Here is a 72,089-nt window from a genome sequence, read left to right on the forward strand (position 1 = left end):
CCACAGTGTCTCCTGACCCCTCCTGTCTCAGCCTCCAGTATTTATGCTGCAGTACTTTATGTGTCGGGGGGCTAGGGTCAGTTTGTTATGTCTGGAGTACTTCTCCTGTCCTATTCAGTGTCCTGTGTGAATCTAAGTGTGCGTTCTCTAATTCTCTCCTTCTCTCTTTCTTTCTCTCTCTCTGAGGACCTGAGCCCTAGGACCATGCCCCAGGACTACCTGACATGATGACTCCTTGCTGTCCCCAGTCCACCTGGCCGTGCTGCTGCTCCAGTTTCAACTGTTCTGCCTTCTTATTATTCGAACATGCTGGTCATTTATGAACATTTGAACATCTTGGCCATGTTCTGTTATAATCTCCACCCGGCACAGCCAGAAGAGGACTGGCCACCCCATATAGCCTGGTTCCTCTCTAGGTTTCTTCCGAGGTTTTGGCCTTTCTAGGGAGTTTTTCCTAGCCACCGTGCTTCTACACCTGCATTGCTTGCTGTTTGGGGTTTTAGGCTGGGTTTCTGTACAGCACTTTGAGATATCAGCTGATGTACGAGGGGCTATATAAATACATTTGATTTGATTTGATTTGACTTGTTGATGGATTATGAGCCTTTCAAGCTCCTGTTTAGCTGTCACAGACTGCCAGTCCTTTCAATAGCTCTGTCAATAAATTTGAGAGTGATGACATTTCTCCAATCCCAGCTTTCTGCGGCAGTAATAGTAAAGTTTGCAGCAAAGGCTTCTTAAACATTTTTTTTACAATCAGAAACATGCCTGTGGGAATTTGCCTGCTGTTTTTGTGGTCTCAACATTCCACAGAGACTTTCAAACCAAACTTGATGGGGAAAAAAATCATGTCAAAAAATGTGTCTACGGAGAGGCACAAAATGGTGTGCTACATGGGACAGTGGCACTATTCACAATGTAAGTATTAATGCCATGATATGTCATTGCTTTTATTTAAGTAATTAAAGGATTGTTCACCAAAAATATTATATTTCAATATTACCGCCCTGTACTTTGGCTGCAATTTATACCCAGACCAAGTTTCAATTGTCTTGCCAGATCTTGCATAATTGGCAACACAATGTCTCTGATCTGATGTATGTTTCCTTGTGCTTGAAATGTGAAACTTCTAAAATCTGATTGCTTCTATCACTTACATTTTGGAAATTCCATAGTATTATTATTACTACATCTTTGGTTAACCCTGGCTCAAGTTGTTTTGGTGACTAGGTACAGAAATCTGATCCATGAATTACGTTTCTTCTTGGGCCCTAAACTACTTTCAGGGCAAGGAACAATCTGATTAACACAAAAAGTACTGAGTTTATCCTTGTTTTGTGATAGGTATCCCACCAATGCAGAGGTTGAAGGTTGCCAAGGCATTCATCCTAAAATACCATTTCGTGAAGGATTCGGAGGAAAATGGATATGTACTGTATGTTACTTCAATATTATTACTATTTATTATTAGTATTACAACAGTATTTTATAGTTCAATGTGGCTTTTTCTTTCTCACAAAATGATGATGAATTTGATCCACTTTTTTTAGCTGTTGCAAATAAACATGAGTTTAACAACAAATATTTTGGGTTGCTAATGCTTTTGCACAATTGTCTCGGGAGCGAATAATTAGAAAATTTGTATGGAAGCGAAACGAGATTTTTTAAATTTGATTTCCATTTTGTTAATTATATTTTATCTTTTAAACTTCCATTGGTTGAAATCTATTCATCATTTATAAATAATGATGTAGTTGTCCGTTTAAACATCCTAAGGTGAACATCCCCATAGTGTTCACATCCCTCATGTAAATCTTGTAGCTACATAAAAAAAGATTGGACATTTCCCAAATTCTTTATTCAATCTTTGCTCTTTTTTTCAGTAACAAACTGATGCTTTCAAATTGTATTGGATTAATTTTTCTGTTAAGACATTGAATACATATTTAGTTTTTTTCTCTGAGAAGTAAGTTCATTAAAAGTTATACGATTTGGTTTATGTAGATGCAACATTTCAATATTATTAACACACAGTAACCAAAACCCTAATCCAATTTGCATATTCATACTGAGTTTGGGTGGTACAAATTTGTACCACTTCGCTAAATATGAACCTTTTATTGCAGTGGGCTAAATCAGGGTCCCACAGTGTTTCTTGGTAGCCTTAATAAACTAATCTACTTTGAAACAAAAGTATACACCTCACACACGGTGATGGGTTTAAAAAAAGAACACACCTGTACCATGTCAGATATATTACATTTTGAGTTTGCATCCCAATATTACACTTTATATACATCACAGAAGACAAATATAACAAAACCGTTTGATATAGAAACATCTGATTTTCTTCTGTTTAGTTGAAAGAAATGTTTAAATCAATTATGAAAAATATGAATAACATTCCACCCATGAGGCCACTAGGTAATTTGACTGCAGGAAGGGGCTACAAAGGTACAGATGTCACTGAAGGTACATCATTGGCTAATTGATACAAACTACAAGGGTACAACTGTGTACCCCTGTCAAGGAACCATCCCAGTGACCAGCTTTTGTACCTTTACAGGGCACATTTTGGTAACTTTTTCCTGAGAGTGTATGACTACACCTAGAGTACAGTAGATGTCCTGTCACTCACTTCTTATATGTTGAGAAGTCTGTCATATTATGTGAGAAGAGACTGATCCTTTGCATCTTTGTAATTTATCCCACACTGTATATCCACTGTACATTATAACTACTGTATAACAAACAACTCTGGGGGGGGGGACAGAAAAGAATATGAGCATTTGAAATCTGATTCACTCAGACTCTCGTCTTAATAATCAACAGCTCAAAAACTATAAAGACCCTCACAACCCCCAATAGAGATATGGCTTAATTTGCCCAAATCAGTTGTGGGTTGATTCTGGATTTCTCAGTCCCCAGCTTTCACTCAGAGTATTATTATTATTAGTATTATTATATTCAGTACAGTAGTGTTGTGTTAATATCTTGCTATAGTTAAATGGACAATTAATGACATCATTCCAGTCCAGACTGAGGCTTTCTGTAAAGCAATAGACTACAGTAATTCACAACTGTAAACTATTCAATTAACCTTAAGTGTTACTGGGACCCTAGTACCAAGAAAAAAATGGTTTAATACCAAACTGATTATCAACTATTTACTCTCTTAGACTTCGTTACCTCAAACAAATGTTTTATATCTGTTAAAAGGAGAAACTGTGATGCATTTAGTGTGTATGGCTATGAAACAGCACACTTTAAAGTGGATATAAAGGTAGTCTGGATATGGTAGTCTGGTATAAATGAAAATAATGAAATTAACATTTTCACGACTGGATTGCAATCATAGCAGACATTACTTTTTTTATAATAATGTCCTTTTGCTACCGTATGTGACCACTCCTCGGGCAAAAATGGGTTCAAAGATTCTCTTGATTCTGTCAAGACATACAGTGTACAAAACATTAGGAACACCTGCTCTTTTCATGACAAAGACTGACTCGGTGAATCAAATCAAATTAAATCAAATTTTATTTGTCACATACACATGGTAAGCAGATGTTAGTGCGAGTGTAGCGAAATGCTTGTGCTTCTAGTTCCGACAATGCAGTAATAACCAACAAGTAATCTAGCTAACAATTCCAAAACTACTACCTTATAGACACAAGTGTAAGGGGATAAAGAATATGTACATAAATATATGAATGAGTGATGGTACAGAGCGGCATAGGCAAGATACAGTAGATGGTATTGAGTGCAGTATATACATATGAGATGAGTATGTAAACAAAGTGGCATAGTTAAAGTGGCTAGTGATACATGTATTACATAAGGATGCAGTAGATGATATAGAGTACAGTATATACATATACATATGAGATGAATAATGTAGGGTATGTAAACATTATATTAGGTAGCATTGTTTAAAGTGGCTAGTGATATATTTTACATCATTTCCCATCAATTCCCATTATTAAAGTGGCTGGAGTTGAGTCAGTGTGTTGGCAGCAGCCACTCAATGTTAGTGGTGGCTGTTTAACAGTCTGATGGCCTTGAGATACCTGTACTGACCTCGCCTTCTGGATGATAGCGGGGTGAACAGGCAGTGGCTTGGGTGGTTGCTGTCTTTGATGATCTTTATGGCCTTCCTGTGACATCGGGTGGTGTAGGTGTCCTGGAGGGCAGGTCGTTTGCCCCCGGTGATGCGTTGTGCAGACCTCACTACCCTCTGTAGAGCCTTACGGTTGTGGGCGGAGCAGTTGCCGTTCCAGCCGGTGATACAGGCAGGATGCTCTCGATTGTGCATCTGTAGAAGTTTGTGAGTGCTTTTGGTGACAAGCCAAATTTCTTCAGCCTCCTGAGGTTGAAGAGGCGCTGCTGCACCTTCTTCACGATGCTGTCTGTGTGGGTGGACCAATTCAGTTTGTCTGTGATGTGTACGCCGAGGAACTTAAAACTTACTACCCTCTCCACTACTGTTCCATCGATGTGGATAGGGGGGTGTTCCCTCTGCTGTTTCCTGAAGTCCACAATCATCTCCTTAGTTTTGTTGACGTTGAGTGTGAGGTTATTTTCCTGACACCACACTCCGAGGGCCCTCACCTCCTTCCTGTAGGCCGTCTCGTCGTTGTTGGTAATCAAGCCTACCACTGTTGTGTCGTCCGCAAACTTGATGATTGAGTTGGAGGCGTGCGTGGCCACGCAGTCGTGGGTGAACAGGGAGTACAGGAGAGGGCTCAGAACGCACCCTTGTGGGGCCCCAGTGTTGAGGATCAGCGGGGTGGAGATGTTGTTGCCTACCCTCACCACCTGGGGTGGCCCGTCAGGAAGTCCAGTACCCAGTTGCACAGGGCGGGGTCGAGACCCAGGGTCTCGAGCTTGATGACGAGCTTGGAGGGCACTATGGTGTTAAATGCCGAACTGTAGTCGATGAACAGCATTCTCACATAGGTATTCCTCTTGTCCAGATGGGTTAGGGCAGTGTGCAGTGTGGTTGAGATTGCATCGTCTGTGGACCTATTTGGGCGGTAAGCAAATTGGAGTGGGTCTAGGGTGTCAGGTAGGGTGGAGGTGATATGGTCCTTGACTAGTCTCTCAAAGCACTTCATGATGACGGAGTGAGTGCTACGGGGCGATAGTTGTTTAGCTCAGTTACCTTAGCTTTCCTGGGAACAGGAACAATGGTGGCCCTCTTGAAGCATGTGGGAACAACAGACTGGGATAGGGATTGATTGAATATGTCCGTATACACACCAGCCAGCTGGTCCGCGCATCCTCTGAGGGCGCGGCTGGGGATGCCGTCTGGGCCTGCAGCCTTGCGAGGTTTGACACGTTTAAATGTTTTCCTCACATCGGCTGCAGTGAAGGAGAGTCCGCATGTTTTAGTTGCGGGCGGTGTCAGTGGCACTGTATTGTCCTCAAAGCGGACAAAAAAGTTATTTAGTCTGCCTGGGAGCAAGACATCCTGGTCCGTGACTGTGCTGGTTCTCTTTTTGTAATCCGTGATTGACTGTAGACTCTGCCACATACCTCTTGTGTCTTAGCCGTTGAATTGAGATTCTAGTTTGTCTCTATACTGACGCTTAGCTTGTTTGATTGCCTTGCGGAGGGAATAGTTACACTGTTTGTATTCAGTCATGTTTCCAGTCACCTTGCCCTGATTAAAAGCAGTGGTTCGCGCTTTCAGTTTCACGCGAATGTTGCCATCAATCCACGGTTTCTGGTTTGGGAATGTTTTAATCGTTGCTATGGGAACAATATTTTAAACGCACGTTCTAATGAACTCGCACACCGAATCAGTGTATTCGTCAATGTTGTCGCCTGACGCAATACGGAACATATCCCAGTCCACGTGATGGAAGCAGTCTTGGAGTGTGGAATCGGATTGGTCGGACCAGCGTTGAACAGACCTCAGCACGGGAGCTTCTTGTTTTAGTTTCTGTCTGTAGGCAGGGATCAACAAAATGGAGTCGTGGTCAGCTTTTCCGAAAGGAGGGCGGGGCAGGGCCTTATATGTGTCGCGGAAGTTGGAATAGCAATGATCCAAGGTTTTTCCCGACCTGGTTGCGCAATCGATATGCTGATAAAATTTAGGGAGTCTTGTTTTCAGATTAGCCTTGTTAAAATCCCCAGCTACATTGAATGCAGCCTCCGGATATATGGATTCCAGTTTGCAAAGATTCAAATAAAGTTTGTTCAGAGCCATTGATGTGTCTGCTTGGGGGGGAATATATACGGCTGTGATTATAATCGAAGAGAATTCCCTTGGTAGATAATGCGGTCTACATTTCATTGTGAGGAATTCTAAATCAGGTGAACAGAAGGACTTGAGTTCCTGTATGTTGTTTTGGCCACACCACGTCCCGTTAACCATAAAGCATACGCCCCCGCCCCTCTTCTCACCAGAAAGCTGTTTGTTTCTGTCGGCGCGATGCGTGGAGAAACCAGCTGGCTGCACCGTCTCTGATAGCGTCTCTCCAGTGAGCCATGTTTCCGTGAAGCAAAGAACGTTACAGTCTCTGATGTCCCTCTGGAATGCTACCCTTGCTCGGATTTCATCAACCTTGTTGTCAAGAGACTGGACATTGGCGAGGAGAATGCTAGGGAGTGGTGCACGGTGTGCCCGTCTCCAGAGTCTGACCAGAAGACCGCTTCGTTTTCCCCTTTTTCAAAGTCGTTTTTTGGGGTCGCCGGCTGGGATCCATTCCGTTGTCCTGGGTGAAAGGCAGAACACAGGGTCCGCTTCGCGAAAGTCATATTATTGGTCGTACTGATGGTGAGTTGACGCTGCTCCAGGTGAAAGCTATCATCCCTGATTGTTGAATCAACTTCAATCGATTCAATCAGTGTAGATGAAGGGGATGACACAGGTTAAAGATATATGTAGGATATATGGATACAGCATATATGGATTGTGTGTGTGCCAATCAGAGGGTGAATGGGCTAAACATTTAATTAAGTGCCTTTGAACAGGGTATGGTGGTAGGTGCCAGGTGCACTGGTTTGAGTGTGTCAAGAACTGCAACACTGCTGGGTTTTTCATTCTCAACAGTTTCCCGTATGTGTCAAGAATGGTCTTCCACCTAAAGGACATCCAGCCAACTTGACACAAGTTTGGGAAGCATTGGAGTCAACATGGGCCAGGATCCCTGTGGAATGCTTTCAACACCTTGTAAACTCCGTGCCCTGATGAATTGAGGCTGTTCTGACATCAAAAGGGGTTGCAACTCAATATTAGGAAAGTGGTCCTAATGTTTTGTACACTCAATGTTCAGTACAAGCTTAACTCATTGAGGTCACAAAAGGTACACCTATCTATGCAGAGGTCTGATGACACTAAAGTAGCATTGCAACTCTGAACCATCCTTTACACTGTAAGGTTTTTGCAGCAAAGAGGATGCACCAAACAAGTATAGGTTCTTTTTTATGACTTAACAGAGCTTGATTGCTTATTGCATTACAATTTAAGAACATAATAGCCTAAAAATTCAACACCTTCACTCAGCAGCATGGGACATAATGTGTCATATACTAACACACTGACATTCATTTGAGAACTGCATTATGTCTTGCAATAACATAACATTGTGAACTCTTAATAAATCATGTCTAGTTCAATTCTCGTTTACAATCAAACCCTCCTTACAAATATGAAAGTTGAAGGGAGCTGGCACACTTATAATTTTCAATGTCCTGAAAGACGTTCCTGGTGGAAAGAGATTTTAATACCTCTTCAGGATCCAACCCTTTTTAAAAATTTTCCCCTAAAATGACATACCCAAATCTAACTGCATGTAGCTCAGGACCTGAAGCAAGGATATGCAGATTGATACCATTCAAAAAGAAACACTGAAGTTTGTGGAAATGTGAAATTAATGTAGGAGAATATAACACATTAGATCTGGTAAAAGATAATACTTTTTTGTAACATCTTTTAAATACAAGAGAAAGGCCATAATGTATTATTCCAGCCCAGGCGCAATTTAGATTTTGGCCACAAGATTGCATTAGTTTACGTGCAAAGTTTTAGACTAATTGTGCACTCTCCTCAAACAATAGCATGGTATTTTTTCACTGTAATAGCTACTGTAAATTGGACAGTGCAGTTAGATTAACAGAAATTGAAGCTTTCTGCCCATATCAGATAGGTCTATGTCCTGGGATATTTTGTTGTTGTTACTTACAACCTCATGCTAATCACATTAGCTCAACTGTCCTGTGGGGGGACATGCCAATCCCGTAGAGGTTTTAACAGTGTATGGCTTTAAATTGTGGTTGATATTATGAAGTGCCCACCAGAACATCACCATCACATAGCTCCACACGAGGAAAAATCATTCATGTTCGCTCCCTTCTTGACAGTATCCCTGTGTGGTAGGAGATATGAATCTATACTTGCATTGTTTCTGAAGTGAGACAGAATACACAGTCACCCTCAGATGGATGACCTTACAGGACAGCATAGCCTGTGACTTATTGCATAGTAAAAGCTCCATGTTAAAAATGACAGGCAATCACTCACAATTTCGCAAATCAGAACTGCCACTGAGGGTTCTTCCAAAGGGCTTTGAGACAATACCAGACATGGAATTAAAGTTCCACAAAGTGGATCGAGACTTAACAATATTACATGATTGTCTCACTAGATAAACAGGGAAACACAACTGCATCAATCAAGACGGCTATCATCATGTATGTCTCTCAGAGAGTACCCAGCATTCTCACAGACAGATATACATATTTATTAGATGGTAATGAATGAAATGCCCTTCTCATTAGTCATTCCATACAGGTGTGTAAAAAGCTTTGCTGACCTTTGTCAGTTGTGTCACTCAACAGTGCTGCAGACTGGGAAGCCGATGCACCCATATTAATGAGGTTGTCAAACATATACATTCCTTCAACAACTACATGTCCTGTATTATATATACGAATGTTTAGGTTTGCTGAACCATGTCTTGTTTATTGCTGTGGTTCAGAAATGCATTGACAGCATCAGGAAAACGAAAATAGTTTCCTGAGTATAAAGCATTATTAATGAATGTGTTTGGTTCTCTATCACCATAGAGATTTAGTTGCAGTAAACATTCAAAACAACCGCTAACTCCCTGGAATAGCCTTTATAAATGAAGGAAGGCGTTTGGAGGATATATTGGTACGGTTTGCCGGCCCGAGACAAATATATACTCCAAACACCGGCTTCGAGGGCATTATCACTTTTATATAATGGGTTACCAACATATTCAAATAATGATTGACATTTTCATTAAAAACATACATTTGATGAATTTATTCATACTATTTTATCCTTCCACAACATATCATCCCGACACAAGTCTAGGGTTGCTGTCCAAACAGCCTGGTCGTTCGTTCTATCGGTTTGGTTGCCGGAGTCAGTCTTTTTGTTCTGTATCTATGGACGCGACCCAGTCGTTCGTTCGTTCTAAATGTTCCATTTCCATACTGGCTGGCAATGTTCTTATCCCTTGCTTGCTAGCTAGCCAACTACGGCTAACTTACAGTCACGTCGAACAGTGCAGCAATAATAACAGTCAACAGTAGCTGCAGTTGCATTTATTTTGGCTGTTTTCTAGTGACATTTATTTGGATAGATCTATAACAATGAGCTAATGAGGCGCAATTCGCCAGGCTTAGAAAATGTGTTTTCTCATTTACATTTACATTTAAGTCATTTAGCAGACGCTCTTATCCAGAGCGACTTACAAATTGGTGCATACACCTTATGACATCCAGTGGAACAGCCACTTACAATAGTGCATCTAAATCTTTTTAGGGGGGTGAGAAGGATTACTTACCCTATCCTAGGTATTCCTTGAAGAGGTGGGGTTTCAGGTGTCTCCGGAAGGTGGTGATTGACTCCGCTGTCCTGGCGTCGTGAGGGAGTTTGTTCCACCATTGGGGGCCAGAGCAGCGAACAGTTTTGACTGGGCTGAGCGGGAACTGTACTTCCTCAGTGGTAGGGAGGCGAGCAGGCCAGAGGTGGATGAACGCAGTGCCCTTGTTTGGGTGTAGGGCCTGATCAGAGCCTGGAGGTACTGAGGTGCCGTTCCCCTCACAGCTCCGTAGGCAAGCACCATGGTCTTGTAGCGGATGCGAGCTTCAACTGGAAGCCAGTGGAGAGAGCGGAGGAGCGGGGTGACGTGAGAGAACTTGGGAAGGTTGAACACCAGACGGGCTGCGGCGTTCTGGATGAGTTGTAGGGGTTTAATGGCACAGGCAGGGAGCCCAGCCAACAGCGAGTTGCAGTAATCAAGACGGGAGATGACAAGTGCCTGGATTAGGACCTGCGCCGCTTCCTGTGTGAGGCAGGGTCGTACTCTGCGGATGTTGTAGAGCATGAACCTACAGGAACGGGACACCGCCTTGATGTTAGTTGAGAACGACAGGGTGTTGTCCAGGATCACGCCAAGGTTCTTAGCGCTCTGGGAGGAGGACACAATGGAGTTGTCAACCGTGATGGCGAGATCATGGAACGGGCAGTCCTTCCCCGGGAGGAAGAGGAGCTCCGTCTTGCTGAGGTTCAGCTTGAGGTGGTGATCCGTCATCCACACTGATATGTCTGCCAGACATGCAGAGATGCGATTCGCCACCTGGTCATCAGAAGGGGGAAAGGAGAAGATTAATTGTGTATCGTCTGCATAGCAATGATAGGAGAGACCATGTGAGGTTATGACAGAGCCAAGTGACTTGGTGTATAGCGAGAATAAGAGAGGGCCTAGAACAGAGCCCTGGGGGACACCAGTGGTGAGAGCGCGTGGTGAGGAGACAGATTCTCGCCACGCCACCTGGTAGGAGCGACCTGTCAGGTAGGACGCAATCCAAGCGTGGGCCGCGCCGGAGATGCCCAACTCGGAGAGGGTGGAGAGGAGGATCTGATGGTTCACAGTATCGAAGGCAGCCGATAGGTCTAGAAGGATGAGAGCAGAGGAGAGAGAGTTAGCTTTAGCAGTGCGGAGCGCCTCCGTGATACAGAGAAGAGCAGTCTCAGTTGAATGACTAGTCTTGAAACCTGACTGATTTGGATCAAGAAGGTCATTCTGAGAGAGATAGCGGTAGAGCTGGCCAAGGACGGCACGCTCAAGAGTTTTGGAGAGAAAAGAGAGAAGGGATACTGGTCTGTAGTTGTTGACATCGGAGGGATCGAGTGTAGGTTTTTTCAGAAGGGGTGCAACTCTCGCTCTCTTGAAGACGGGAGGGACGTAGCCAGCGGTCAGGGATGAGTTGATGAGCGAGGTGAGGTAAGGGAGAAGGTCTCCGGAAATGGTCTGGAGAAGAGAGGAGGGGATAGGGTCAAGCGGGCAGGTTGTTGGGCGGCCGGCCGTCACAAGACGCGAGATTTCATCTGGAGAGAGGGGAGAAAGAGGTCAGAGCACAGGGTAGGGCAGTGTGAGCAGAACCAGCGGTGCCGTTCGACTTAGCAAACGAGGATCGGATGTCGTCGACCTTCTTTTCAAAATGGTTGACGAAGTCATCTGCAGAGAGGGAGGAGGGGGGGGGATTCAGGAGGGAGGAGAAGGTGGCAAAGAGCTTCCTAGGGTTAGAGGCAGATGCTTGGAATTTAGAATGGTAGAAAGTGGCTTTAGCAGCAGAGACAGAGGAGGAAAATGTAGAGAGAAGGGAGTGAAAGGATGCCAGGTCCGCAGGGAGGCGAGTTTTCCTCCATTTCCGCTCGGCTGCCCGGAGCCCTGTTCTGTGAGCTCGCAATGAGTCGTCGAGCCACGGAGCGGGAGGGGAGGACCGAGCCGGCCTGGAGGATAGGGGACATAGAGAGTCAAAGGATGCAGAAAGGGAGGAGAGGAGGGTTGAGGAGGCAGAATCAGGAGATAGGTTGGAGAAAGTTTGAGCAGAGGGAAGAGATGTTAGGATGGAAGAGGAGAGAGTAGCGGGGGAGAGAGAGCGAAGGTTGGGACGGCACGATACCATCCGAGTAGGGGCAGTGTGGGAAGTGTTGGATGAGAGCGAGAGGGAAAAGGATACAAGGTAGTGGTCGGAGACTTGGAGGGGAGTTGCAATGAGGTTAGTGGAAGAACAGCATCTAGTAAAGATGAGGTCAAGCGTATTGCCTGCCTTGTGAGTAGGGGGGGAAGGTGAGAGGGTGAGGTCAAAAGAGGAGAGGAGTGGAAAGAAGGAGGCAGAGAGGAATGAGTCAAAGGTAGACGTGGGGAGGTTAAAGTCGCCCAGAACTGTGAGAGGTGAGCCGTCCTCAGGAAAGGAGCTTATCAAGGCATCAAGCTCATTGATGAACTCTCCGAGGGAACCTGGAGGGCGATAAATGATAAGGATGTTAAGCTTGAAAGGGCTGGTAACTGTGACAGCATGGAATTCAAAGGAGGCGATAGACAGATGGGTAAGGGGAGAAAGAGAGAAAGACCACTTGGGAGAGATGAGGATCCCGGTGCCACCACCCCGCTGACCAGAAGCTCTCGGGGTGTGCGAGAACACGTGGGCGGACGAGGAGAGAGCAGTAGGAGTAGCAGTGTTATCTGTGGTGATCCATGTTTCCGTCAGTGCCAAGAAGTCAAGGGACTGGAGGGAGGCATAGGCTGAGATGAACTCTGCCTTGTTGGCCGCAGATCGGCAGTTCCAGAGGCTACCGGAGACCTGGAACTCCACGTGGGTCGTACGCGCTGGGACCACCAGATTAGGGTGGCCGCGGCCACGCGGTGTGGAGCGTTTGTATGGTCTGTGCAGAGAGGAGAGAACAGGGATAGACAGACACATAGTTGACAGGCTACAGAAAAGGCTACGCTAATGCAAGGAGATTGAATGACAAGTGGACTACACGTCTCGAATGTTCAGAAAGTTAAGCTTACGTAGCAAGAATCTTATTGACTAAAATGATTAAAATGATACAGTACTGCTGAAGTAGGCTAGCTGGCAGTAGCTGCGTTGTTGACACTACACTAATCAAGTCGTTCCGTTGAGTGTAATAGTTTCTACAGTGCTACTATTCGGGGGCTAGCTGGCTAGCTAGCAGTGTTGTTTACGTTACGTTGCGTTAAAAGAACGACAATAGCTGGCTAGCTAACCTAGGAAATCGCTCTAGACTACACAATTATCTTTGAACAAAGACGGCTATGTAGCTAGCTATGTAGCTAGCTACGATCAAACAAATCAAACCGTTGTAATGAAATGAAATGAAAATGTGATACTACATGACCGGGTTGTTGAATTCGAAATCAGTAGACGTGTGTGTGGTGACGTTGGCTAGCTGTTAGCTGTTAGCTGTTGGCTAGCTAGCAGAGTCTCCTACGTTAAGGACGACAAATAGCTGGCTAGCGAACCTCAGTGAATTAAGATAATCACTCCAAGACTACACACACTAAACTACACAATTATCTTGGAAACAAAGACAGCTATGTAGCTAGCTAACACTAAACTAATCAAGTCGTTCAGTTGAGTGAATAGCACTACAGTGATGCTAATCTGTGTGCGTTAGCTAGCGTTTGCTAGCTCCTGGGCGAATAGCAGTGAAGGCTACGTTAGGGCGACGAAATACGATAATTATGCAATTATCTCTGATACAAGGACGGCTATGTAGCTAGCTAAGAAGAATTGCTAAGATTAGACAAAATCAACCGTTGTACTATAATGAAATGTAATGAAAAAGTTACACAACCTGCAGAGCGAAGTGCGAATGCGACCGCTCGCTCCAACCCGGAAGTAGTAAGGACACTATTGTTTAGAGGAGCTAGCTAAAAACACACCTAACACAATCACTTCAAACTGAAGCTGGAAAGACTGCAAACTAGCTGCTCTTAGTTTTGTTTGACCTTTTTTCAATTGACATTTCTTTGTATATTTCCATAAAAATGATGCCGGGTGATTCATGATTTCTACTACCTGAGAAACTCTGCATGCCTGTCGGCCTCGTCCCGACTCCTGACACGTTCATTGCTATGGGACAGCTGAGATCGAATTTGAATATTGAAACAATTTTGCAAATGTCGGAGAGACCGACAGAGGTTATTACAAATCTCTGCTGTTGAAAACAAACTAAATGTTAGTCTAAAAGAAATGGGAGATAATGTTAAGATGCTTTTTAATAGTGTAAATCAAGATTATAAATTGCCTGGCTGGGCTGATAAGACGGTGTATAGCGTAGTCAGATGGAACAGAAAAAAATGCATTTTAACGTCATAGACTTAGCTGGTGGTAACTTGTGGAATAGACACCGGCTGGAATGCAGTTTTAACCAATCAGCATTGAGGATTAGAACCACCCGTTGTATAAATATACATTGTTGTTTTTCCATACAGTTGGCAATCAGTAGGGTACAAGGACATTTATTTTGATGCATTTGCCATTCAGTCAGTGTGTGATCAATGCACTGAAAATGAAAAATAGATTTATCAGATAATACTACACTATTTATGCAAAGGACATTACCACTATCCAGAATAAGATCACATATTTGATCAGTCCAGAGATTGTCTTCTAATAGAACACTATCTGCACAGCCTGATGATGAACCGAATTGAACTATATTGTAATAGCAGGCTCACATTAGAGCTGGGAACTGCCAAGGACCTCACAATATGATATTAGGTGCTGAAACATGCTCATAGCATATGCATAGTAAATCATGGAAATAACTGTTGGTAAACAAGCTATAGGATGAAAAATACCAGCGTTTTGGCGCAGGTAAAGCAGACTAACACTAGCTAACGCTACCTAGCTAAAAATATATAGTGTAAAATGTAAAAAAAAAAACATTCGGAACACCTTCCTAATATTGATTTGCACCCGCTTTTGCCCTCAGAACAGCCTCAATTTATCCACTGCGACAGTGACGAAAATTGACTTCAATGCTGCTAACTGCTAACCATGTGTATGTGACCAATCAAATTTGATTTGAATAGTCAAGGCTTTTAATTTTTTTAATTATTTTTTAAGCTTGTCTCCTCCCCTTCATCTACACTCATTGAAGTGGATTTACCAGGTGACATCAAAAAGGGATAATAGCTTTCAACTGGATTCACCTGGTCAGTCTTGGTCATGGAAAGAGCAGGTATTCCTAATGTTTTGTACACTCAGTGTGTGTGTGTGTGTGTGTGTGTGTAAAGTACCAGTCAAAGGTTTGGACACACCTACTCATTCAAGGGTGGTGCAAAGCTGTCATCAAGGCAAAGGGTGGCTACTTTGAGGAATCTCAAACATATTTAGATTTTCTTGAACACCTTTTGGGTTACGACATGATTCCATTCGAGTTATTTCATAGTTTTGTCTTCACTATTATTCTATAAAGAAAATCCCTTGAATGAAAACGTGTCCAAACGTTTGACTGATACTGTACGTACACTACCATTCAAGTTTGCGGTCATTTAGAAATATCCTTGTTGTTGAAAGAAAAGCTATGTTTTTGTCCATTTGTCCAAATCGATCAGAAATACAGTGTAGACATTGTTAATTTTGAAAATGACTATTGTAGCTGGAAACAGCTGATTTTTCATGGAATATCCACATAGGCGTACAGAGGCCCATTATCAGCAACCATCACTCCTGTGTTCCAATAGGGCGGTGTTAGCTAATCCAAGTTTATCATTTTAAAAGGCTAATTGATCAATAGAAAACCCTTTTGCAATTTTGTTAGCACAGCTGAAAACTGTTGTACTGATTAGAGGCAATCAAACTAGCCTTTTTTAGACTAGTTGAGTATCTGGAGCATCAGCATTTGTGGGTTTCGATTACAGGCCCAAAATGGCCAGAAACAAAGACCTTTTTTCTGAAACTCATCAGCCTATTCCATGCGAGAAATTGCTAAGAAACTGAAGATCTCGTACAATGCTGTGTACTACTCCCTTCACAGAACAGCGCAAACTGGCTCTAACCAGAATAGAGTGGGATACAACTGTGCAAGATGACAAGTACTTTAGTGTCTTTGAGAAACCGACGACTCAAGTCCTCAACTGGCAGCTTCATTAAATAGCACCTGAAAAACACCAGTCTCAACGTCAACAGTGAAGAGGCAACTCCGGGATGCTCGCCTTCTAGGCAGAGTTGGGTCCCAGTCTGTTTTTTTGCCCATCTTAAATCATTTATTTTTAATTGGCCAGTCGGATATGGCTTTTTCTTTGCAACTCTGCCTAGAAGAGCAGCATCCCGGAGTCACTTCAACGTGCCATTGGAAGACAGGAGTGATGGTTGCTGATAATTGGCCTCTGTAGATATCCATAAAAATAAATCTGCTGTTTCCAGCTACAGTAGTCATTTACAACATTAACAATGTCTACACTGTATTTCTGATCAATTTGATGTTATTTAAAAAAAAGTGTTTCTTTCAAAACAAGGAAATGTCTAAGTTACCCCAAACTTTTGAACGGTAGTGCATGTTTCTTGGGGGGGAAATCAATACTTTGAGTCCCAAATAATATTGTGATATGTAACTAATCGACCCCCCCCAAGCTCACATATGATTGTGTTAATTACTTTCAATACATTTAGGAATTGCTTAGTGTGCATTAATACAATGAACAACTTTATTTAAATAATGTACACAAATACAAATATTGCAATCATGCACACAAATATAGCTATCCCCTTAACTTATTTCTTTGAACACAAGCTAACATTTAAGAGAAAAGCAAACAACCGAATATTAGTTAACGAAGTGCGTCTTCGGGGGTTTTCTGCAACATGTTTGGGTCCCAGTAAATTCAACATTAAAGTACCTGTATCTGTTTGTCTTCTACTGTAACGTGTACAGAATGTGGCCATAAGTATAACACACACACGCACAATATATTTTTAGAGACAAGCCAACCAACCAATCACATTTTACAGTTTGGTTGTCTCCAGTTTGATGTCAATGCAATACACTATACAGCGATTTCCCTGAGGCACTGGACATAACTTTCATAAGTAACACATTACTAAAGAACCAAACACGACTATACATATTTCTGTAAGGTAGATTCACACTTTGCTATACGGTTGTTAAAAGTAATAAATAACAAATACAAACTAATATTTCATGTAGCCTAAATACAGCCCATTTTTCATATTTTAAATTTGGAATTACATATCCACATTTCTTCAAACTGGGTTACAAGCAATTAAATACATTTCCTGTAAATAAATAAAAAAGCTTGTTCAAAACCTTTCCAACCATTCTTTACATAAAGACTCACATTTCGTAGCTACAATATTGCAAACAAGCATGGTCTACCTTAACATATACAAATCTTACCAGGGTTTTCAGTATCACATGCTCTTAAGCAAGTATCATTACATATGCTGGCAGTGTACAAGTGACTAAAGTAGACCACATTAACTGGAATGACATTCACTCTCACAGGAGGGAAAAAAACAGCAACCTGAAAGTCACATCCCAATAAGTCACGCCTCCACCTCTTCTGATAGGCTGCGGCTGCTACAATGCCCCCACCACTATTCAATGAGCATGCAGTGTTGAAAGCAATTTAGAAGCTTTCATTCAATTTAAAAAATGTAATTGATCTGTTCAAAAAAAATAATTCTCAGGCAGATTTTATAGAATAGGTTGAACAAACCAAAGCATAATTTTCAATCATTCCAATCAGTAAAAGCACTTCAGATGAACAACAGCGTCATCCCACTTTTTACAGTGCATATATCATTTCTGCCTGCAAGATGAAAGAGCAATTCATTTATAGGCTTCCTCCTTCGCACATCTTGAGGAAATTGGATATATTGTTTTCCCTGGTATACTTGGTCTGTACAGCTCTATTGAATGAAAAATGTTTTTCCAGGACAAGTCCAAAGACCACTCTACGGGAGTACTACTGTTTGAAGTAATATGCAGATAAGTGTCTTATGGCTTAAAGTGAAAATCATGTCTGGCTGAATGCAAATGTAAGCAAAATGTGCTTTCTTACAGCACAAAAGTATTCAATGTACTCATTGTCAGCCAACAGATGAGGATAAAACAATGTTCTTAAGTAGGATTTATTCTAATCCTTCATATCATGCTTTCAGGATTGGCCGGACATGGGTCACCTCCACTGCTGTGAACTGTGAGGTAGTTGCTATAGCGGCAGGGTTTCTTGCCCTGTTCCTCCTCTGCCATCTGGCCAGTGTTGGTGGTCTGGCCTTGCTGGGTAAGCCGTGTCATGCGGAAGGAAGAGCACCTGAAGGAGCCGGTCAGGGTAGTGTTGTTCTCTGACTCACGGCTGAGCACAACTGCACTCTGACAGTAGCGCTTCAGGCCATGGCGGAAATGGATAGTGAACAGGCCGTAAGTTATTGGGTCCAAACAGGCATTGAAGAGGCCAAAAATAAAGAGCATATGAGTCAAAGAATGAGAGACCGTCTCATCCATATCGTCTGGGAAGAACCAGTACCACAGTCCCAACAGGTAGTAAGGGGTCCAGCAGACGATGAAGGAAGTCACGATAACAATGCTCATTTTCAAAGTCCTCATCCGTGCTTTTGGAATGTTGTTGTGGGAGCGTCTGAGATGTATCTCCTTAGAAGACACTGAAACAAGGAAATAAACCCTTTCTCCTAATCTCAACACCATATTTGTCAATATGTTTATATGACCTTTATCATCAATATGCAGTGCTCTTAGTAACCCCCTCATGAACAACTGTATACTACTACACCTAGAAATAACTACCATTACTGCCACAGGAATAGTACAATTGAGGGTAATATGTAATTTGACCTACTGTTTCCATGGGTCATACGACTGGATATCTCCACCAGGATCCGTGTGTAACAGACGATCATGATGATCAGCGGCAGCAGGAATAGACAGGCAAAGGTGAACATGTTATACATGGTTTCCTGCCAGTGTTGGACAAAGCTCCCACGGGTAGTGCACTGGGTAAACTTTTCTGGGACTGTGATGGTCACGCTGTGGAATATCAGCATCTATGACAACAAAGGAAACGTTTGTTTTTAACAAAAAAAGTATGGTCTTTAACCATAAATCTATTGCTTGGCTTAAGTGATATACTGCATAAAATACTAGTGTTTCATGCAGCAGAAAATTGCTCCTGCCGAATCTGCAATGTGACTAATACCATGTTTAATTGCTCATTTCACTGAATTTGCACAAAGGTGAAGAGGCAAGCGTTGAATGCTTGAAATTAATTGCAGGTAAGGGCTTCTTTCGGTGATTCCATTTCTCAAAGCCTATGTAGTTTAATGGATTTCATTGCAGAGCCTCCACATGTAAAATTACTGTCATAATCAGGAATCAGTAAATGATGGCCCTATTCACCAGTTATCAATCACAATTAAAGGTTAAACCATGAACAATATTGATTAACTGCAACACCTGTACTGAAATTCCCTTCAGGAAAGCGTTTAGTTTTCTTAGTGATTCCCATTACTACATTTCTAATTGCTGTCAAAAACAAAATGTTCTATTCTTGGTAAGTGAACCTGACAATGTGCATTAAGTCAGTAATGTGCTATAATGCTGCTGCAGGGTTATGTCATTTGATGTTTTACTTAAAACATTTAACATCACTGGGGTATACCAGAAGTATAGTTGTATCCTTGTGGTGGTGTCTTAAGATTGGGCTGAGGAGATAAAACATGAAACCTCTCTTAACCAGAGCCTCACCTGAGGAACAGATAGAATCACACTCATCGCCCACGCCACAGACAACATGATCTTGCTTCTCTTCTTGGCCTCATTGATGGCCAGTGGGTTGAGGATAGCAGACTGGCGGTCCAAGCTAATGACCACTGTGACAAAAGCACAGGAGTACATGGCAACAAGTTTCATGAACATCAGTAGCCTACAGGCGACGTCTCCTGCCTGCCACTGAACTGTGATATTCCAGACAGCATCAACAGGCATGACTATGAAAGTCACCAGCAGGTCTGCCACAGTCAGGTTAATTATTAATATCCTAACGTGGGACTTGCGCTTGCCGTTAGTATTGGCAGCCCACAGCACAGCTAGGTTACAGACAGCTGACATGGCACACAGAGTAAAAGTAATGATCACTCGGACTTTGGCTGCTGTGGAGAAGGTGGGCAGCTGTAGTGAGTCTCTACTTGCACTCTTATTGCAGATGTGGGCGAGTGCTTCACAGCTGGCGTTCTGGGCTTGTTCCATCATTTGGTGAAACATCATGATCTCAGGTGACATTCTCAAGCTGTCATTCATATCCCACAGGAAAGGCAGTGACAATATCTTCTCTGGTTGTTCTCCAGCAACGTGTTCATGTGAACACTGTGGTCACTCTGTAAGAATAAACGGTTGGAAAAGAGGGATGTTAATAAGAATGCAGTTTTTGCACTTGTTCACCCGCCCGCAATTGCTAATAACCCATCCACAACCGCCCGACTATGTGATGAAGTGAAAATCTGAGGCCAGCACCCAACCGTAACCCGTAAATATAGAAAATGCACAACATTGGAGTGATGTTTTTACAGGTCTTTTTTTATTTTTTACATAGGCCTGTTTCCAAGTCAAAATGTACATTTGGTGTATTATTTTACTCTAAGAAAGGCTTAATTCTGCAGGAGTTAATATTATATATTAGGCCAGTAGTCACAGAAAAGGTTAGTGTCAAGATCAATTCTGAATCAAAATCAAAGCCGAGATTTATTTAAAAACATGACTTAAAACGTAAGGCTATGCAACATGAACCTATTAAAAACAGTTCTATAGCAATGAGGTTTGTGCAGTAGGCTATAGGCCCAATACATTATCACTGCATAATGACTATGCTTGAATTGCCCTGTCAATGTTGTTCTCAAGACCATTTTGAAATTATAAAACTAAAGAAAGTCATATTCCTTGATATTAAAAAAGACAAAAGCCGCTAACAATAACAATGCAAGCTTATCGAAACACTTTGCTACTCATTAATTTCAGCTATAGTGGTGGTTGTAGCATGAGTGGAAGTACAGAGAATGTGCATTTTATGGCTTATAAATTAAAATAAAGTGTTGACAATGCTGAATAACTTATCTTAACTGCAGCTCATGGTTTTAAAAGCTTTGAAATCTCACAGTATCAACTTTGCTGTGCGCTCGAGGCTTCTTTTCACAGTCTATGGCACAAGGAAACTGCAGATAAGGTAATCTGAGCTATATAGCCATACAACTCTCCTTCCGTGGCCTCTAACTGCTCTTAAATGCAAGTTAAACTAAATGCATGCTCTTCAACCGATCGCTGCCCACACCTGCCCGCCCGTCCAGCATCACTACTCTGTACGGTTTTGACTTAGAATATGTGAACAACTACCTAGGTGTCTGGTTAGACTGTAAACTCTCCTTCCAGACTCGCATTAAGCATCTCAAATCCAAAATTAAATCTAGAATCAGCTTCTTATTTCGCAACAACGCAGCCTTCACTCATGCTGCCAAACATACCCTCGTAAAACTGACCATCCTACTGATCCTAGACTCTGGTGATGTCATTTACAAAATAGCCTCCAACACTCTACTCAACAAATTGGATGCAGTCTATCACAGTGCCATCCGTTTTGTCATCAAAGCCCCATATACTACCCACCATTGCGACCTGTACGCTCTCGTTGGCTGGCCCTCGCTTCATACTCGTCGCCAAACCCACTGGCTCCATGTCATCTACAAGACCCTGCTAGGTAAAGTCCCCCCTTATCTCAGCTCGCTGGTCACCATAGCATCTCCCACCTGTAGCACACGCTCCAGCAGGAGATCTCTAGTCACCCCCAAAACCAATTATTTCTTTGGCCGCCTCTCCTTCCAGTTCTCTGCTGCCAATGACTGAAACGAACTACAAAAATCTCAAACTGGAAACACTTATCTCCCTCACTAGCTTTAAGCACCAACTGTCAGATCAGCTCACAGATTACTGCACCTGTACATAGCCCACCTATAATTTAGCCCAAACAACTACCTCTTTCCCAACTGTATTTAATTTATTTATTTATTTTGCTCCTTTGCACCCCATTATTTTTATTTCTACTTTGCATATTCTTCCATTGCAAAACTACCATTCCAGTGTTTTACTTGCTATATTTCATTTACTTTGTCACCATGGGCTTTTTTGCCTTTACCTCCCTTCTCACCTCATTTGCTCACATTTTATATATACTTGTTTATACTGTATGTTTGTTTTACTCCATGTGTAACTCTGTGTCGTTGTATCTGTCGAACTGCTTTGCTTTATCTTGGCCAGGTCGCAATTGTAAATGAGAACTTGTTCTCAACTTGCCTACCTGGTTAAATAAAGGTGAAATAAAATAAATAAAATAAAATTCAATCCCTTTATAAGCATAAATAAGTTCAGTAGTAAAAATGTCACAACATAATACGTTTCATGGAATTTTGAATGATTACCTAATTTCTTTACCCCACACATAAGGTCCCGCAGTTGAGCAATGAATATCTAACACAGATTCAACCAAAGAGGTTCTCTGGTTTCCATTCTGTCGCATAGAAGGGCCCTATTGGTACATGGGTAAAACTAAAAAAGCAAACACTGACTATACAAACACATGACCAATTCTATGTGCTTGTCGGACATTTCATTCCAAAATCATGGGCACTAATATGGAGTTGGTACCTCCTTCGCTACTATAACAACTTCCACTCTTCTGGGAAGGCATTCCATTAGATTGTGGTACATTGCTGCGGGAACTTGCTTCCATTCAGCCACAAGAGCATTAGTGATTTTGGGCACTGATCTTGGACGAGTAGGCCAGGCTCGCAGTCGGCGTTCCAATTCATCCCAAAGGCGTTCAATGTGGTTGGATTCAGGGCTCTCTGCAGGCCAGTCACGTTCTTCCACACCGATCTCGACAAACGATTTTTGACTCATTTCAGGAAATTAGGCGTATGTCGAGAGAGCCATTTGAACATCCGTTTTTTTTTTGCCAGAAACACAATCTGGAACGGGTGAACTTTCATGTGCCTTAATAACAAACTTGTATGCCATCTGTAAATACAAATAAAATGGTTAAAATTACAAGCCTTGTTGGTTTAGCCACAGAAAAAGACAGTCAATCATAGTGGGAAGTGGGAAGTCTCCTAAGATAATGGCTGGGCTGGACATGCCGAGAGATAAGTTCGGATTGGACTGCCATATAGCATGCTTCTGTCTATAACATGAGCTGGTCAGTATATGTAGGCAATCCTTTCTAATAGTAGAACTGCAAAGGTGTTGCTCTCCACTTTCTGTAGGACTGAGTTCTGAAATCAGTGGAAAGCACGGTGGAATTAGAGTATGACAGCTGAGGAGATTCTGGCATTGGATTGCAAATTTGCAGACCGAGTTCAAAAGAGTACACACAGAAGGCTGTTGTATAAAACACCTGTCTCTGAACTACATCTTGAAAGTAAGGCAACCATGGCATCGGTGACAGAGGGAGATGCATCCCTCCATCCATGTATATGGGAAAAATAGTCTAGCTAGCTACATTTAGAAGATATTACACATTTCTACTTTTGTCAAAAAGTTGTTTTCATTTCAAGTTACAGTGTACTGTTAGCTAGCTAATATTAGCTGGCTGGCTCGCTAGCTAACGTGACATGTATGATATGTGCAGTGATATTATTCGAAACTCAGAGCCATTTGCGTTGCTAGCTGTAGCCTAATTGTAGCCTAATTTTAGCTAGCCAACATTGAACCTGTTTAGTTATTTACCTGCAGATTCATGCTGGGTGTCACGAACCGGCTCGAAGTTTGTAACAAAAAGGGAGACAATGTGGAGATAAAATATATTTTGTTATTCCTTAACTGAAGTAAACTAAATACAATTAACAATGGTGTGTGTAGTCAGTAATCAGAAGTGTAAGTGAGTGTTTTCGTGCATAAATGTGATAACGAGGGGGGGTTGAAAGGTGCCAAAGCAAACAAATGGCCACAACCTAAATCTATCAGTGTCTGCATGGAGAGAATCTCCCAATGAATGGGGAAGAGGTGTATTTATCCCGGGACACACCCGAGCCCAGGTGTGTCCCTTTCACTGACGACCCTCCCGGCTCCGCCCACCGACATCCTATTAAGGAAAACAAGAGCAAAGGAGACAGAATACGGCAGACAGAGTGGGAGGGTCGTCACACTGGGTAGTAAAGTTATGAGTTGGGATTATGGTTCATTGTTTAACTAGCTAGCTAAACAAAAAATGACACCACTATGCAAGTAATCATTTCAATAGATTGTTATGATGTCACTGCGACAACCTCTGGCTCTGTACTCTAATTTCAGAGCACTCGTCTGAGTGTGTCAGAGCGCAGAATAACTGACAAATTTACGAACACTCAACACCCGTTGAATATGCCCAGTGTGAGGAAATGTTGGCAATTTTTCAAAAATTAAATTGTTGCCAGCAGCACAATTGCAGTCCCCAATGCTTTGTAGAATATAACAGCTCTACATGGCCGAGTAAAATTGTCAGAGTGAGCTGTTCACTCATTTGTGTCTCCAACTTGCAAGCTAGCCAACATTAGCCAGTTAGCTTGGGTCCTTGACTACCGCTGTTAGGGTCAGAATGCTCAGATGCCCTACTCCTCAGCCCGAGCATCTTGTGTGTGCTCGGAATGCTCCGAGAGCGAAACGCCCTGAATTTACGAATGGACAATCTGACAACACAGTTTACGGACGCCCAGAGCATACTCTGGCACTCCACATTGGATTTACGAACACACCTGCAGTATAAACCAGCCTTTAGTCTTGAATTCTTTGGTTGTTTAGTACATGACCTCACATGTGAATCCTTCAAGACCTGGGTGGGGCTAAAACTTAAGAGGGTGTGAACAACACTGAATGGGTGTAGACAAAGAGCTCTCCATTAGGTATACCAAAACATTCAAGGGCCATTTTCTCAAAAGTGAGGTTACAAGTTTATCAACATTCAAAGCAAATTACTTAACTATTGTTCCTCAACAGTAGCGTATGATACACTTTTCTAGCTCTGACTCTCTCATTTTTGCTACATAAGACCGAATTGAGCCGGTTGATCACATTTCTGTATGGACCTCGCTCTTTGCACAGGGGCATTGTCATGCTGAAACAAGAAAGGGCTTTCCCCAAACTGTTGCCACAATGTTGAAGCACAGCAACGTCTGAATGTCATTGTATGCTGTAGCGTTAAGACTTCACTTCACTGGAACTAAGGGGCCTAGCCAGAACCATGAAAAATTGCCCCAGACCATTATTCCTCCTCCACCAAATGTTATAGTTAGCACTATGCAGTCGGGCAGGTAGCGTTCTCCTTCCATCCACCATACCCAGATTCGTCCTTTGAGTTTTTCAGGATAAAAAAAGGGGGGAAAAAAGGAATGGAGCTAAGCAAAGGCTAAATCCTAGAGGAAACCCTGGTTTAGTCTGCTGTCAGCAGGACAATAACCTAAAACACATGGCCAAATCTACACTGGAGTTAAAAGTTTTGACTTTAATCTACGGCAAGACCTGAAAATGGTTGTCCAGCAATGATCAACAACAAATTCAACGGAGCTTGAAGAATTTGAAAAGAACAAAAGAAAAATGGGCAAATGTTGCACAATCCAGGTGTGGAAAGCTCTTAGGGAATTACCCAGAAATATTCACAGCTGTAATTGCTGCCATAAGTGATTCTATTGACTCAGGGGTGTGAATACTTAAAGGAGATATTTCTGTACTCCATTTTCAATACATTTGCAAAATTGTAAAAAAAAAAATGTCTTCACTTTGTCCTTTTGGGGTATTCAAAATAAAACCTTACATTTGTCACATAAAACAAGTGCAGACTTTGCCATGGAATGCTTACTTACAAGCCCGTAACCAACAATGCAGTTCAAGGAGAAAATATTTACGAAGTAGACAAAAATAAAAAGTAATAATAAAAAGTAACACAATAAGAATAACGAGGCTATATACAGGGGGCACCGGTACCGAGTCAGTGTGCGGGGGTACAGGCTTGTTGAGGTAATCTGTACATGTAGGTGGGGGCGATGTGACTATGCACAGGTAACAAACAACAGCAGTGTACAAAAGGGACAAGGGGGGGCGGTGTAAATGTGAATTGCCCAGTGGTAATTTTTATGAATTGTTCAGCAGGCTTGGGGTTAGAAGCTGTTGAGGAGTCTTTTGGTCCTAAGCTTGGCGCACTGGTACCTCTTGCCGTGTGATAGCAGAGAAAACAGACTATATCTTGGGTGGCTGGAGTCTGATAATTTTATGGGCTTTCCGCTAACACCGCCTATTATATAGGTCCTGGATGGCAGGAAGCTTGGCCCCAGTGATGTACTGGGCTTTTTGCAATAGCCTCTGTAGTGCGTTACGGTCAGATGCCGAGCAGTTGCCATACCAGGTGGTGATGCAACCGGTCAGGATGCTCTCGATGGTGCAGCTGTAGAACCTTTTGAGGATCTGTGGACCCAGGACAAATTTTTTCTGTGTCCTGAGGCGGAAAAGGTTTTGTTGTGCCCTCTTCATGACCGTCTTGTTAGGGATCAGCGTGACAGATGTGTTGTTGCCTACTCTTACCACTTGGGGGTAGCCCATCAGGAAGTCCAGGATCCAGTTGCAGAGGGAAGTGTTAAGTCCCAGAGTCCTTAGCTTAGTGATGAGCACCATGGTGGGCACTATGGTGTTGAATGCTGAGCTGTAGTCAATGAACAGCATTCTCACATAGGTGTTCCTTTTGTCTAGGTGAGAAAGGGCAGTGTGGAGTGGGATTGAGATTATGCCATCTGTGGATCTGTTGGGGCGGTATGTGAATTGGAGTGGGTCTACGGTGTCCGGGAGGATGCTGTTGATGTGAGCCATGACCAGTCTTTCAAAGGCTCTTCATGGCTACCGACGTGAGTGTCACGGGGCAGTAATCATGTAGGCAGGTTACCTTCACTTCCTTGGGCACAGGGACTATGGTGGTCTGCTTGAAACATGTAGGTATTAGAGTCAGTCATGGGGTTGAAAATGTCAGTGAAGACACTTGACATTTTGGTCCGCACATGCTTTGAGTACACATCCTGATAAGCCGTCTGGCCCAGCTGCTTTGTGAATGCTGACCTGTTTAAAAGGTTTTGTTCACGTCGGCTACTGAAAACATTATCACAGTCATCCAGAATAGCGGGTACTCTCGTGCATGCTTCAGTGTTGCTTGCATCGACGCGAGTATAAAAAGGCTTTTAGCTAGTCTGGTAGGCTCGCGTCACTAGGCAGCTCCTGTCTGGGTTTCCCTTTGTAGTCAGTAATAATTTTCAAGCCCTGCCACATCCGACAAGCGTCAGAGTAGCAGGATTCAATCTTAATCCTGTATTTAAGCTTTTCTTGTTTGATGTTTCGTCTGAGGGCATAGCAGGATTTCTTATAAGCGTCCTGATTAGTCTCCTGCTCCTTGACAGCGGCAGCTCTAGCCTTTAGTTCAATGCAGATGTTGCCTGTAATCCACGGCTTCTGGTTGGGGTATGTACGTACAATCACTGCTGGTACGACGTCGTCGATGCGCTTATTGATGACGCCGATGGCTGAGGTGGTGTATTCTTCAATGCCATTGGATGAATCCCAGAACATATTCCAGTCTGTGCTAGTTAAACAGTCCTGTAGTGTAGCATCCGTGTGATTTGACCACTTCCGTATTATGGGAGTCACTGATAATTCCTGCTTTAGTTTTTGCTTGTAAGCAGGAATCAGGAGGATATCATTATGGTCAGAATTGCCAAATGGGGGGCGGGAGAGAGTTGTATGCATCTCTGTGTGTGGAGTAAAGGTGGTCTAGGATTTATGTTTCCCTGGTTGCACGTCACATGCTGGTAAAGGTTTGGTAAAACTGATTTCAGTTTGCAATAAATTCCCCGGCCACTAGGAACACCACTTCTGGGTGTGCATTATGGCCTTATAGAGTTGGTTGAGAGCGGTCTTAGTGCCAGCTTCGCTTTGTGGTGATAAAGACGGCTACGAAAAATACAGGTGAGAACTCTTGGTAGATAGTGTGGTCTACAGCTTATCATAAGGTACTCTACCTCAGGCGAGAAATACCTCAAGACTTCTTTATTATTAGACATCGCGCACCAGCTGTTATTCACAAAAATACACAACCCCCCACCTCTAGTCTTAACAGAGGTAGCGTCTGTTCTGCCGGTGCATGGAAAATCCTGCTAGCTCTATATTGTCTGCATCTTCGTTCAGCCATGTCTCGGTGAAACACAAGATATTACAATTTTTAATGTCCCGTTGGTAGAATAATCTTAATCTTAGGTCAACCATTTTATTTTCCAGTGACTGCACATTATCAAGACGAATAGAACGCAATGGGAGTTTACTCGCACGCCTCTGGATTCTCAGAAGGTTTCCTGATCTGCAGCCTCTTTTACAGCGTTTTTTTATTCACGCAAAAGGCGTGGGCCTGTTCCAGTGAAAGCAGGATATCCTTCTTGTCGGACTCGTTAAAGGAAAGGGTTTCTTCCTGTCCGTGGTGAGTAATCACTTTTCTGATGTCCAGAATTTATTTTTGGTCATAGAGACTGTAGCAGCAACATTATGGACACAATAAGTTATAATAAGTTACACAAAACACAAAAAAAGAAAAAGCACAATTGGTTGGGAGAATGTAAAATGTCAGCCATGTTCTTAGGCGCCATCTTCAAGATTGTGTGTAGATGGGTGAGAAAATATATTTTATAAATTTTGAATACAGAACAACCTCAATTTGTCGGGGCATGGACTCTACAAGGTGTCGAAAGCGTTCCACAAGGATGCTGGCCCGTGTTGACACCAATGCATACCACAGTTGTATGAAGTTGGCTGGATGTCCTTTGGGTGGTGGAACATTCTTGATACAGACGGGAAACTTGTGTGAAAAACAGCAGCGTTGCATTTCTTGACAATCGTGCGCCTGGCACCTATTACCACACCTTGTTCAAATATTGTCTTGCCCATTCACTCTCTGAACGGCACACACACAATCCATGTCTCAATTGTCTCAAGATTTTAAAAATCCTTCTTTAATCTGTCTCCTCCCCTTCCTCTACACTGATTGAGGTGGATTTAACAATTCACATCAATAATGGATCATAGCTTTCTGGAATAACCTAGTCAGTCTATGTAATGAAAAGTGCACATGTCCTTAATGTTTTGTACTGGAAGCTATTGAAAATGAGATCTGTACGTAATTAAATAACCAAAGTTGTAATAGGACAAATATTTGCAGGAAATCAAAAGGGAAGAATAAAAAATAAAAAAAGGTGTACCTTTGATAAGAGAGGTGAAGAAACGCACCGCCCTTGTCTATAGATCTGTGGCTCATGGATAGGAAGGTATTGAAAATTAGACATATCACAAGAAATATGGCTATTTAAAAATTCTAAATAATATATTTTTTTGTTAAATCAGGGAGGTGGTGAACTGGAATTCTAATTAATGTAGCATGGATGGGGTGAGTCAATGACTTCACATCTCTATTTTACCTGGATAGGAAGCTTTTGAAAACTCCAATTGTAAATTGGTTAAAAAATAGCACCAAGAGATGTGATGTGCATCTTTCCCTTTCAAAATGATTCGGGCTCCAACACGATATGTTTTTGTTTGAAATGATTCGGTTTGATTAGATGTAGATGCAATATGACGCATTCATTGCATGAACACGTTCACTTTCCATTCTAAATTACAATCTGCTGCTGTGCCTCTGACCTGACTTCTATGTGCATAAATTATATGTAGGCACCAGAGCTGAGCCAAAAAATAAACTGGTCATCTACTACCCAACTATCAGTTTTGGGGGGATGGAATGTTTGCTTTTTGCAGATTAAAAGTGTTAGAGCTAGTAGCTAATGTATCAATATTTATTTTTAAAAATGTGCTATGACATAACCAATGAATATATACTGTAGCACAACTTTGGATTTCACCCCAGTCTCATAATCGAAACAGTTTAGACCATTTGGAAGTTGACTCAGTGAGCTTCTCTTCTTCAACCATGCAGTCGCAGGTAGCATGTAAGTGCTGTCCTCATTATGAAATTATTAACTTTACACTGTATATCTCAAAAATGACCATATAAAGAACAGGTTTGGACACCTACTCAGTCAAGGGTTCTTTATTTTCCTATTTTGTACATTTCAGAATAATAGTGAAGACATCAAAACTAGTAAATAACACATATGGAATCATGTAGTAACCAGAAAAGTGTTAAACAAAATCAAAATATATTTTATATTTGAGATTCTTCAAATTGCCACCCTTTGCCTTGACAGCTTCGCATTCTTTAAACCAGCTTCATGAGGTAGTCACCTGGAATCCATTTCTATTAACAGGTGTGCCTTGTTGAAAAATGCATTTTTCACCCCTACTTAGTCACAATCAGTTGTGTGTTGACAAAGTAGGGGTGATATACAGAAAATATGGACTTTTTTACCAAATAGCCCTTTTATGACCACATCAGCTCAAATAAGCAAAGAGAATCAGTCCATTACCTTAACTTCTCTAGGGTAGGGGGCAGCATTCGGAATTTTGGATGAAAAGCATGCCCAAATTTCACGGGCTGCTACTTGGGCCCAGAAGATATGATATGCATATACTGGTAGATTTGGATAGAAAACACTCTATAACAAAACATTTAAAATAGTGTCTGCGAGTATAACAGAACTGATTTGGCAGGCGAACACCTGAGAAAAATCCAGTCAGGAAGTAGTTTCTTTTTTGGTTTTGTAGTTTTCTATTTAATGCCATTCCAGTATCCATTGACTTAGGACTCAAATTGCAGTTCCTATGCCTTCCACTAGATGTAAACAGTTAGAAATGATTTCAGGCTTGTATTCCGAAAAATGAGGGAGTAAGACCAGTCTGAATGAGTGGACCCTGCCGTGTCACAGAAATGTTTCATGCGCAATCCCGAGAGAGTGCATTTCTTGTTTACCTTTTATATTGACAACGTTATTGTCCGGTTGAAATATTATAGATCATTTAGGCTAAAAACAACCTGAGGATTGAATATAAACATCGTTTGACATGTTTCTATAAACTTTACGGATACAATTTGGATTGTTTTTGTCTGCTTGTTTTGACTGCGTTTGAGCCTGTGGATTACTGAACAAAACAGAGGTTTTTGGATATAAAGTGACTATTGAACAAAAGGAACATTTGAGTAAATTAATGTCATCTGAGTGCACCATATGAAGATCAAAGGTAAGGGATTAATTTTCTCTCTATTTCTGAGTTTTGGAACTCTTCTGCTTGGCTGGTTACTGTTTGTAATGATTTGTCTGCTGGGCTATGTTCTCAAATAATCGTAAGGTATGCTTTCGCCGTAAAGCATTTTTAAAATCTGACACCGTGGTTGGATTCACAAGAAGTTCATTTTTAAACCTATGTAAAATGTTTTGTTTTCTGAATTTTTACAAGTATTTCTGTATTTGAATTTGGCGCTCTGTAATCTCACTGGATGTTGGCCCGCGCCCCACATACCCTAGAGAGGTTAACTACACATGGTTGATGATATTACTAGTTTATCTAGCGTGATTTATCAAAAGAGCATTTGCGAAAAAAGCACAATCGTTGCACAACTGTACCTAACCATAAACACCAATGACTTTCTTAAAATCAATAAAAAGAAGTATATATCTTTAAACCTGCGAGAAATAGTCCTATAAATACTATATTAACTAAAACCTAAAACATCTTACCTTGGAATATTGAAGACTCATGTTAAAAGGAACCACCAACTTTCATATTGCTCATGTTCTGAGCAAGGAACTTAAACGTTAGGTTTTTTTTTTTTTTTTTTTTTACATGGCGGCAGCGTAGCCTAGTGGTTAGAGCGTTGGACTAGTAACCGGAAGGTTGCGAGTTCAAACCCCCGAGCTGACAAGGTACAAATCTGTCGTTCTGCCCCTGAACAGGCAGTTAACCCACTGTTCCCAGGCCGTCATTGAAAATAAGAATATGTTCTTAACTGACTTGCCTGGTAAAATAAAGGTTAAAAAAAAATTAAAAAAAATATTGCACTTTTACTTTCTTCTCCAACACTTTGTTTTTGCATTATTTATACCAAATTGAACATGTTTCATTATTTATATGAGGCTAAATTGATTTTTAGATGTATTATATTAAGTTAAAAATAAGTGTTCATTCAGTATTGTTGTAATTGTCATTATTACATATATATTAAACAAAAAAAACAAAATAAAAAATAAAAAAAATTGTCCGATTAATTGGTATCGGCTTTTTTGGGGTCCTCCAATAAACGGTATCGGTGTTGAAAAATCATAGTCAGTCGACCTCTAATATAAACCACTAATAAAAGTACATCAATAATAAGAAGAGACTTGCTTGAGCCAAGAAACACGAGCAATGGAAATCTGTCCTTTGGTCTGAGGAGTCCAAATTTGCGATTTTTGGTTCCAACCACCGTGTCTCTGGAAGACGCAGAGTAGGTGAATGGATGATCTCCGTATGTGTAGTTCCCACTGTGAAGCATGGAAGAGGTGTGATGGTGCTTTGCTGGTGACACTGTCATTTATTTAGAATTCAAGCACACTTAACCAGTACGGCTACGACAGCATTCTGTAGCGATACGCCATCCCATCTGGTTTTCACTTAGTGAAACTATAATTTGTTTTTCCACAGGACAATGACTCAACATATATAATAATAATAATATATGCCATTTAGATGCTTTTATCCAAAGTGACTTACAGTCATGTGTGCATACATTCTACAAATGGGTGGTCCCGGGGATCGAACCCACTACCCTGGCGTTACAAGCGCCATGCTCTACCAACTGAGCTACAGAAGGACCACATCTACAGGCTGTGTAAGGGCTTTTTGACCAAGAAGGAGAGTGATAGAGTGCTGCATCAGATGACCTGGCCTCCACAATCACCCGACCTCAACCCAATTGAGATGGTTTGGGATGAGATGAACCGTAGAGTGAAGGAAAAGCAGCTAAAAAGTGCTAAGCATATATGGGAACAAGCATTCCAGGTGAAGCTGGTTGAGAGAATGACAAGAATGTGCAAAGCTGTCATCAGGGCAAAGGGTGGCTACTTTGAAGATTCCCAAATATAATATTTGTTTAACAATGGACAATTTTGCTTACTAAATGATTCAAGGTGTTATTAGGTAGCTTTGATGTCTTCACTATTATTATACAATGTAGAAAATAGTAGAATCAAAGAAAACCCTTGCTTGAGTAGGTGTGTCCACACTTGACTGGTACTGTATACCGACTGCTGATGGTGAACCTGAACAATCTAATATAAGCCCGATCAGCATGTAGCCTACCTTTAGCCAGATGAGAGTTGTGTCTCTGGCGGTAGTATGGGCTACTTGTATTCCATTAAAATACAATTTAACACCACATTTGATTTTTAAAAATAACATAGCAATTTACATTGGTTGTTACTCAACTAATAATGCATAATATTGCACAAGCCATTTTACAAACATTTGAATACTGAAGGTGATCAGGAATAGACCTACCTCGTTGGGCAGTGCGCGAAGCTGCACACAGCGCGCAATTTGATTTGGCTGATGATATTGTCCGGGGATGTTCGGCATGTAAAATGACTGTCAACATAATTACGTGTTTAGTTTAACACTGAAGTAGAGGATGCGGATGTCACAAAATATCAGGTCGTTTTGTAAGGTTACGTTAGAAAGTAATTTGAGCAAAACAGTTACGTTAACAGGTGATTCGTAGCGTTTGAATCGATTTTCGGACCGATGGATGTTACATTTGGAAACGATGCAAACATTTGAACCTGGGATCGATGCGTATCGGTGAATGTTTCATCCCTAACTGCACCCTTAGTAGTTAGAGGGGTAGATGCACCTTGTTCACTACGGTCATATGACTATAAATACATCACTCACCCTAGGACATTCCATCGGGGAGCTATTATGTTACATATTCTGTTTAGAGGCGAATTGGCTCTGGCAGCCAAATCAGACAAATACTCCATGGAATCATTGTACGGTTCTAGAAACAGCCCTCCACTTTCATATCACAAATGATTTAACAAATACTAAATATACACTTACTGTATGTACCGGTTTTAACACAGTTGCAGCCAACAGTGTTTATCTGTGACGATACAATTGTGCCGTCCGATCTTCGTTTACACAGGTGTTCAGAGACGCATGAACGTTAATGAGCACAGTTAGTCGTCTGACTTCTGTTGGTTTTCCATAAACACGTGCTGTAACATGGAAATATGGCAGTGTGGGAACCCTAACCCTATAAAGTGGGTAGTAATTTAACCTTTTAAAGGCATTTATCGCTGATATGTAAGATACTTTCCTTATGTTTCCAAAACCGTACCGCAGGCAATGTTAACGTTTAGAGAAAGCGTTGGGGATCTTAACAAAATTCACCGACCAGAAGATAGCAATAGGCGCTAAAGGTAGTTGGCGTCTATGAATGGGCTAAGACGTCAATGTTCATTAAATTACAATGGCCATTTCCTCAGCGTAAGGAAGCTACCTCATTAATAATGTAGCATAACTCAATTAGTATGCATAAATAGAAATGTGGAACCAATCATCCTTAAAACTGGAAAATTGTGTGTGACCTTGAAGTAGTTTACTAATAATGAACTATTGGAATAACAGAAGAGTTTAATATGATTGTACTCTATTTTTCACCGATTTCAAGAATCCCCTAATACCACGTTTACCAACTGGACTGAATAAACTACTGACCTGTGAATTGGCTGACAATTCCCCATCAAAAACACATTCGTTTGTTTCTCGTAAATCGATTATTCCAAAGCCACTGCAGAAACAGTTTTTGCCTTATGGTAGTAGAACAGTGAAAAAGGAAACTGACACTTTTCCACCTGAGGTTGAAGCAGGTTTTAGAAAGGCTCCTTAAAATTGTTGCCTAAATTGCTTTTATAATAGAGAGAATGTTTAGTATTGGCGATAATCAGACTTCATCAATAGCAATGATATAACTCCATGATTCACTCCTTCCTCAGCATCTTTATCATCGCATATCGGATCCTGTAGCCTACTTGTCTGTGTAACATCCGTTCATTGGTTGTATGATTCAAAAGACCAAGTGAAAAGACGTCACATTTTTTCGTTTTTGGTTTCTGAATTTGAACAACAAAAACCGAAAATCGACTTGTTTTCTCAATTACTGTCAGAATTGGAGATGTAATAACGGAAAACTAAATCTATTTCATTTTTGATTAGTTTATACCCGGAAGTAGGCTTAACCTCTTCAACCTATGGGGGCGCTATGTCATTATTGGATAAAAAAACGTGCCCGTTTTAAGCGCAATATTTTGTCACGAAAAGATGCTCGACTATGCATATAATTGGCAGCTTTGGAAAGAAAACACTCTGACGTTTCCAAAACTGCAAAGATATTATCTGTGAGTGCCCCAGAACTGATGCAACAGGCGAAACCAAGATGAAACTTCAAACAGGAAATGAGCAGGATTTTTGAGGCTCTGTTTTTCATTGTCTCCTTATATGGCTGTGAAAGCGCCACGAATTAGCCTGCCCTTTCACACGTTTCTCCAAGTTGTCTGCAGCATTGTGACGTATTTGTAGGCCTATCATTGGAAGATTCGCCATAAGAGACTACATTTACCAGTGGTCTGCCCGGTGTCCTTTGTTGAAATTGTTGCGTAATCTCCAAGCTGCTCGCATTCATCCATGTGATTGAGACAGAGAGGAGACTTCCAGGAATGATATATCATGAAGAGATATTTGAAAAACACCTTGAGGATTGATTCTAAACAACGTTTACCATGTTTCAGTCGATATTATGGAGTTAATGTGGAAGAAAGTTTGGCGTTTGGATGAATTAATTTTCGTTTTTTTTTTGGTAGCCAAACATGACGCAGAAAATGGACCGATTTCTCCTGCACAACTAATCTTTCAGGAAAACTGAACACTTGCTATCTAACTGAGAGTCTCCTCAATGAAAACATCCGAAGTTCTTCAAATGTAAATTATTTATTTAATGTTTTTGCTGGTTTTTGTGAACATGTTGCCTGCTAATGCTAATGCTAAATGCTAACGCTAAATGCTAGTTTGCTATGGTTGAGAAACATATTTTTTTAAATCTGAGATGACAGTGTTGTTAACAAAAGGCTAAGCTTGAGAGCTAGCATATTGATTTCATTTAATTTGCGATTTTCATGAATATTTAACGTTGCGTTATGGTAATGCGTTATGTAATACAGCTTGAGGCTGTAGTCATGATCCCGATCCGGGTTGGCTCGACGCAAGAAGTTAAGAGGTGCGTTCACATCCTAGGTTGGCAGCACAAAGAATGGATTAGACTGTGTGAGTCTGACAGGAAGATACAAATAATAATGTTAGCTAAGATGCAGAATTCATCATGAAGTTAGCATGCCAATAGAACAAACTCGACAGCGGAACAAAGTTGGCTTGCATTTGCTGGCTAGATAGTACTGGCTGGCTGGCTACTGCTGTGTGTATGTGTGGTTCAAACTTTTTGCATACATTTAAGGTGTTGGTTTGACAGTCGTTAGATCCAGGTTCGAGTCCCGGTCGAGTCAACCCCCCCCCCCCAAATTCGCTACAATATACTTTCATGTTTGGTTAAAACTACCAATTGTTGCTACAACTACTGAGTCTGTTGGAGAGGATCAGCTTGAGCAAAGTGAATCACTGACCTACAAACGGTATTCCCTGCCATATAGGCTTTATTTGATTTAACCTTTATTTAAATAGGCTTTATTTGATTTAACCTTTATTTAAATAGGCAAGTCTGTTAAGAAAATCTTATTTGCAATGATGGCATACCAAAAGGCCTTCTGTGGGGATGGGGGCTGGGATTGAAAATAAAAATACACTACATAAAGAGAGACCTTAGACAACAGCATGGCAGCAACACAAAACATGGTACAAACATTATCGGGAACAGACAACAGCACAAAGGGCAAGAAGGTAGAGACAACAATGCATCAAGCGAAGCAGCCACAGCAGTCAATAAGTGTCTGTGACTGAGTCTTTGAATGAAGAAATTGAGATAAAATGGTCCAGTTTGAGTGTTTTTTGCAGCGTGTTACAGTCGCTAGTGACTTTTCAGCGAACTGAAAAGAGGAGCGACCCAGGGATGTGTGTGCTTTGGGGACCTTTAACAGAATTTATGTGATTAAGATTTGCCTCCCCTTTCATATGTGATCTCCCCACCAAACACACAAGCACAACCATCTGATGCAACCATTCATTGATTGGAGACAGCTTGTTTCAATTAAGTAACATTTCCTCGGATTTTCTACCTGCAGCAAACCTAGTGGATCATGCTGGAGATACCGGTAAACGCAAAGTGCAAAAAAACAAACATGGGGCCAATCCTTGGTCAAATCTCAAAATGGCTGAATTGTAAGTGTATGTACATAATACTCCTGTGTTGTACTGTATAAGACTAGATGGCAGTAATGTGCTTCCACCTCTACTGAAAGTTGAGATGTCATTTGTATGGAGTTCGCGGTTTCAAAGGGTAACGTGAGCAGAGCATTATTTTTTAAATATATACTTATTTGCAACTTCTCCTTGCCAAAATGTCCTTGCTGCTCTGACAGGATATCCTAATGATAAGTGTCCACCTCTGAAAGTAGAGATTGTGTTTAAAAGCTCTCGTAAGGTGTTTGACATTACAATTTTGGTGGGTGCTATGCTGGCCCAAAGGTTCCATGGCCACAATAAAACAAAATTTTGAATTAATGTAATTTTAATGCCACACTTAATGATCTTCATAGAGCATTTTGGGTTAGATAGACGATCAGTTTTGTTTTTCTCAGCAGCAGCACTTGGACCTGATGTCATCAATAAACATTTTATTTTTGTATCCCTTTTGCTTCCCTTTGTTGAGGCGTTATTCTGTAACGTGTATGCTGGGAGGCAGGAAGCATGTACAGGGAGTGAATCATTTTATAAATAAACAAACATGGAATAAAACAAGAAACACAAAAAGTGTACAGACATGAAACAGAGTAAATAACACCTCAAGAAAGAACCAAGGGTAGTGACAGATATAGGGGAGGTAATCAGGAAGATGATGGAGTCCAGGTGAACCTCATGAGGCGCAGGTGCGCGTAACGATGGTGTAAGGTGTGTGTATTAATCTGGCTACTTCGAGCGCCGGAGAGGGGGCGCTGGTGTACACGTGACATACGGCTTATTTTGACACGGTAGAAACTGAAAAGATAATAATAATATAACCAGACACGTGTGCATGTGAAATGATTTGCTGTATTCCGAAACAAAAGCACCAGTGCATGAACAATAATAAAGGATGAATTGCATAAACAAATATTTGTGGAAATATATTAATGACAAAATGTAAAAACAGTCATTTTTATTGGGCCCTTATGCCCATGTCTTTACACATGAATCAATCTCATCTTCTCTTTATGCTTCGGGTCCACAGTCAGCACACAGATTCAGGACATTGTGTGAGCAAGCCAACAAACAAATCGGTTGCACTCCACACAGTTTTCGTGGGCCTTGTTTCGTGTGTACAATGTCAAGTCGGCAGGTATCTTCTTTTTCCAGAGTGGGAGCTGTGGTGCTTGGGGAAGAGGGAGAGCAGGAGGTCCTGCTGCCTTGGCGGACTGCTTGGTGGCTGTAGCTTCTTTGTTGTCGTTCATGTGGTTCTCACTAAACTCACATGCCAGATCCATGATGAAAACTCTCTTAGACTGTTTTGTCAAGGCATTGTTTGTACAACACGTGCGCAATGCTAGCAGCCATGTCGAACACATTATAGAACACAATAACAGGCCAACAGCGAGTACCTCCTTTTACAGTGTACAGTCTTGCCATCTGGTCAAGTGCATCCACACCAACCTATTGCATAAGATAAAATAGAATCAAAGGTTAGAATTACATAGAATAATAGTTATAATAGTAATAACAATATTAATTTAATATAATAAAAGGAGATAATATTTGGTGTTTGGAAAGGCTATCCATATATGGCAGAGATATTTTCCTTCGTGCGATAGTAGTCTGTCTCCGGTTTCTTCTTCTGGTCACTGCTGGTGGCAACAGTGGGATGCATGGTGTTGAGGATGCAAACACCCTTATTTCTTTTACACCTGTACACCGTGAGTGTTGTTTTAGAGTCTCAATTAAACGGATCACACACGAGAGGTATGTGGCAGGGTCTACAGTCAATCATGGATGACAAAAACTGAACCAGCCCCGTCGAGGACCCCTTTGTCTTGCTTCCAGATAATCTAAACAACTTCTTTGTTTAACTTTGAGGACAATACAGTGCCACCGACACGGCTCGCTACCAAAAACCTGCGGGCTTTCCTTCACCGCAGCCAACGTGAGTAAAACATTTAAACGTGTTAACCCTTGCAGGGCTGACGGCCCAGACGGCATCCCTAGCCGCGTCCTCAGAGCATGCGCAGACCAGTTGGCTGGTGTGTTTACGGACATATTCAATCAATCCATATCCCAGTCTGCTGTTCCCACATGCTTCAAGAGGGCCACCATTGTTCCTGTTCCCAAGAAAGCCAAGGTAACTGAGCTAAATGACTATTGCCCCATAGCACTCACTTCCGTCATCATGAAGTGCTTTGAGAGACTAGTCAAGGATCATATAACCTCCACCCGACTTGACACGCTAGACCTACTCCAATTTGCTTACCGCCCCAATAGGTACACAGACGATACAATGGCAATCAGAATGTACACTGGCCTAACCCATCTGGAAATGAGGAATACCTATGTAAGAATGCTGTTCATCTACTACAGCTCAGTATTTAACACCATAGTACCCTCCAAACTCATCAATAAGCCCGAGACCCTGGGTCTCGACCCCGCCCTGTGCATCTGGGTTCTGGACTTTGATGGGCCGACCCCAGGTGGTGAGGATAGGAAACAACATCTCCACCCCACTGATCCTCAACACTGGGGCCCCACAAGGGTGCATTCTCAGCCCTCTGCTGTACCCCCTGTTCACCCATGACTGCGTGACCATGCATGCCTCCAACTCAATCATCAAGATTGCAGATGACACTTATAATTTTGTGGAAATGTGAATTGAATGTAGAAAAATATAATAATTTAAATATATAAACTTGTTGAAAATGCTATTGAATATGTACTGCTATGCATAACAGTTGTGGCTCCGTCAAGTAGGATTTGCAATGGCGAATGAACCTCTTTTACGCCAGAGTTTACGACAAACGTATAACCATTACATATTTCCGTTTACCTCAGCTCATTGCCTATCTTCCAAGCTATATTTCAAGATGATCAGTGGTCATTGGGCCAAAATTCAGTCAATCAACGATAGACCGGTCCTACCATTGGTGTGCAATTAGGTCATTGATTGGTGTCTTCCATCGTGTATGGTTGGGTTAGCATCAACCAGAGGATTGCAATGAAACCAACCATGACTGGAGAAATGTTTGTTTAGTGTGTGTAATTACCACGAACGCTTCGTCCAAAGTAGAATGAGACGGAAATCACGACGCAACCAGTTTACAAATGTTTCGTGTTAGACTATAAAAATTGATTTTATCAAAAATAATGAACATTCACTGTGTAGTTAGGACACCTGACATTGCCACCAGAGGAAGATCTTCAATGATAAGCAATTTTTTTATTGTTATTTCTGACTTTTGTGACGCTAATGCGTGTGGGGCGCCGTCCTCAGAAAATAGCATGTTTGCTTTTGCAGTAAACCTTTTTGAAATCTGACACAGCGGCAGAATTAATAAATTATGTAATTATGTCATCTTTTAAATTATGTAAGATACATGTATTTACAAGAATGTTTAATACAACGAATGATATATTTAAAATGTTAGCTCTCTGTATTTTCACCGGATGTTGGCCTGGTGGGACGTGAGCGTCTCCTGTGCCCTAGAGGTTAACATCCTTCATCTTAGCAGCTCTCTATAGGCGACCAGGAGATCCTCTCTACCATATGCAAATGCCTCCCACTTTTCCCTCCCACTCTCCCACTTAAAAAGATGAGAGAGGCCTGTAATTTCCATCATAGGTACACTTCAACTATGACAGACAAAATGAGAAAAAAAATCCAGAAAATCACATTGTAGGATTTTTAATGAATATATTTGCAAATTATGGTGGAAAATAAGTATTTGGTCACCTACAAACAAGCAAGATTTCTGGTTCTCACAGAACTGTAACTTATTCTTTAAGAGGCTCCTCTGTCCTCCACTCGTTACCTGTATGAATGGCACCTGTTTGAACTTGTTATCAGTATAAAAGACACCTGTCCACAATCTCAAACAGTCACACTCCAAACTCCACTATGGCCAAGACCAAAGAGCTGTCGAAGGACACCAGAAACACAATTGTAGACCTGCACCAGGCTGGGAAGACTGAATCTGCAATAGGTAAGCAGCTTGGTTTGAAGAAATCAACTGTGGGAGCAATTATTAGGAAATGGAAGACATACAAGACCACTGATAATCTCCCTCGACCTGGGGCTCCACGCAAGATCTCACCCCGTGGGGTTAAAATGATCACAAGAACGGTGAGCAAAAATCCCAGAACCACACGGGGGGACCTAGTGAATGACCTGCAGAGAGCTGGGACCAAAGTAACAAAGCCTACCATCAGTAACACACGACGCCGCCAGGGACTCAAATCCTGCAGTGCCAGACGTGTCCTCCTGCTTAAGCCAGTACATGTCCTGGCCCGTCTGAAGTTTGTAAGAGAGCATTTGGATGATCCAGAAGAAGATTGGGAGAATGTCATATGGTCAAATCAAACCAAAATATAACTTTTTGGTAAAAACTCAACTCGTCGTGTTTGGAGGACAAAGAATGCCGAGTTGCATCCAAAGACCACCGTACCTACTGTGAAGCATGGGGGTGGAAACATCATGCTTTTGGTCTGAACAGGGCTCCGGGCAGCCGAGCGGAAATGGAGGAAAACTCGCCTCCCTGCGGACCTGGCATCCTTTCACTCCCTCCTCTCTACATTTTCCTCCTCTGTCTCTGCTGCTAAAGCCACTTTCTACCATTCTAAATTCCAAGCATCTGCCTCTAACCCTAGGAAGCTCTTTGCCACCTTCTCCTCCCTCCTGAATCCTCCCCCCCCTCCTCCCTCTCTGCAGATGACTTCGTCAACCATTTTGAAAAGAAGGTCGACGACATCCGATCCTCGTTTGCTAAGTCAAACGACACCGCTGGTTCTGCTCACACTGCCCCACCCTATGCTCTGACCTCTTTCTCCCTCTCTCTCCAGATGAAATCTCGCGTCTTGTGACGGCCGGCCGCCCAACAACCTGCCCGCTTGACCCTATCCCCTCCTCTCTTCTCCAGACCATTTCCGGAGACCTTCTCCCTTACCTCACCTCGCTCATCAACTCATCCCTGACCGCTGGCTACGTCCCTCCCGTCTTCAAGAGAGCGAGAGTTGCACCCCTTCTGAAAAAACCTACACTCGATCCCTCCGATGTCAACAACTACAGACCAGTATCCCTTCTCTCTTTTCTCTCCAAAACTCTTGAGCGTGCCGTCCTTGGCCAGCTCTACCGCTATCTCTCTCAGAATGACCTTCTTGATCCAAATCAGTCAGGTTTCAAGACTAGTCATTCAACTGAGACTGCTCTTCTCTGTATCACGGAGGCGCTCCGCACTGCTAAAGCTAACTCTCTCTCCTCTGCTCTCATCCTTCTAGACCTATCGGCTGCCTTCGATACTGTGAACCATCAGATCCTCCTCTCCACCCTCTCCGAGTTGGGCATCTCCGGCGCGGCCCACGCTTGGATTGCGTCCTACCTGACAGGTCGCTCCTACCAGGTGGCGTGGCGAGAATCTGTCTCCTCACCACGCGCTCTCACCACTGGTGTCCCCAGGGCTCTGTTCTAGGCCCTCTCTTATTCTCGCTATACACCAAGTCACTTGGCTCTGTCATAACCTCACATGGTCTCTCCTATCATTGCTATGCAGACGACACACAATTAATCTTCTCCTTTCCCCCTTCTGATGACCAGGTGGCGAATCGCATCTCTGCATGTCTGGCAGACATATCAGTGTGGATGACGGATCACCACCTCAAGCTGAACCTCAGCAAGACGGAGCTCCTCTTCCTCCCGGGGAAGGACTGCCCGTTCCATGATCTCGCCATCACGGTTGACAACTCCACTGTGTCCTCCTCCCAGAGCGCTAAGAACCTTGGCGTGATCCTGGACAACACCCTGACGTTCTCAACTAACATCAAGGCGGTGTCCCGTTCCTGTAGGTTCATGCTCTACAACATCCGCAGAGTACGACCCTGCCTCACACAGGAAGCGGCGCAGGTCCTAATCCAGGCACTTGTCATCTCCCGTCTTGATTACTGCAACTCGCTGTTGGCTGGGCTCCCTGCCTGTGCCATTAAACCCTACAACTCATCCAGAACGCCGCAGCCCGTCTGGTGTTCAACCTTCCAAGTTCTCGCACGTCACCCCGCTCCTCCGCTCTCCACTGGCTTCCAGTTGAAGCTCGCATCCGCTACAAGACCATGGTGCTTGCCTACGGAGCTGTGAGGGGAACGGCACCTCAGTACCTCCAGGCTCTGATCAGGCCCTACACCCAAACAAGGGCACTGCGTTCATCCACCTCTGGCCTGCTCGCCTCCCTACCACTGAGGAAGTACAGTTCCCGCTCAGCCCAGTCAAAACTGTTCGCTGCTCTGGCCCCCAATGGTGGAACAAACTCCCTCACGACGCCAGGAAAGCGGAGTCAATCACCACCTTCCGGAGACACCTGAAACCCCACCTCTTCAAGGAATACCTAGGATAGGGTAAGTAAGGGTAAGTAATCCTTCTCCCCCTTCTCCCCCAAAAAAAAAAAAGATTTAGATGTAAGTGGCTGTTCCACTGGATGCCATAAGGTGTATGCACCAATTTTGTAAGTCGCTCTGGATAAGAGCGTCTGCTAAATGACTTAAATGTAATGTAAATGTAAATGTTTTTCTGCAAAGGGACCAGGACGACTGATCCGTGTAAAGGAAAGAATGAATGGGGCCATGCATTGTGAGATTTTGAGTGAAACCTCCTTCCATCGGCAAGGGCATTGAAGATGAAACGTGGCTGGATCTTTCAGCACGACAATGATCCCAAACACACGAAGGAGTGGCTTCATAAGAAGCATTTCAAGGTCCTGGAGTGGCCTAGCCAGTCTCCAGATCTCAACCCCATAGAAAATCTTTGGAGGGAGTTGAAAGTCCGTGTTGCCCAGCAACAGCCCCAAAACATCACTGCTCTACAGGAGATCTGCATGGAGGAATGTGTCACGCCTTGGTCTTAGTGTTTTGTGTTTTCTTTGATTGTTTGGTCAGGCCAGGGTGTGACATGGGTTTGTTTTGTTGTATTTCGTATTGGGGTTTTGTGGTTATTGGGATTGCGGCTGAGTAGGGGTGTTGTATGGGCTTGGCTGCCTGAGGCGGTTCTCAATCAGAGTCAGGTGATTCTCATTGTCTCTGATTGGGAACCGTATTTAGGTAGCCTGGGTTTCGCTTTGTATTTCGTGGGTGATTGTTCCTGTCTCTGTGTAGTTTCACCAGATAGGCTGTAATTAGGTTTTCACGTTCCGTTTGTTGTTTTGCTTTTGTATAAGTTATTTCATGTATCGCTCTTCATTTATTAAAGACATGAGTAACCACCACGCTGCATTTCGGTCCGACTCTCTTTCTACAAACGAAGAACGCCGTTACAGAATGGGCCAAAATACCAGCAACAGTGTGTAAAAACCTTGTGAAGACTTACAGAAAACGTTTGACCTCTGCCATTGCCAACAAAGCGTATATAACAAAGTATTGAGAAACTTTCGTTATTGACCAAATACTTATTTTCCACCATGCTAATAAATTAATTAAAAATCCTACAATGTGATTTTCTGGATTTTTCCCCCCTCATTTTGTCTGTCATAGTTGACGTGTACCTATGATGAAAATTACAGGCATCTCATCTTTTTAAGTGTGAGAACTTGCACAATTGGTGGCTGACTAAATTATTTTTTGCCCCACTGTATTTTGGCGGTTCACAATACCGGCCATACAGATATGGAATGCGGGTTGAGGAAGCCAGCCGTGCCCAACCAGGTGCAGTCATATTGCATTTCATGACTGCATCTCATGACTGGAAATGATATCTGTGATGTTTAAATTATGTCTTACACTCAGTGAGAGTACATCACCTCTAGAAGATCTCCTTACTGAGGGTGGCGTTGCTCGTGCACTGCTTCTCGTGGGGTGAGCCTAATTTTTCGCATGTCATGCCTCATGTCTAAAACATAGAGAAAGGGAGACAAAGTCCATTTTGATGCATCTACACATGCAATGTTTTACACAATATTGTATTATATTTGATGAGTTAGTGACCTGTCCGTCCACAGGCTCGATGTGCAGTTGTCACGACTTCTGCCGAAGTCGTTGCCTCTCCTTGTTCGGGCGGTGCTCGGCGTTCGACGTCACCGGTCTGATCCTTTTTTCATTTTCCATTGGTTTTGTCTTGTCTTCCCACACACCTGTTTTCTATCCCATTCATTACCTGTTGTGTATTTAACCCTCTGTTTCCCCTCATGTCTTTGTCAGAGATTGATTGGTTGTCAGTGTAGTGTGATTGTTTGTATAGGTGCGCGTCGGGTCCTCGTACCCATGTTTTGTTTGTACATTTATTGTTATGGAGCATACTCTTGGAACTTTATTAAAAGACTCCATATTTACACTCAATTTGACTCTCCTGCGCCTGTCTTCCCTGCCACCTATTACACCTATGCATGACAGAATCTCTGACCAATATATATGAAGTCGGCAGGAGAAGACACTATACCCATGGACCTGGAGGAACGCGTTCAGGAACAAGCAAGGGAGCTTGACTGTATCAGCTCCGTCATGGAGCACATTGTCCAGAAAATGGATCGCTGGGAGAGACAGGGAGTTTCTCCAGGGCCACCACCACCACAACCGGAATCTCCCGTGAACGTTTTTTCCTCTCCGGAATCGAGGATCCATTTATCCCTACCCACGGGATACAACGGAGATACTGCCGGCTGCCAGGGTTTCCTCCTCAAGCTAAACTTATATCTAGCCACGGCCTCCCCAGTACCATCTGACCATGAGAAGAGTTACGCCCTTGTCTCATGCCTCACCGGGAAAGCCCTGGAATGGGCCAGCGCTGTGTGTAGAAGGGAGGATGCGGCGTTGGACCATTTTGAGGAGTTCACCCGCCAATTCCGGATAGTATTCGATCACCCACCTGAAGGCAAAGCAGCGGGTGAGCTCTTCTTTCATCTGAGGCAGGAGACGAGGAGTGCACAGGATTTTGCTTTGGAGTTTAGGACCTTGGCTGCCGGCGCTGGATGGAGCGACAGGGCCCTGATCGACCATTACCGTTGTAGTCTACGTGAGGACGTCCGTCGGGAGCTGGCCTGTAGAGACACCACCCTCACCTTCGACCAGCTGGTGGACATGTCCATCAAGCTGGACAACATGCTGGCTACTCGTGGATGTCTAGATCGGGGTCTGGTTGTTCCATCCTCCCGCACCCTCTCTCCCGAACCTATGGAATTGGGAGGGATGGTGCGCAGGGAGACCGGAGGGGGTTCCCGCTGGAGCACATGCAGAGGGCACACTGCTGGTCGGTGCCGGGTTGGTTCCTCTGGGAATAGAGAGGGCAGGCAGGGCATTCTGGCGTCACCCCAGGTGAGTAGGCACCATTCTCATCCAGAGCCCTCTGCTGCATTAATGTTTGTCTCTGTCTCTTTTCCAGATTTTTCACTGCATTCCCAGTATAAGGCACTAGTAGATTCAGGTGCGGCTGGGAATTTCATTAATAAAAGTCTAGCTCATAGTTTAGGGATCCCTATTGTTCCTGTGGATATGCCTATCCCTATTCATGCCTTAGATAGTCGACCATTAGGGTCAGGGTTTATCAGGGAGGTTACCGCACCTTTGTGTATGATAACGCAGGAGGGTCACAAGGAGAAGATTAGTCTTTTCCTTATTGATTCTCCTGCGTATTCTGTGGTGCTAGGCCTACAATGGTTAGTTTGTCATAACCCCACTGTTTCTTGGCCACAGAGGGCTCTCACGGGGTGGTCGCGAGAATGCTCAGGTAGGTGTTTAGGGGTTTCCGTTGGTGCTACTACGGTGGAAAGTTCAGACCAGGTCTCCACCGTGCCCATTCCCCCCGAATATGCCGATTTGGCTCTCGCCTTCTGTAAAAAGAAGGCGACTCAATTACCACCCCATCGACGGGGGGATTGTGCGATAGATCTCCCGGTAGACGCTGCATATCCCAAGAGTCACGTGTATCCCCTGTCGCAAGCGGAGACGGAGGCTATGGAGACATATGTCTCTGAATCCCTGCATCAGGGGTTCATTCAGCCATCCATTTCACCCGTCTCCTCGAGTTTCTTTTTTGTGAAGAAAAAGGATGGCGGTTTACGCCCGTGCATTAATTATCGAGGTCTTAATAAAATCACAGTGAAATATAGCTACCCGCTACCTCTGATCAATACGGTTATTGAGTTAATGCACGGGGCACGTTTTTTCACAAAATTGGATCTCAGGAGTGCGTACAATCTGGTGCGTATTAAGTAGGGTGATGAGTGGAAGACGGCATTTAGCACTACCTCAGGTCATTATGAGTACCTGGTCATGCCATATGGGTTGATTAATGCTCCATCAGTTTTCCAATCATTTGTAGATGAGATCTTCAGGGACCTGCACGGGCAGGGTGTAGTGGTGTATATCGATGATATTCTGATATACTCTGCTACACGCGCCGAGCATGTGTCCCTGGTGCGCAGGGTGCTTGGTCGCCTGTTGGAGCATGATCTATATGTCAAGGCTGAGAAATGCTTGTTTTTCCAACAATCCATCTCCTTCCTAGGGCATCTTGGCCGACTCCAACCACGGTAAAGGAGTTGCAGCGTTTTTTGGGGTTTTACAATTACTACCGGAGGTTTATCCGGGGTTTTGGTCAGGTGGCAGCTCCCATTACCTCACTGCTAAAGGGGGGCCCGGTGCGCTTGCAGTGGTCGGCTGAGGCGAACAGGGCTTTTGAGCACCTGAAGACTCTGTTTACCTCGGTGCCTGTGCTGGCTCATCCGGATCCCTCTTTGCCATTCATAGTGGAGGTGGACGCATCCGAAGCTGGGATAGGAGCAGTGCTCTCTCAGCGTTCGGGTACGGCACTGAAGCTTCGCCCCTGTGCTTTCTTTTCGAAGAAGCTCAGCCCAGCGGAGCGAAACTATGATGTGGGGAACCGAGAGCTGTTAGCTGTCGTAGAAGCCTTGAAGGTGTGGAGGCATTGGCTTGAGGGGGCTAAACACCCTTTTCTCATCTGGACTGACCACCGCAATCTGGAGTACATCCGGCAGGCGAAGAGATTGAATCCTCGCCAGGCAAGGTGGGCCATGTTTTTCATTCGTTTTGTGTTTACTCTTTCTTACAGACCAGGCTCCCAGAACGTTAAGGCAGACGCATTGTCTCGGCTGTATGACACAGAGGAGCGGTCCATGGATCCCACTCCCATACTCCCGGCTTCGTGTCTGGTGGCGCCGGTAGTGTGGGAGCTGGACGCGGACATTGAGCGGGCGTCACGTGCAGAGCCTTCTCCCCCTGAGTGTCCAGCTGGTCGTCTGTACGTTCCGTCTGCTGTCCGAGACCGATTGATATATTGGGCTCACACGTCACCCTCCTCTGGTCATCCTGGGATAGGTCGGACGATGCGCTGTCTTGAAGGAAGGTACTGGTGGCCCACTTTAGCTAAGGATGTGAGGATTTATGTTTCTTCCTGTTCGGTGTGCGCCCAGTGCAAGGCTCCTAGACACCTGCCCAGAGGTAAGCTACAACCTCTACCCGTTCCTCAACGGCCATGGTCGCACCTGTCGGAGGATTTTTTTGACTGATCTTCCACCTTCACAGGGTTACACCACGATCCTGGTCGTTGTGGATCGGTGTTTTCAAAGTCCTGTCGTCTCCTCCCTTTGCCCGGTCTCCCTACGGCCTTACAAGCTGCAGAGGCCCTGTTTACACACGTTTTCCGGCACTATGGGGTGCCTGAGGATATAGTGTCTGATCGGGGTCCCTAGTTCACATCAAGGGTCTGGAAGGCGTTCATGGAGCGTCTGGGGATCTCAGTTAGTCTTACCTCAGGTTTTCACCCCGAGAGTAATGGGCAGGTGGAGAGAGTTAACCAGGATGTGGGTAGGTTTCTGCGGTCTTATTGCCAGGATCGGCCGGGGGAGTGGGCGAAGTTCGTGCCCTGGGCAGAGATGGCTCGGAACTCGCTACGTCACTCCTCCACTAACCTTACTCCCTTTCAATGTGTATTAGGGTATCAGCCGGTTCTGGCTCCTTGGCATCAGAGCCAGACCGAGGCACCTGCGGTGGACAATTGGTTTCGGCACGCTGAGGAAACCTGGGAGGCAGCCCACGTCCACCTTCAGCGTGCCATAAGGCGCCAGAAAATTGGCGCAGACCGTCGCCGCAGTGAGGCCCCAGTGTTCGCACCAGGGGACAGGGTCTGGCTCTCGACCCGAAACCTGCCCCTTCGCCTGCTCTGCCGGAAGCTGGGTCCGCGGTTTGTGGGGCCGTTTAAAGTCCTGAGGAGAGTGAACGAGGTATGTTATAGGTTACAACTACCCACTCATTACCGTATTAATCCCTCTTTCCATGTGTCTCTCCTCAGGCCGATGGTGGCTGGCCCGCTCCAGGAGGCTGAAGTGCGTGATGTTCCTCCGCCTCCTCTAGACATCAAGGGGGTTCCGGCGTACTCTGTTCGATCCATTTTGGATTCGAGACGTTGGGCGAGGGGCCTTCAGTACCTCGTGGACGGTGAGGGGTACGGGCCGGAGGAGAGATGCTGGGTTCCGGTGGAGGACGTGTTAGATCCTTCCATGTTATCAGAATTCCACCGTCTCCATCCGGATCGCCCTGCACCTCGCCCTCCGGGTCGTCCCCGAGGCCGGTGTCGACGCGCAGCTGGAGCCGCGCGTCAGGGGGGGGGGTACTGTCACGACTTCTACCGAAGTTGTTGCCTCTCCTTGTTCAGGCGGTGCTCGGCGTTCGACGTCACCGGTCTTCTAGCCATCATTGATCCTTTTTTCATTTTCCATTGGTTTTGTCTTGTCTTCCCACACACCTATTTTCTATCCCATTCATTACCTGTTGTGTATTTAACCCTCTGTTTCTCCTCATGTCTTTGTCAGAGATTGATTTGTTGTCAGTGTAGTGTGATTGTTTGTATAGGTGCGCGTCGGGTCCTCGTACCCATGTTTTGTTTGTTTGTACATTTATTGTTATGGAGCATACTCTTGGAACTTTATTAAAATACTCCATATTTACACTCAATTTGACTCTCCTGCGCCTGACTTCCCTGCCACCTATTACACCTATGCATGACAGCAGTATTCTCCACATCTGGATGCTTGTCTCTCTGATCACACTGGCACAGGATGTCCATACACTAGATGGTCTGAAGGATGCACTCCTGTTGGACTGGAAAACAAAGTGACATTTGGTCAGTTGTAGGTCTTTTTCAATGCTTTATCACCATCTTTATCTGGACAGAAAACACATTGTTTATCACCATGCCACCCTGGACAATGTGACAAGTGGTCCAGCAACACCCAATCGTCATGCCTCATTGTTTGTTTTTGTTTCCCAATCAACAGTCTGGATCTCGCTCTTATGCCATGGTAGGAGAGATACCTTTTCTGGAAAATACAGGGGCATTTCTCTTTCCCACCGGACAATGACAGCTACAGACCTGATAGTTGTCACTGGGTTTCCAGTCCGCCCATCTGAAATAGAGAAAAATAACTTTTACTAGCTAGCTAAGTTGATTACTAAAATGGTAACATCTATATTAAAATACCATAACCCACAGACTTGATTATAGTAATGGTAAAATAGACAGACCAAAGCTCAATCTGCACATCTAAAATCCTACTACGTTGATGGGACTTTTCTGCGGGGATGGTGTCATTATCTGGAATGCTCAACTAGATGATCAGGATAGTCTAGGGTACTATATTCCCGAATTGGTGAGGTATTGCAATGAGCTACTGTATACGTGTAACGGTTTTCTTCCGTTGAAGGAGAGGAGGACCAAAATGCAGCGTGGTTAGTGTTCAACATGTTTAATAAGGACAATAAATGTGAACACTACAAAATACAAAACAACAAATGTGAAAAAACCAAAACAGTCCTATCTGGTGCATAGACACAAAGACAAAAGACAACCACCCATAAAACCCAACACAAAACAGGCTACCTGAATATGGTTCCCAATCAGAGACAATGACAAACACCTGCCTCTGATGGAGAACCATATCAGGCCAAACAACAAACCCAACATAGAAACACAAAACATAGAATGCCCACTCAGCTCACGTCCTGACCAACACTAAAACAAAGAAAACACAAAAGAACTATGGTCAGAACGTGACAATATGATTGTACTTCTGACTAATTCTCAAGAGGAAAGTTACAACCCTCAGCCGTGAGGTCACTGAGGAGGACCAACCGCAATAAGGAGATTGTCTGAAAGGGACTTACATGCAGGGATGTACCATAAGGATTCTGGGCACTGGCCAGCAGACCACGATTTCTACATTCTAAATCTGTTTCATCGGAAGTTTGTAAAGGCAAGATTTCACTGCTGTGTCAAGCTAATTTGGCACATTGTCTACTAGCCCAGTCTGAAAAGTACTGACCTCGGGCTGTTGACATTTCTAACTGACTTCATAGGTCATTTGATTAGTCATGTACAACAGATGCACTCGTGGAAAAAACAGTACATTTTCTGTATGGGAATAGATTGAGTCCACAAGCTAATATATCTAACTAGCCAACCAAGGTGCCTAACTAGCTAGCCCACCAGGGGATATTTAGCTAACTAGCTAGTTAACATTAGCTCACCATTCATTTAGTCAGACTTTTCTAACTCTAGCAAACTATCCGTACATGGTGCCGGCCTAAAGTTAACTAGCAAGTCTGACTACACGAACTGGTGGGTGGGGTTATATCCTTCCTGTTTGGCCCTGTCCGGGGGTGTCATCGGATGTGTCATCGGATGGGGCCACAGTGTCTCCTGACCCCTCCTATCAAATCAAATCAAATACAGTTTATTTTAAACCTGAACTTTGTTGCAATTTCTTCATAAGCACAATCAAGACCCAAGGAATAGTCAAAGTTGTTTAAATCCTTCCTTCTCCACTGTCTGAACAGGGACCATGTCCTTGGTGACATGTACAGTTATTGAATCGGTAATGTCCCTCCAACTTTTGCATTTCTTGTCGTACGGGCATCCACTTGAAAATGGCGCAACCAGTGTGCTTTGGTTCAAATTTGATGTCGTTTTAGGCCTGGTACCGGTTGGACGTTGGAGTTTTTTACGGTTCTTCATACTTTCACCATATACGACCACATGGAAGATTTTTAGGTGGGTATAGAGACTACTCGTGTTTCCCCCTTTTGCAACCCCAGACCTCTTGCATAACTTGCAAATTATGTTTTTAAAACCAAACCATGTCCACACTATCGACGTTGTACCTGTTTTAAACCACAAATTCTTCAATTGCTGCGGGAATTGGCAGATTATCTTCAAACTTTATTACTTGCATCCTCCATCGTGTTTTTCTTCCACCACTAACTGACTTCTAGGTGTTTGTTTCCCACGTGTGTTTGTTTGCATCAACTGGCATTAACACGTAGTGCGCGTTTTTTTTTCTCCCAATGTTGGTAGGGGAGATTATTCTAATTTGATGCAGCTGGCATAATACATTTAACATAGAAAACAATAAAATACCAGTACAGAAGGTAAAGTATAAATCCAAACCAGTACATAAATGAAGACCAGTATAAAGTTTTTTCCCCGGTATACCGCCCAGCACTAATCTGGGGTATAGTGTACCAGGTCCGTGAGGTACAGTGTTCCCAGCCGGACCCTTGGTGGGGTGGTTGGGAGCTAACCGGATGTTTGTCCCAGACAGACTTGCCTACCATCCTGACTCCCGTCGGACCCTGGACATTGTACGACAACGTTTTTGGTGGCCCACCATGGTTCCTGACGTCTCCGCGTTCGTCACCACCTGCACTGTGTGTGCTTAGAATAAGATCACCCGGAAAGCTTCGGCTGGCTTTGTTCAACCACTCCTTGCTCCTCACTGCCCCTGGTCCCATATATCCCTGGATTGGTCACTGGTCTCCCTCCATCAGGTGCCAACACCACTATCCTTACAGGGGTGGATAAGTTTTCCAAAGCTGCCCATTTCATTCCCCTTCCCAAGTTACCCTCAGCCAAGAAGACGGCCCAGCTCATGGTGCTGCATGTCTTCCGGATCCATGGCCTTCCAGTGAACATCGCGGTCCTCAGTTCTCATCCCGGTTCTGGAAGGTGCTCTGCACCCTCAATGGGTCGTCGGCTAACCTGTCCTCCGGTTTTCACCCCCAGTCTAACGGCCAGTCGGGACTAGTTGCCTCGTCTCCGCCAACCCCACCACCTGGAGCCAGCAACTCGTTACCGACCCCTGCCTGACCTGGACCTGCCATTTCCCTCCTCCTGTTTTGTAATAAACATCTGAGATTCAAACTCTCTGCATCTGGGTCTTATCCTGAGTTGTGTTATAATGGAAACATAGCTACTGCCTGCTTTGGTAGCCTACTCTATGGAGCGATTTCAGTGCCAACAGAAATTGTATTTGAATTCGATAATTTAGAATTTGTATTAGGATGTTGAATTAGAATTTAATATTTGTATTTGTAATGCACAAATTCAATCATTGAATTCATAAATTGTACTTTTATTTTGTGATTTAAAACTGAATTGAGTGAACACTGCATTCAGTTTTAATATTCTATTTGAAAATTAATATTCAATATATTTATTCAGTTTCAATATGGTAGATATTGCATTCATTGTCTGTGTATCAAGTTTACAAACTATAATTTCAAGTTGGTCAAAGTTCAATATATTCAACTTCTCAAATGCATTCAGAATAAGTTTTCAAATTCAGTTCTCTAATTTCAGATTCAAACCCAGACACAACATTTTGGTTCTTTGCCAGCCAGGAAAAGTAGAAGAGAAAAGACATAAATAAACACTCACTGTGGTAAATAGAAGCTTTTGGCGGTTCTGAAGCCAATGTGGCATGTTGAATTTACTTTCGTCCCTTGAATTTGGCTCTAGTGTTAAAATAGTTTCAGCTCACATCAACACAGTTATCCCAGACACACAGGACCTACTCCAATTCGCATTCCGCCCTAACATACCCACAGATGATGCAATCTCTATTGCAATCTGTTGGATTCTAGCTTGAAATATACTTATTCATGTTACAATACTATAACTTATTGATTAATTTACATGTATAAGGAATGTACTATATATGTTGGGGTCAATGAATGGTGGATAGGAATTTGGTGTGTCGTGTCTATGGCTTAAGTGATTAAGTGATATGACATGCTATTCTATAAAATAATTTCTCCGTAATTAATATTACCTGATTGAGCTAATCATGTAAATGTAATTAACTAGAGAGTCGGGCACCACAAAATAATATTTATAGAGCTGTTATCTTCTGAATAAACCTTTAAAGACCTAGTCATATTTTACATCAATAGCAGTCAATATTAATCGTCACCTTAATTTAGTCTCATCTGAAAGTTGTAAATTCTTCACGAACCCTGGCTAAGAAGTTGAATCAGCAATGCAAAATTGGGTTTAATTATTTATTTACTAAATACCTAACTAATCACACAGTTACACATAAACATAATTAATCATAACTTTTTTTGATTACAAATTACGTCATAAAGGAAAACGTCCCTAGCGGGCGGAACAGATATGACAGCTTGTGACACAAAAGAAAAGGAGCTGGGTTTGAGTGAAAGAGCAGGAAGACTGAGTAACAAAGGAAGAAGCTGTGCTATCGTAAATACAGTATCGTATGCATTCTAAATTACTGTCCATTTGGAAAAGGAAAATGCAATAAATATTTACTCTGAGCTGAGCTTCAGTAGGTTGGTGGTAGATGGAAGGCCGTGTTGCCAAACCGAGTCCTTTGTCCTTTGAATAATGTCTCTGGTGGTCAATTGGATATGTTGTAGTAACGTAGTTGTGTGATAGACGGAATACTCTGTCTGTTCCTTCCTAACCCTCGTATGCAGCTGCTGTTGCTAACTCAACGGCTCGGAGGTATCCGTTCTGTAGTGAATAAGAGTTCAAAGTTCATACCATTCGCAACCAAAGCACACGCTGATGTTGGCTTTGTTCTGTAGTTATTATCTGAACCATTCTGACATCAGACCGTCATCCTCACATCCTCGGAACAGGAAGTTATATTGTCGTCAAGGCTTTAAATAGGAAGGGAGAGGAGGGCGTGTTTGACAAGTTGTATAGCCCATGTCCCTTCACAGGGGCGGGCCACTGATTGAGCAGAGCCCTAACCTTATGAAAACCCATATCTCACATTTTAGAAGCTAAAATCAAATTTCTTCCCATAACGAATAATTTCATATTCAAACATTTAAATTGAACAACAATTCCATGTGAATCCGATAACTCTGATGTGTAGACTTTCCACTGTAGAGTTTATGTCATCTTATCATTGATGAGAATGTCTCAGATGACAACCGAACTGACATCATATCCATTAAGTACCACTGCATATGTTCAATTGGTCGGATTACCAGAATATAGTTCATTTCTCCCCACCTTCTGATTTTCCCATAATCTCTATGTTAACCAAAGGGTTTGCAAATGTAACATCAATAGGGTAGTGAGAGGAAAAAGGGGGGAAGAGGTATTTATGACTGTCATAAACCTAACCCCAGGCCAACGTCATGACAGCCCCCCCATGTTGGGTTCAATCTTGCGATTAACCTGCATGTTGCAAACCAACATAAAAATGACCGTGGGTTGTCCTGGTTGTGAACCATCATTGTGGTCCCCATTTGGTGGTCGACCCGGGTAGGGTTTCTGCGAAAGAAGTCCGCTCCATGGCTGGACAGCAGATGTCCAGTTGGTGATCTCTGTTGCAGTCCCCCCTCTGGTGTGGTCGACCCGAGAAAGAGTGTCTGCAAATTAAGAAGTCCGCTTCATGGCTCGGCAGCGGATGTCCAGATTGGGAGCGCCGTTGCGGTCCCCCTCTGGTGTGATCGACCCGGGTAGGGTGTCTGTAAAAAAATATGTCCGCTCCATGGCTGGGCAGCGGATGTCCAGATTGGGATCGGCATTCCGGACCCGTCATCTGGTCGTCCAGACTGGAAGATCTGGGCAGTAACTTAGGCAGATGTTAACTGACTTACCTAGTTAAGTAAAAAAAAAAAATCAACATTCATGAACATACAAGTGTCTAACATAATTTAAAAACTTAATTTCTTGCTAATCCAACCGCGTTGTCAGATTTCAAAAAGGCTTTACTGCAATTATCTGAGCACAGCACCCCACATCAAAATATGTTTTCAACCAGCACCGGCTTGGCTTCACAAAAATCACAAATTGCGATAAAATAAATTACTTCACTTTGAACATCTCTCTCTGTTTGCAATACCAAGGGTCCCAGCTACACACTGTATGTTTGTTTTGTTCGATAAAGTCCTTCTTTTTATCCAAAAAGTCTGTTTAGTTGGTGCCATTGATTTCAGTAAGCCACTCCTTCAACATGCATACAAAGGAATCCAAAAAGCTACCAGTAAACTTCATCCAAACAAGTCAAACAATGTTTCTAATCAATCCTCATGTACCCTAATATGTAAATAAATTATACTATTTCAGACGGAAAGAACAGTGTTCAATAGAAAAGGAAAATAACAAAGAGCTCGCCCTGTTTCACGTGACAAAAGTCTGCCTGTCCTGATGAGAACACCTTGGATAAACTACTTGTTTGTTTTTCAAGAAACAAACCTAAAACCCTGTCTAAAGACTGTTGACGTCGAGTGGAAGCCATTGGAACTGCAATCTGGGAGCTATTTTTTTGTATCCCATAGGCCTGCATTGAAATGGCCTGTGATCTGAAAAAATAAGTAGTTCCTGATGGATTTTCTTCGGGTCTTCGCCTGCCATATCAGTTCTGTTATACTCAGTCATTAGTTTAACAGTTGTAGACACGTCAGAGTGTTTTCTATCCAATGTTACCAGCATCTTCACAAGGTCCTTTGCTGTTGTTCTGTGATTGATTTGCACTTTTCGCACCAAAGTATGTTCATCTCTAGAAGACAGAACGCATCTCCTTTCTTAGCGGTATGATGGCTGTGTGGTCCCATGGTGTTTATACTTGCCTACAATTGTTTTTTACAGATGAAAGTGGTACCTTCAGAACGTTTGGAAATTGCTCCCAAGGATGAACCAGACTTGTGGAGGTCTACAATTATTTTTCTGAGGTCTTGGCTGATTTCTTCAGATTTTCCCATGATGTCAAGCCTAGCGGCACTGAGTTTGAAGGTAGACCTTTGAATACATCCACAGGTACAACTCCAATTGACTCAAATTATGTCAATTAGCCTATCGGAAGCTTCTAAAGCCATGACATAATTTTCAGGAATTTTCCAAGCTGTTTAAAGGCACAGTCAACTTAATGTATGTAAACTTCTGACCCTTGCGCTCGCGCCTTGTGCCTTTAGAATAGTGAACTAAACGTGTGAACAAAACTGAGGTATTTGGACATACATATGGACGTAATCGAACAAAACGAACATTTGGAATTGTGATACAGTGAATTATAAGTGAAATAATCTGTCTGTAAACAATTGTTGGAAAAATTACTTGTGTCATGCACAAACTAGATGTCCTAACTGACTTGCCAAAACTATAGTTTGTTAACAAGAAATGTGTGGAGTGGTTGAAAAACTAGTTTTAATGACTCCAACCTAAGTGTGTGTAAACTTCCAACTTCACATTTACATTTAAGTCATTTAGCAGACGCTCTTATCCAGAGCGACTTGCAAATTGGTGCATTCACCTTATGACATCCAGTGGAACAGCCACTTTACAATAGTGCATCTAAATCTTTTAAGGGGGGTGAGAAGGATTACTTTATCCTATCCTAGGTATTCCTTAAAGAGGTGGGGTTTCAGGTGTCTCCGGAAGGTGGTGATTGACTCCGCTGTCCTGGCGTCGTGAGGGAGTTTGTTCCACCATTGGGGGGCCAGAGCAGCGAACAGTTTTGACTGGGCTGAGCGGGAACTGTACTTCCTCAGTGGTAGGGAGGCGAGCAGGCCAGAGGTGGATGAACGCAGTTGTAGGTCGTGGATGTCAGGAAGCTTGGTCCCAGTGATGTATCTGCCCGTATGCACTACCCTCATTAGTGCCTTACGGTCAGATTCTGAGCAGTTGCCATACCATCCGTTGATGCAACCAGTCAGGTTGCTCTCAATGGTGCAGCTGTAAACCTTTTTGAGGATCTGGAGACAGAAGCCAAATCTTTTTAGTCTCCTGAGGGGGAAAAGGTGTTGTCGTGCCCGCTTTACAACATGTCTTGGTGTGTTTTGACCATGATAGTTTGTTGGTGATGTGGATACCAAGAAACTTGAAACTCTCGACCTGCTCCACTTCAGCCCCGTTGATGTTAATGGGGTCCTGTTCGGCCCTCCTTTTCCTATACTCCACAATCAACTCCTTTGTCTTGCTCACATTGAGGGAGAGGTTGTTATCCTGGCACCACACCGCCAGGTCTCTGACCTCCTCCCTATAGGCTGTCTCATCATTGTTGGTGATCAGGCCTACCACTGTTGTGTCGTCAGCAGTCGTAGGTAAACAGGGAGTACAGGAGGGGACTAAGCAAGCACCCCTGAGGGGCCCCTGTGTTGAGGATCAGCGTGGCAGATGTGTTGTTGCCTACCCTTACCACCTGGGGGCGGCCCGTCAGGATGTCCAGGATCCAGTTGCAGAGGGAGGTGTTTAGTCCCAGGGTCCTTAGCTTAGTGGTGAGCTTTGTGGGCACTATGGTGATGAACACTAAGCTGTAGTCAATGAACAGTATTCCCACATAAGTGTTCCTTTTATCCAGGTGTGAAAGGGCAGTGTGGAGTGCGTTTGAGATTGCATCATCTGTGGGTCTTTTGGGGTGGTATGCATATTGGAGTGGATGAAGGGTTTCTGGCATGATGGTGATGATGTGAGCCATAACCAGACTTTCAAATCACTTCAAGGCTACCGACATGAGTGTTACGGGGCGGTAATCACATAGGCAGGTTGCCTTCGCTTTCTTTCGCACAGGGACAATAGTGAATGAGAGATTTTTAAATTACTTTTTAAAGCACTTCTGATTCTCTTAAAAAAAGATGACATAAATTACAAAAGACAAAACATTTTTTAAAACACTTCTGATTCTTTCCAATTGTCCCGCTCCCCCCGTTCCTGTTTTTCCCGCATTCTCTCTCTCTCTCTTCCTACCTCTCTCATTCTCTTTTTTTCACACACACAGACACAGCAAACAAATAAAACGTTTGGTCAGGCTAACAAAAATAAAATGGAAACAGTTTGCAATGCCCCCTCCTACTCAAATCTTACACCTAATGTCATGTGCTCATAAGCCACATTGTTTGAGGCTTTGTCTATACAAAAGTGTATTGAAAATAAACAACCATGTTTTTTTTGTGCATTCATACAGCATAATAAATTACACCATGGCTCTTGAATAATCTGTGGATGAGACGGTTGGGTGTAGTTGCTAGATTGCCACTCTTACCCCTTGTCAGGATATGATGATCATCTGTGCTGCAGTGTACTAACACAGAGATAATGGCAGAGCAGCTTTAAATAACCACCCCTCTTGTAAGTTATTGTATGCAGAGGGATGGGGGTGGGATTTTTATTTTCCAATGCAAGAATGACAATGGCAGTTAAAACACTTTATCTAAGAAAGAGCATAAAAAAATTGGACTGCAAATAATTTTCTCTAATTCCATGGTTCCATTCTATTGCAAGGGTATTAATGGATATGTAAGTGGCCAAATAGCACCGTTATGTAAGAGGTAAGGTCCTCTGGCAAAGACCATTACAACAATTACCCAATTGGTCTCAATTTACAAGTCATTTTAATTCAGATAAAACCTTAAACGGTTCTATAATAGGAAAGACTGTGATTTCTTTCCATTGCAGTTTGAAATGAGTTTATTTGCATGAAATATAAAAAACAAAACACCATGAGAACTGTTGGACACATGTAAAGAACAGGACGGCCTGTTGATGCTCCCAATTCACCTCTTTATTGGCTACTTTTCGATCCAAAACTGATGTTCATCAGGTCAAAAAGACTGTGTGCTCACATCCCAAAATGTACACATTTCACCTCATATGACCATTACGCCCATGACACATGGTGTGTGTGTAAACAATTCAATTAACTTTTGCACATAGCCAATCATAATTAATTACAGAGGTACATATGGTCCTAAAGGATTATACACATACAAATGGGTCCAAGTTAAAAACCTAGGCAACAGTAAAACATATTATGTTAGAATACCTGCCCATATGACCATTACGCGCCAGACACGGTGGCCGTAGATGGCTGTAGATTTAATTACAGTGGCCTATATCAAAAACAACTTTTGTTCTTCTAATGATTTGATATCAATGAGATGGGCACATGTAGTAGTTACAAAAAAATCTAATATATGTGCAAAATGACCAAGTTGGACACAACCATGGAAACAGTGTGAAATGTGATGGTGATCCTCAATACCAGTCAAATTGTGTAAACTCATTTGAATATATATATATATCTCCTCATAAATACTTTATATACTGTACATATAAAATGTATTTCTGCCAATGTGTTGCAATCTTCGGAAGCTATGATTGGGCCAAGAAGAGTCTATTGATACAGCATGTACACATTTGGTACCACTTTACTTGACACCCAGCATCGTAACACATTATTACACAGTCATAATGTCATAATATGTCATAACAGCTGACATAACCTGTTATAATATGGTCATAACACTGTCATGACACATATTTAGATCTGTTGTGACATACAGTACCAGTCAAAGTTTTGGACACACCTATTCAAGGTTTTTCTTTAGTTTGACTATTTTCTACATTGTTGAATAATAGTGAAGGCATTAAAAATATGAAATAACACATATGGAATCATATAGTAACCAAAAAAGTGTTAAACAAATACAAATGTATTTTATATTTGAGAATCTTCAAAGCAGCCATCCTTTGCCTTTGACAGCTTTGCACACTCTTGGCATTCTGTCAATCAGCTTCACCAAGAATGCTTCTCCAACAATCTTGAAGGAGTTCGCACAAATGCTGAGCACTTTTTGTCTGCTTTTACTTCACTCTGTGGTCCATCTCATCCCAAACCATCTCAACTGGGTTGAGGTCGGCGGATTGTGGAGGCCAGGTCATCTGTTGCAGCACTCCATCTCCTCTCCTCTGTTGTGGGTCATTGTCAAATTGAAAAACAAATGATAATGGACTAGGGAAATCAAGATTTTGCTGGAAGTGGTGTTCAGGGGTCAGCAGAGGAGAACCCATAGTCTTGGGGTGGTGTCTTTGAGAAAGAAGTCAAATCGATAAAGCAACATTCCGTTGAAATAATTAACAAATGTGCTTTATCTGAAAAAATAATCTCGCTCTTATTTTTCTCTTCATAAGTCCCTCTCCCTCTCAGACCCACCCACTCTCTCTTAATTAAACACAGATAAACACTTGTAATATGTTCTTAGAATCAACTGGGAAGCTCCTATCGTATTGTACAGTACTCTGTCTTTTGACACCCATTGCCAGCCAATTTCCTAACAGTGTATTTATATTACACAAATGGTCACAATACATTAGTAAGGAATTAGGAACTAGCATTCCACGTGTGGACAGCTTGGAAGAAAATTGTCTCATTTTTGTGTAAATTAATAAGTTCATAGCCTGGTTTGAAATATCATGAAAAGGAATAACGCAAGGAGGTTGAGATTAATTTAATCCATGCTCGAAAGTGCAAGATGCTATATGCTATATATTTAAATTAAAAGGAACGGAGCATATGTTTCGGCTTTATGCCTTCATCAGTTCTGTACAAACAAATTGAGAACTGCTGTGCGTAACAGGCGCAACAATATCCAAAATGTATGTACAGCACTTAACTTTTTAGTGTATTTAGTGTCTGAACTGTCTATTCATTGTCATTTCATTCAAGTACTGATCTCAGTAGAAACATATGAATGCATAATCAAATCAAATTTTATTTGTCACGTGTCGAATACTACAGGTACCTTACAGTGAAATGCTTTCTTATGAGCCCTTGACCAACAATGCAGTTGTAAGAAAAATAATAATAATAAAAGAAAAGTAACAAATAATAAAAGAGCAGCAGTAAAATAACAATAGCGAGGCCATATACAGGGTACCGGTAAAGAGTTAATGTGTGAGGGCACCGGTTAGTCGAGGTAATTGAGGTAATATGTACATGTAGGTAGAGTTATTGAAGTGACTATGCATACACAATAACAGAGAAGCAGCAGCATAAAAGAGGGAGGCGTGGTAATGCAAATAGTCTGGGTAGCCATATGATTAGATGTTCAGGAGTCTTATGGCTTGGGGATAGAAGCTGTTTAGAAGCCTTTTGGACCGAGACTTGACACTCAGGTACCGCTGCCGTGCGGTAGCAGAGAGAACAGTCTATGACTAGGGTGGCTGGAGTCCTTGACCACCTTTGGGGCCTTCCTCTGACACCGCCTGGTATAGAGGTCCTGGATGGCAGGAAGCTTGGCCACAGGGATGTACTGGGCTGTACACACTACCCTCTGTAGTGACTTGCGGTCAGAGGCCGAGCAGTTGCCATACCAGGCAGTGATGCAGCCTGTCAGAATGTTCTTGATTGTGCAGCTGTAGAATGATTTGAGGAACTGAGGACCCATGACAAATCTTTTCAGTCTCCTGAGGGGGAATAGGTTTTGTTGTGCCCTATTCATGACTGTCTTGGTGTGCTTGGACCATGTTAGTTTGTTGGTGATGTGGAAGCCAAGGAACTTGAAGCTCTCAACCTGCTCCACCTCATCCCCGTCGATGAGAATGGGGGTGTGTTCGGTCTTGGTTTTCCTGTAGGCCACAATCATCTCCTTTGTCCTGATCATGTTGAGGGAGAGGTTGTTGCCCTTGCACCACACGGTCAGGTCAGTGACCTCCTCCTTATAGGCTGTCTCATTGTTGTGGGTGATCAGGCCTACCACTGCTGTGTCATAAGCTAACTTAATGATGCTATTGGAGTTGTGCCTGGCAGTGCAGTCATGAGTGAACCGGGAGTACAGGAGGGGACTGAGCATGCACCCCTGAGGGGCCCCTGTGTTGAGGATCAGCGTGGTGGATGTGTCATTACCCTTACCACCAGGGGGCGGTCCGTCAGGAAGTCCAGGATCCAGTTGCAGAGGGAGGTGTTTAGTCCCAGGGTCCTTAGCTTAGTGATGAGCTTTGAGAGCACTATGGTGTTGAACGCTGAGCTGTAGTCAATGAACAGCATTCTCACATACAGTAGGTGTTTGTTTTGGCCAGGCGGGAATGGGCAATGTGGGGTGCAATAGAGATTGCATCATCTGTGGATCTGTTGGGGCGGTATGCAAATTGGAGTTGGTCTAGGGTTTCCGGGATAATGGTGTTAATGTGAGCCATGACCAGCCTTTCAAAGCACTTCATGGCTACAGACTACAGGTCGGTAGTCATTTTACCGTAGTGTTCTTGGGCACAGGGACTATGGTGGTCTGCTTGAAACATGTTGGTATTACAGACTCAGTGAAGACACTTGCCAGTTGGTCAATGCATGCTCAGACTACACGTCGTGGTAATCTGTCTGGCCCTGCGGCCTTGTGAGTGTTGACCAGTTTAACTTCTTGAACCTCTGGGGGCAGTATTTCATTTTTGGATGAAAAACGTTCCCGTTTTAACCTGTTGATCCTACCCTCTACTTTTTCAAATATTCTGTTAAAAATTAAAAGATGTCAGCGCCCTGCTACTCATGCCAGGAATATAGTATATGCATATGATTAGTATGTGTGGATAGAAAACACTCAGACGTTTCTAAAACTGGTTAAATCACGGCTGTGACTATAACAGAATGTGCGTTTCATCGAAAAGCGCAGGAAAATCTGATCACTGAAAACTGGAAAATATATCAATGCGCCACTTGAATGTATTGTTGAATAGAAACCACATTACCTGGAGCCGAGGTTGCAATACCTACAGCTTCCACACGATGTCAACAGTCTTGTCATTTGCCTAGGATTTGTTTCTTGGTCAAACGGATGAGAGGCAGCCCATTTCTTCCGGTCTCCGACCGGATATTTTGGTTGAGATTTATCCGGACATTATTTCAAGACGTACAGCTATAGAATATACATCGCCTAATGATACATTTGATAGATTATTAATACCTAAAGTTGCATTACTGTAACGGCGTTCGTTCGTCGAAAGAGAGTCGGACCGAAATGAAGCGTGGTGGTTACTCATGTCTTTAATGAATGAATCGCGATACATGAAATAACTTAATAAATATAAAAACAACAAACGGAACGTGAAACCTAATTACAGCCTATCTGGTGAACACTACACAGAGACAGGAACAATCACCCACGAAATACACAGTGAAACCCAGGCTACCTAAATACGGTTCCCTATCAGAGACAACAAGAATCACCTGACTGATTGAGAACAGTCTCAGGCAGCCAAGCCTAAACTAGACACACCCCTAATCAACCACAATCCCAATACCTAAAAAAAAAACAATACGACAACACAATAAACCCATGTCACACCCTGGCCTGAACAAATATATAACGAAAACACAAAATACAATGACCAAGGCGTGACAGACCCCCCTCACAACCATAGGGAGGGTCCGGGTGGGCGTCTGTCCATGGTGGCGGTTCCGGCTCGGGACGTGGACCCCACTCCATTAATGTCATAGTTCCTCCCCTTCGCATCCTGGGATAATCCACCCTCGCCGCCGACCCTGGCCTAATAGTCCTCACCCAGAACCCCACTGAACTGAGGGGCAGCTCGGGACTGAGGGGCAGCCCGGGACTGAGGGGAAGCCCGGGACTGAGAGAAAGCCCAGTACTGAGAGAAAGCCCAGTACTGAGATGAAGCTCAGGCAGGTAGTAGGCTCCGGTAGATCCTGGCTGGCTGGCGGATCTGGAAGATTCTGGTTGACTGGCAGATCTGGAAGAGACTGGTTGACTGGCAGATCTGGAAGAATCTGGTTGACTGGCAGATCTAGAAGATCATGGCTGACTGGCGGCTCTGGCTGCTCCATGCAGACTGGCAGCTCCTTGCAGGCTGACAGCTCTTTGCAGACTGGCAGCTCTTTGCAGACTGGCAGCTCTGGCTGCTTCATGCAGACTGGCAGCCCTGGCTGCTTCATGCAGACTGACAGCTCTGGCTGCTTCATGCAGACTGACAGCTCTGGCTGCTTCATGCAGACTGACAGCTCTGGCTGCTTCATGCAGACTGACATCTCTGGCTGCTTCATGCAGACTGACATCTCTGGCTGCTTCATGCAGACTGACAGCTCTGGCTGCTCTATGCAGACTGACAGCTCTGGCTGCTCCATGCAGGCTGACAGCTCTGACTGCTCCATGCAGGCTGGCAGCTCCTTGCAGACTGGCAGCTCTGGCTGCTTCATGCAGACTGGCAGCTCAGGCTGCTCCGAACAGGCAGGAGGCTCCGGCAGCACTGTAGAGGAGGAAGGCTCTAGAAGTGCTGAACAGGCGGGAGACTCCGGTAGCGCAGGAGAGGAGAAAGGCTCTGATAGCGCTGAACAGACAGGAGACTCCAGCAGCGCTGTAGAGGAGGAAGGCTCTGATAGCGCTGAACAGGCGGGAGGCTCCGACAGCGCAGGACGGAAGGAAGGCTCTGGCTGTGCTGAACAGGCGAGGCACACTGAAGGCCTGGTGCGTGGTGCTGGAACTGGTGATACTGGATTGAGGACACGCACAGGAAGCCTGGTGCGGGGAGCTGCTACCGGAGGACTGGTGCGTGGAGGTGGCTCTGGATAGACCGGACCGTGCAGGCGCACTGGAGCTCTTGAGCACCGAGCCTGCCCAACCTTACCTGGCTCGATGCCCACTCTAGCCCGGCCAAAACGAAGGGCTGGTATGAACCGCAACGGGCTATGCACCCGCACTGGAGACACTGTGCGCTCCATAGCATAACATGGTGCCTGCCCGGTCTCTCTTGCCCCCCGGGAAGCACAGGGAGTTTGCACAGGTCTCCTACCTGGCATAGCCATACTCCCTGTAAGCCCCCCCCCCAATACATTTTTGGGGCTGACTCTCAGGCTTCCATCTGCGTCGTCGTGCTGCCTCTTCATACCAGCGCCTCTCCGCTTTAGCCGTCTCCAGTTCCTCCTTGGGGCGGCGATATTCTCCAGGCTGTGCCCATGGTCCTTTTCCGTACAGAATCTCCTCCCAAGTCCATTTCTCCAAGTAGTGCAGCCTCTCCCACTGTAGTTGCTGCTCCTCACGATTAACAGGGAGAGTTGGCTCAGGTCTATCTCCAGACTCTGCCACTCTCCCTCTGAGCCCCCCCCCCCCAATACATTTTTGGGGCTGACTCACGGGCTTTCCTACATTTACATTACATTTAAGTCATTTAGCAGACGCTCTTATCCAGAACGACTTACAAATTGGTGCATACACCTTAAGACATCCAGTGGAACAGCCACTTTACAATAGTGCATCTAAATCTTTTTAGGGGGGGGTGAGAAGGATTACTTACCCTATCCTAGGTATTCCTTGAAGAGGTGGGGTTTCAGGTGTCTCCGGAAGGTGGTGATTGACTCCGCTGTCCTGGCGTCGTGAGGGAGTTTGTTCCACCATTGGGGGGCCAGAGCAGCGAACAGTTTTGACTGGGCTGAGCGGGAACTGTACTTCCTCAGTGGTAGGGAGGCGAGCAGGCCAGAGGTGGATGAACGCAGACACCTGAAACCCCACCTCTTTAAGGAATACCTAGGATAGGATAAAGTAATCCTTCTCACCCCCCCCCCCCTTAAAAGATGTAGATGCACTATTGTAAAGTGGCTGTTCCACTGGATGTCATAAGGTGAATGCACCAATTTGTATGTCGCTCTGGATAAGAGCGTCTGCTAAATGACTTAAATGTAATGTAAATGTTAAATGTTCCATACACACAAAATGCTTACGTTTCTCAAATGTTGTGCACAAATTTGTTTACATCCCTGTTAGTGAGCATTTTTCCTTTGCCAAGATAATCCAGCCACCTGACAGGTGTGGCATATCAAGAAGCTGATTAAAGAGAATGATCATTACACAGGTGCACCTTGTGCTGGGAACAATAAAAGGCCACTAAAATGTGCAGTTTGCCCCAGATGTCTCAAGTTTTGAGGGTGCTTTCAATAGGGATGCTGACAGCAGAAATGTCCACTAGAGCTGTTGGCAGAGAATTGAATGTTCATTTTTCTAGCATAAGCAGCCTCCAACATCGTTTTAGAGATCATAGCAGTACATCCAAACGGCCAAAAAAACGCAGACCATGTTTGGCATAGTGAGGCCGAGCGGTTTGCTGATGTCAACATTATGAACAGAGTGCCCCATGCTGAAGGTGGGGTTATGGTATGGCCAGGCATAAACTGCAGACAACAAACACAGTTGCATTTTATTAATTGGAAATTTGAATGCACAAAAATACTGCAACGTGATCTTGAGGCCAATTGTGAGGCATTTATTTTTTTAAGTAATTTATTTATTTCAATTGACTGATTTCCTCATATGAACTGTAAAATTGTTGCATGCTGCGTTTATATTTTTGTTCAGTATAATATTGACTTGCATCTTCTTTTGCCCTTCAGAACAGCCACAATTTGTCGGTGCACGGACTAAAAGGTAATAAAAGCGTTGCAAAGAGACAATAGCCCATGTTGACTTCAATGCTTCCCACCATTGTGTCAAGTTGGCAAGATGTGATGGACCATTCTGGATACACACAAGAAACTGTTGAGTGTGAAAAACCCAGTTGCTTTGCAGTTCTTAATTACTCAACCTGATGCGACTGCCACCTCAATCAAAAGCACTTCAATCTTTTGGCTTGCCCATTCATCCTCTGAATGACTCAAACACAATCCAAGTCTCAATTGTCTCAAGGTGTAAAAGTCCTTCTTTAACCTTCTTCTTCTGTGGGTTTTATGGTAGACTACAACCGTGAACGCTGTATTGCTGCCACCAATTGGATGGGTTGAAAAAACAAAAACAAGGTCAAAAGAAAGTCCATACGTAATAGGGAATGGCTTGATACGGCTTGTGATAATATTCCATATAACTTCTCCAGCGGAAAAAAAATTCAGTCCCAGGAACCGCTCCACCGCATCCACAATGATATCTTCCTGGACCTTCTCTCCACCTTGGTAGGGCCATTAATCACCATAGCTACTGTATAAAGGCCACAAAGTCCATATTCTTAACCTTTAAATTGTCAGGATCTTGCTGTTGAAAGACAACCCCTGCAGTGAAGGCATATCCACCACCATGGACTCCTCAGGTGCACCATTCAAACTCTCAACCCTGTTAACTTCTTGCGTCGAGCCATCCCGGATCCGGTATCGTGACTACAGCCTCAAGCTCATTACCATAACGCAACGTTAACTATTCATGAAAATCGCAAATGAAATGAAATTCATCTATTTGCTTTCAAGCTTAGCCTTTTGTTAACAACACTGTCATCTCAGATTTTCAAAATATGCTTTTGAACCATAGCTAAACAAGCATTTGTGTAACAGGATTTATGCCTGGCTTTCAGCATGCAACATTTTCACAAAAAAACAGAAAAGGATTCAAATAAAATCATTTACCTTTGAAGAACTTCAGATGTTTTCAATGAGGAGACTCAGTTAGATAGCAAATGTTCCGTTTTTACAAAAAATATTATTTGTGTTGACAAATCGGTCCGTTTTCTTCATCATTCTTCATCACGTTTGGGTAAAAAATAAAACAAAAATTAAGTCATTAAAACAAACTTTTTTCCAAATTAACTCCATAATATCGACAGAAACATGGCAAACCGATGTTTAGAATCAATCCTCAAGGTGTTTTTCACATATCTATCGACGATAAAATCCTTCGTGGCAGTTGACTTTCTCTTCTGAAGAAATGGAACGTGCATGGACCTACAGATTACGCAATAATTTCGACACAGGTCACCGGGCGGGACACCAGGTAAATGTAGTCTCTTATGGTCAATCTTCCAATGATATGCCTACAAACACGTCACAATGCTGCAGACACCTTGGAGAAACGACACAAAGTGCAGGCTCATTCCTGGCGCATTGACAGCCATATAAGGAGACATTGGAACACAGCGCCTTCAGAATCTGGGGCATTTCCTGTATGAAACTTCATCTTGGTTTCGCCTGTAGTATTAGTTCTGGGGCACTCACAGATAATATCTTTGCAGTTTTGGAAACGTCAGAGTTTTGTCATTCCAAGGCTGTCAATTCCATGCATAGTCGAGCATCTTTTTGTGACAAAATATTGTGTTTAAAACGGGCACGTCTTTTTATCCAATAATGACATAGCGCCACCATAGGTTGAAGAGGTTAACAGCTGCGCAAATGAAATGCTCTGGACAGCCCTGACTTTGGCCACATCATTCTCTTTCACCCTGGTCGGGCATTCCAAAGAATTGGCTTCATGGTTCCCACCACAATTGCAACATTTATCACTTTTAAAACACATCACATGATCTTTTCCACAACTAGGACATCTCAGCTTCTCCCTTCTGCAAACACTTGAAACATTACCAAAAGCTTTACAGTGATCTCACTGCATTGGTCTTGGTATAAATGCTCTGACTCTGTAGTTGATATACCCCAACTGCACATGAGTAGGGAGAGACTCCATATTCAAAAACTAAATAGCAGATAGACTCTTCACTTTCTCTAAACTCACAACACGATTCATCCGATGTGCATCAATCACTCCAGGAATATTTTTTAATCTCTTCAACATAGACTTCCCACGAGACGCCAGATATAAACCCCTTGAGGGGTGCCCTGTTCCAAAGAGACACACATGACACTTCAAACTTATCAAATCGGCTGAGACGCAACACACATTCCTTCTGATCCACAGAAGCACAAAAAATCAAAACAAAGCCCATCTCTCGTGATCCTCACAACCGTCACTTTACCCAGCACTCTCTCCACCAGTTTGGATATCTCAAATAGATTCTTCAAGATTGGTAATAGGATCAGCTACTCCTCATTACCAAACTGTACTCCTACAAGATAAGAAGGGACATTCTCATCACTGTACACTACTTTTCTCCGTTTTCCAATCTTTTGGACAATATTTCAATTCTCCTTGATTCTACCTGCATTAGATTCAGAATCGACTTCATCGTTCGCTTTCACCATCTTTCCTCGAATGGCGAACATGCTGACACTCACCTCGGGCCTTGGTTGCCACCGTGTACTTCCTGTCTTTAACCTGTCTCCACCCCTTCATCTACACTGATTGATGTGGATTTAACAGGTGACATCAATAAGGGATCAGAGCTTTTACCTGGATTCACCTGGTCAGTCTGTCATGGAAAGAGCATGTGTTCCTAATTTTTTGAACACCCAGTGTATATTACTTCTGGGGTTACTGACAACCAGATCACCATATCTATTCATAATGTATACTGAATTTTTAATTATGTATGCCTTGGGTTTTTCACTGTGTAATACGGCGGTCAACTGTCGTTATTTTACCCAATCCTGTTGGTCTTTGCTCTAAGAAATGTGTTTAAGATCCATATGCAATATATGTTCAATAAATAAAAACTGCAGATCTGTAGCACTTGAAAACACTATAAGGTGTTGTGTACAGTCATGTCTGTATGTCTTGTGCATGTGTGTGTACACGTGAAATTGATGTTGAAGCCTTCATGGATAGATGCATGTGTAAATAAGGCATGCAGTAGAAATGATTGCAGACCTGAAGAGGGCTTGGAAATATAAGTGGAGGGGCCTGTTAGCCCCTGCTGCTTCGCCGTTTGAGGTTTCAGCAGGAGAGACACCAAAGTGAGGTGATCCACATTAATGTGAACATGCTGCAGGGGTGGCAGTGGGGAGTCTGCCCGAGGAAAGACTCATGTGTCAGCTTCATTATTAAACTATGAAAGAATGAGTCTATTAATAGATGGGTGAATTAAGCGATTTTCAGATTAGCTCTTCTTTTGTAACAGTAACAACTATTTTGTAAAGTTTGGCTGTTTAAACAAATATATCATAATTAAATGTGGAATGTGAACAAATGTAATTATTCCCAGTTTTGGTACATACATGTGTGCAAGAAGACAGAGAAGATTAGTAAAAATATGCAGGAGATTCACTTCAGGCTTTTCATTGCTATAATGAACCAGGCTAGCTGACACACACTATTCAGATAAGCAGTCAACAGCAAAGATGAGATATGCGTAGATGTCCTTGCTTGTTACATTCCTGTAATTGTGATCAGATTGTTGCCCCCCCTCCTTGGATTGTGCCGTGGAGGAGATCTTTGCGGGCTATACTCGGCCTTCTCTTAGGATGGTAAGTTGGTGGTTGAAGATATCCCTCTAGTGGTGTGGGGGCTGTGCTTTGGCAAGGTGGGTGGGGTTATATCCTTCCTGTTTGGCCCTGTCCGGCGGTATCACCGGATGGGGCCACAGTGTCTCCTGACCCCTCCTGTCTCAGCCTCCAGTATTTATGTTGCAGTAGTTTGTGTCAGGGGGCTAGGGTCAGTTTGTTATATCTGGAGTACTTCTCCTATATTATCCGATGTCCTGTGTGAATTTAAGTATGCTCTCTAATTCTCTCTTTTTTTCTCTCTCTCAGAGGACCTGAGCCCTAGGACCATGCCTCAGGACTACCTGGCATGATGACTCCTTGCTGTCCCCAGTCCACCTGGCCGTGCTGCTGCTCCAGTTTCAACTGTTCTACCTGCGGCTATGGAATCCTGACCTGTTCACCGGATGTGCTACCTGTCCCAGACCTATTATTTGACCATGCTGGTCATTTATGAACATTTGAACATCTTGGCCATGTTCTGTTATAATCTCCACCCGGCACAGCCAGAAGAGGACTGGCCACCCCTCATAGCCTGGTTCCTCTCTAGGTTTCTTCCTTGGTTTTGGACTTTCTAGGGAGTTTTTCCTAGCCAACGTGCTTCAACACCTGCATTGCTTGCTGTTTGGGGTTTTAGGCTGGGTTTCTGTACAGCACTTTGAGATATCAGCTGATGTACG

At 43.3% G+C, this 72,089-nt stretch overlaps 1 protein-coding gene across 1 annotated transcript; it reads right to left on the reverse strand.

The window, feature by feature from the left end:
• Nucleotides 1-16,474: 16,474 nt before the first annotated feature.
• LOC118400761 (gonadotropin-releasing hormone II receptor-like) lies at nucleotides 16,475-34,271 on the reverse strand. Its single transcript, XM_035797768.2, has 4 exons — nucleotides 33,926-34,271; nucleotides 19,586-20,214; nucleotides 18,681-18,885; nucleotides 16,475-18,486 (listed from the first exon to the last, which is right to left on the reverse strand). The coding sequence occupies exons 2-4, from the start codon at nucleotides 20,135-20,137 to the stop codon at nucleotides 17,969-17,971; spliced, it is 1,275 nt and encodes a 424-aa protein (XP_035653661.1). The 5' UTR covers nucleotides 20,138-20,214; nucleotides 33,926-34,271; the 3' UTR covers nucleotides 16,475-17,968.
• Between the last annotated feature and the right edge of the window lie 37,818 nt (nucleotides 34,272-72,089).

The sequence above is a fragment of the Oncorhynchus keta genome, chromosome 22 (assembly GCF_023373465.1).
Source record: "Oncorhynchus keta strain PuntledgeMale-10-30-2019 chromosome 22, Oket_V2, whole genome shotgun sequence".
Lineage (NCBI taxonomy): Eukaryota > Metazoa > Chordata > Actinopteri > Salmoniformes > Salmonidae > Oncorhynchus > Oncorhynchus keta.

Excerpts from the sequence above, each read along its gene's own strand:
- LOC118400761 (XM_035797768.2), bottom strand. The coding sequence starts at position 20,137 with ATGAATGACAGCTTGAGAATGTCACCTGAGATCATGATGTTTCACCAA. Across the intron at positions 18,886-19,585 it reads TGATTCTATCTGTTCCTCAG|ATGCTGATATTCCACAGCGT; the intron begins GTGAGGCTCTGG and ends TTGTTGTCATAG. Across the intron at positions 18,487-18,680 it reads TCGTATGACCCATGGAAACA|TGTCTTCTAAGGAGATACAT; the intron begins GTAGGTCAAATT and ends TCCTTGTTTCAG.